Genomic DNA, 72,089 nt, shown 5'->3' on the forward strand with positions numbered 1-72,089 from the left:
GGGTCTGGTGGATAGGGCTAAGGTTCTAATTTCCCATTATTTGGTTCCCTTCTAACCAGTACGAACCAGCTTATGTGGCGGATGAGGACTAGTCGAAGGACATGGCCGCACAGTACGATCTCACACAACTCCATGTCAACCACAATGGATCTAACCCATATCTTTGTAGGAAACGAGTTGCATGAGGACATGCAAATAAGCTAGTTCGGGCGAGATGTTGGTTGATAAATTTTCCCATTTTTTCCTGCTTTTATCCATTTCACCTTACCCATTCCATAGTCTTGCGAGGTTAATTTATGTCTCAAAACAACAAAGGTATATTAATTTGGCATGTCTTTTAAAATATTGATTAATGAAACGTAGTCCCAGGGAAACAGTGGCTATGCGACTTGCTGATTAAAGTTCTTTTGCAAAATCAAGATATTGATGACCAACAGGCTACAAATCAGTGCAATGATTATTAAAGAGTTGGTAGTGTTATTCCAAGATAGGGTATGCAACAATGTTCAACCAATGAGGAGTTGGTGGATTGATACAATTTCTACCTTTTTCGTTATGTTTCTATTTTAACGATTATTTGCGAGCAGACAAAGCCATCATAATTTCTAAGTTTGTTAATACTATTTCTATAATGATACAATGTATAAGTAATGGTTATCGAGGAAGAAATGTGAACACTAGACCCGAGAAGTGTAACAACAGACTTTATTGTATTACTTCTTGATTAATGCAATTTTGATTTCCTGAACTTCATGTAATCTTCAATCTTTGCCACAACCCTGATTGCAGAGTCGAGCCCACTCTCCTGATCAGGTGTTGTTGGATTATTTGTGTGTGAAAATTTATATTGGTTGTGTTGTTATGATTTCCTTTCTATTGTTGTTAATGATATATCGATTTCATGTTCCTGTGAATTTAGATTATTGTTACTGTAATTTGTTGTTACTATCATTAGCTTGTTGTTACTCAATTATTATGCTTGTTTTAATGCTCAATTTTGGGTAGGGAACTTGTGGTCTGCATATACTTTGCACGGGAGCCTTGAAACAATTAACAAGCCCCAGGTTGACAATAAATGCGGGGAAGGGTGAAATCCATAATTCATATGTGAACACCAACAACTGCCTTCCCCACTAGTTTTCCATTTTTTAAATCCTGGATATCACAATCTTTAGATCAAAAGGTCACATCATAGTTGCTGTCACACATCTGGCAAACACTTAGCAGATTTTGTTTGAGGCCTTCCCCATACAACACATTATGTGCTTTTTTCTTCTGATCATGACTGACCACTCTATTTCCTTTGATCCTTGTTGGAGCATTGTTGCCAAAGGTGACATTACCTCCTCTATCTTTTTATTTTAGTGACAAAAGCTTTCTCTTATATCCAGTCATGTGTTCGTAACAACCACTGTCTACATACCATATGTTTTCTTTATCATATGCTAACAAGGCAAGCCCACATGGCATGCTCTTTTTGGTCTCTTATTTCAAGCTTATTTTATCCGCTTGTATGTGAGTTTGTCTGTCAGTTTCAGATTTAGCAGGTATTCAAACCTACTTCTACACTCACTAGCGTTGTGACCGAAGTTATTACATTTAAAGAATTCAACTTCACGTTGTAGGGGTGAGAAGACATTCTGATTCCTAAGAGAGGAATATTGAGACTTAGCAGTCCGGTGTGTATTAAATATGATATTTTCAACTCTTTCAACTTTAACACTTCTGCAATCAATGGCTTTGTGTCCAAAGATATGACACTTATAATAATGACCATAAAACAGGTAGGCATGCCTATTGTTAAAATAATTATATGATTTAGCAGAAAAATACCTTGGTCAACTAACTGTTTGGTTCATACTCCATTGACGATCTCCTCTTTGTCTTGCTACTCTTTATCTTCATCAATTCTTTCATGATGATTCTTCCTATGATTTTGTGGTTCTTTAACTCCCGCAGGCTTGAAGCTTATCTTCTTCTTCTTGAGAGAAGATTCTTGTCCCTTAGAGTACCCCAATCATGTTCTAATTCCTGAGGGACTTTGACAACTCAGAATCTAATTTAGTCTTCTAGTCCCTTCAATGAATTTCGTGTTTAGACCCTTCTCGGTCTTTGATTTCTCAAGGTACGTTCTTAGAGAAACAATCTCTGCTTCAAGACACTGACAATTTTCTTCCCATTCTTGAATCAAATCTTGAAGAACCTCTTGCTTTCGTTTGGCCTCCTCTAGTTCAACCTTCAAAGACAGAAAATCATCTTTGCATATTTTTGAGGTCTTTATCATTTTCAACTTGAGCAACTCCTGTTTCAATTGCTTGTTCTCCTCTTCTAGTATTTCACGGTTTCTTTGTTATCCCTTTAGCAGAAGAGCTATACTATCCTTTCTCTTGATAGATTCTCCGTCTTTTTCTTTCTAATAGGCAAAATCCTCATTACCAGAGTTATACATTCCTTCTTCTACACGCTGCAACTGTTCCTTCAGATGTTTTTTTCTTCCTTGCTTTCTTCAACTCATCAAGGGCACTAATGAGTTTTCCCTCAAGGTCTACCATTCCTTCCTCTTCTTCCTCTTAAGAATCTGTATAGACCTATTTCTTAGAGTCTGTTTCGAGGGCCATAAGAAGATACTCATTTGACTCTTTTTCCGATGAGTCTTCATAGTCTGATTCCAGGTCTGAACTATCCTCTTTGGAATAGAACCCCTTCTTCTTGTAGGGTTTATTATTTTGAAATTTCTGAGACTTATTTCTAAATTTTATACCTTATTCTCTTTTAGTGCCTTCTTTGTAAGGGAATTTGGAGAGAAATGTCCAACTCTTCCACAGTCGAAACACTTAAAGGGTAACTGCCCGTTATATTTACTAGAGACTCACTTCAGTTTTCTGGTTAGTTAAGCTAGATCCTAATTAGATTCACTGCTAGAGTAGTCTTGATGAACTTTTTGTTCCTTGCCCTTATTGGATAATCTGAATGTAGCTTCCTTTGTGTTCTTGATGGGCCCTGACCCAGGTTCAAAGTTTAAGCAGCCAAGCAAATCCCTACACTTTTGGCCCTTTCGACATCAATCCACGGAGCGTGGACTGAAGTCTCACCCAAAGTAGTATGGGGGGATGCAGGAAACAAGTTTCCACACCCTGAGATAGTCGTGATGTCGATCTTACACCATAACCCATGTCTTCGCACAGATCAATAAGCCTTTAGGGCTTATTGATGTACTTCTTCTTCCGTCTTTTAGAACCTCTGCGAAGGTATCCGACTGTCCTTCACACAACCCTAGATGATGATTCAGGCACTTACGTGCCTCTGTAACTAGGTTACTATCTTGTTCCCCAAATTATCTTAAGTATTAGCCAACTTTACCATGCAATTAAGATTATCCTTGTGTAAACATATATTATGACTTGCGTTCATGTAACAGATGGAAACATATATTTTCGCGCATCAACTTAACATTATATCTTAAACCCAACATTCAACATAGCATAATCACAACATTTATAATAGAAGTAAAATAACGCTTACACAGATGGAAAGTACACAGTAAGTTCAAAACACTTCTCTTTATTGATGATTTAGATTTTCAATATAGACTCTAACTGCCCTGCACACATAACTGTAGGGGTCTACTCACTTAGTAGCGGACTTCTACCCTAGGCCTCTGCGCACTTAGCTGCAGAGCTCTATCGCCGCTAAGACTCTCTCTCTTACCTCTCACAAACATATTACATAAATGACTCATGACTATTGAACTGCCTTAGACTCTCTAAGACTCTCCTTTTAATACAATCCCATGGTTCGCGGACCAAGGGAGGATCTCCAAAATATACACAACCTATCTAGACTAAGGGCGGAAAACCCTCTTTGACTTTAGATATATTCACACTCCGCAACCACAAAATGTGGAGACTTTACATTCTTTATACAAAATTCAAGTCTTCTGCCCCAAAACTTGGGTTTGTAACCCCAAAATTGACCCCCAGTGGACCGGTTCCCAACAGGCCCCCAACACAATCATGGTGACTCCCCCTTGAGTCACTCAACTAGTGCAGATATCTTGTCGCGAAGACCTCCCAACTCGACTTGGACAACTGCTACCTCAGTGGTGCACTGCGTTTCCGCCTGCTTCATCTCTTCGACCAACCGCTTTGTCACTGGCCCTGTGCCATACTTCCTTATCCACACCTTTTAGCCACTTCCTCGGCTCTAGTGTGGTTACTCCAGTAGTTTTGTGGAAAACGTGGTGCATGAGTTGGTCTGTTGCTAAATGAGGGAATCGCTCTATGTCTGCTAAATCCTAGTCTTCTAATTTCAAAAGGGGGACACACCCCAAGCGCGGTCCTTCGAACACAATATGGTCTGGTAAGAGGGGTATGTGCAGGGTGACCTTACTCTCATCAATGCCTTTGGGCACCTTGGTCTTGCCCCTGCGTGGAGGAACATACTGAGGCAACTTAGTGATGGGGTCAGACCCCTCAATTTCAACATCCTCTGTTTCCACCCCAAAATCCTCATCATCCATTGGGATATCCTCAATCTCTTCTTCTTCCAGCTCCAGGTTAATCATCTTACCCTTTTCCTATGTGGTGGACTTATCCTATTGTGGGTGTTTTCTAAGGTGCATACATCGGTTACAGTGTCGTGGCCTGCTTGCCCTTCTTGTTCTTGGGACCCTCCTTGGTCGGGGTAGGCCTTGGTCTAGGAAACCGTGGAGACTTCAGTACTTCAGTCGGTATCTCTGTAGGCATAACCTTGGGGCAGCTCCTTTTGCTGCCATAGTGACCTATGGAACAACTCCCTCGCCTGTCATTGCTTCAACGTGCATGGCTGCTACTCTTATAATAATTTCATGGATGATTTTGCGGATAGTTTCCAGAAATCGATCGAACACTAGGAAATCAAGTAGCTCTTCGAAAAATGTGTGGTTCATGCACAACACACATTACAACTCACAATTTCTGAATATGCAAAGTGTTTTCTGCTGGGAGGCCATATGTAATTTATAGGCCATTTTAAATTCAAATCTGACTATTCCCCCAAAAATCGGTTCATTAATTCTAGATTGGTGACATATTTTCAAAGATATTGCCCATAAATTCCGTCTTAAATGCCGCACCACCCCCCCCTCCCCCCCAACTCCATTTGGCTATTTTTTCATCGTCAAATCATGAACAGTGACTTTAATGGTCAATTTTTGGTTGCTCTGTGCAGTTTCTCCCTTTATAGCGCAACTCTCTGCACATTGTTCTGGACTATGTGACATTCCCTCTTTCTGCGCAGTTCTCTCCTCGTGTAGCTCTCCACCCCTAGTAGTGTAGTTTATATTCCCACGCCTCATTTTAGCTGCCTAGTGTGCTAAGACTATGCATCCCTCATATAGTCACCTAGTTGGATCACCATTGTATGGCTTCAATCAGCTATCATTCACCTTCCCCAGGGAGGGTTCTCCATTCAACTTAACCAGCTGAACTACTCCACCATCGGTAATCTCCTTGATGACATATGGCCCTAGCCAGTGCATCCAAAATTTCCCTAGAAATTTATCAAATTTACTGTCATATAACAAGACCAAATCATTTACCTTGAAGGTGCACAGTTTGATGTGTCGATCGTGCCATGCCTTTTTGCACTCCTTTTGAACTTGTTGATGAAATCTAGCTAGAAATCAGTCCTCCTCAAGATCTGCTAGCTACGCGAGCCTCTCTTCCAGATCTCCGTGGTCCTCCATTCCTGTGAGTGCCACTATGCGCGGACTAGGTACAATGTATTCCATTGGCATCACAACTTCTATGCCATACAAGAGGTTGAAAGGCATTTGCCCAGTTAGCTTCCTACAAGTTGTTCTGTAGGCCCGTAGCACCGCGAGTACACACACATCCCAATCATTTCTCTGAGCATTGCAGACCTTCGTCAGTGCACTCTCCAATATCTTATTGAATGCTTCCACCATCCCATTGGCCTGTGGATGATAAGGTGTACTTTTCTGATGATACACCTGAAATTCTTCTGTCAATGCACTGATTATTTCATTAAGAAAGTGCGTACCACGATTTCTCATCAAGATCTTTGGACAACCAAATCGTGTCAACACATATTCAAAAATAAACTTTGTCATTGTTGCGCCTGTACAGTCCTACTTAGGCTATGTCTCTGCCCATCTGGTTAAGTACTCAGTCATGGTGATGACGTACCATGCACCCGTCTTCTTTCCTTGAGGTTGAATTGGACCCACAAAGTCAATCGCCCATTTCTCGAATGGTTGTAACATCACCTACGGCATCAGAGGCAGTGCATCCCTCCATGATGGCTTGTTGGTCCTTTGACATGCATCACATGCCCTACAATATGCTTTTGAATCCTTATGCAAGGTTGGCCACCAAAAACCAGCACGTAGAACCTTTTGTGCTATTTCTTTCCCTACATAATGTCCTCCTGCAGCTCCTCCATGAGCCTCAACAAGGATGCTGCTTCATTCAAAGTCAGGTACATAATGTCGCAATATTTCGTCTGACCACATTTTGTACAAGTTTCCTACAATGACGAAGAAATTTGCCACGTGCACCACTAACTCCTTCTTTTGTTGGCTTGTATACCCTTCTGGAGTAGTTCCTGTCCTTAGGAAATGTATGATATCTTCAAAGTGACTGTCCGTAATGTGCACTGCAAAGAGCTGTGCATCAAGCAACTCCTCCTCCAAATTAGTAGGTTCCTCTCTCGTTCCAATGTGTGACAGATGATCAAGTCCCGTGTTCAGTCATCCTGGCTTTACAATAACTTCAAAGTCGTACTCTTGGAACAACAACAACCATCTGCAGATCTTCCCCCCAACACAGGCTTATTGACCAGGTATTTCAATGCAGAATGATCTGTATACATCTTAAAATGTCCACCCAACAAATAGTGCCTAAACTTTTGTAGCGCGTACACCATGGCTAGTCCTTCGCGCTCTGTGGTGGAATAGTTATTTTCAGCCTTGGATAACTTCCTGCTCGCAAATGCTATTGGATGGTCCAATTCTCCCTCGCCAACCTATGTTAGCACGACCCCAACGCAATACATGATACGTCCACGTGCACATGAAATTCCTTCTTCCAGTTCAGGAAGACTAGGATTGGCATGGTGACCATTTTCTCTTTTAGCATGTCCAAGCTCTTTTGGCATTCATCATTCCAACAGAACGTAGCATCCTTTCTCAACAATTCCTCCATAGGCACTGTTATTTGGGCATAGATATTGATGAATTTCCTATAGTATCCAGTATGCGCTAGAGTTGCGTGCAGTTGTTTGACATTCCTCGACGCCTCTAAGTTGATTATCACTGCGATCTTTGGAGGGTCTACAATCAATCCTTGTCTGCATACCACATGACCCAGCAGGATCCCAAAAGGCACACAAAATAGACACTTCTTTAGATTGAGTGCGATCTGGTATCTCCAACAGGTATCCAACATCAAGCATAGACTTGCGACATTGCGCTTGACCAACTCAAACACTATCCAATCATTGAAGTATACCTCTAGAAATTTATGAATGAAGTCTTTGAATGCCGCAATGACTATGCGCGAAAATATTGCTGGTGCATTCTTCAACCCAAAAGGCATTACGGTGTACTGAAAACATCCCCATTCAGTGATGAAGGCATCTTACTTCTATTCTCAGGCACGATTTTGATCTGATTGTACCCAGGGAACCCATCAGTGAAAGAGTATGCTTCCTGGCCACCTACATTATCTAGGACCTTATCGGTGAAATGGGTTAGGAAAAGATCATGCACACAAGTGTCATTAAATTTCTGGAGATCCATGCATATCCTTATTTCTTCTTTTTGTTTCTTTTCCTGAACCACTATCGGGCTTACCCAATCAGATTCTTCCACTGGTTCAATAATTCCTACTGCAAGCATCTTATCTAACTCAGCGTAGACCCTTTCCTTATACTTCGGATTAAGGTGGTAAGGTCTTTGTTTTACAAGTTTCACGTCCGGTTTCAGGGTGATATTCATGATGCCCAGGTCTCCTATTATCCCCTTCAAATCAAGAAACTTCATGGGGAACAAATCTTGATATTCACGGAGGAGCTCAATGACCTTGTCTATTGTCGCATCATCCCAATAGTCCCCAATCTTTGCAAATTTCAGTTCTGCCTCTATGCCAATGTTGACCTGCCTAGTTTTCAGTGGCGCGGTTATGTCTGGATCCTCTATCTGCAGACCTTCAACCTCGTGGTGACCCTCAGTTTCTGGAATATTAATCTTTCTGGGATCCTCGTCTTCTTCTTCAGTGGTCACGTTATAGCATTCTAGCACATGGTTCAGCTGGGTAGTCCAATAAGGTTGAATCAAGTCCAAAGAATCTTGCGGTATCCTAAAGATCACTACTTTAACCTCTTGTAGCGCCGCGTCAATACAGTCAAACCCATCCTCAAAGTTGAACGTCATTATAAACCCCTGGCACAGGATGTCCCATTATTTAGTGCCATGGCGAGGCTCTGTTTCCAAGTACCAATTCATTGGTATGACATCCAGGGTATGAAAAAATAGATGCACCCATTCAGGCTGGGGCTCTACTCCATAAGCCTTAGTCCATTTGGCAAGGTGTTCGTGTGGATCATCCCTTCCATCATACTTGTCTTCCATCTGTACTTTCAGCTGTCCAAAATGTATTCTCATCATCCTCTTATAGTCGCGCCAATCACCGAAATTATCCTTGTGCGTACCCCACCATCTTGCGGGCGTAGCGCACAGTACCCTATCTAGTGCCTGGAAGCAATGATTTTCTGGCACTTCTCTCTCAAATGCATCCAAAAAGTGATCAACATCAGTTAACCCATCATAGTGAGGCAAACTCCTTACTTCTGATGACACAGGACGCAATGACTTGGTCATCATATTACAATGTAGAGTAGATACTTCATGCAGCCAATTCTGCCAGTGCTCTAATTCTTCATCTGAATCTAATGTGGAGGAGCTCTCATGGTGCCATGCAATATGTCTTTCCACTGTCGGATTTACCCAATCCTGGTCTTGCGCCATTATCTTGTAAATCTTGTCCAAATTGTCATTACTTTCATAATCACGGTTTGGTTATGTATAGCGTGGTCCTTCTGCAGGATCTAGCGGCACCACTACGCGGAGTGAATTATTTTCAAAGATCATCTTTCTCTTCTTCAGGTTGATTACCCAATTCATGTCAGTGGCCCAATCGATTCCAGGGAGTGCAGGGTAGGGATTTCTATCATCCACAATCTCTATTACCTCAAAATCCGCCAATCCGCTCGCGCCTTCGATGTCAATTATCACCCTTTGCAACCTCCCCGTCGGGATCATCTTCTGTTGATTCACTATCCTTAACTAGAATGGAGACCACTAGAGCGCAAGTCTCCCCACTCTTTCCCATGTCTGATTTGGCAAAACATTCACATCGAACCCCAGATCCAAGATAACTTGGTCCATTTTATATTCCCCTATCTATGTGTCACGCCCAATCCTTGCCTTATGCTTGCCAAGCTTTCTAACTATGCGCGGTTCACCAGTAGTGCCATCCTTGCCAGCGCACTGATTGATCAGTTCCTGCAGGCCCTTCACAACCTTACTATTGTAGAGGAGTTTCATGCAGGTCTCCAAGAATGTGGTAATCATGGATGGGTCCATTTCTTCAGTTGGTTTCTTCTCACTTCCTGAGGTAGAGGCCTCAACAAAGCTTTTCTTTGCTTCCATAAATGTTTCTTTTGCGCACTCCAAATCAAACCCAGTCTCCTTTTCTGGTGCTTTGTGGACCCATTCACCTTCTGTAGGCTACTTGCCTTTATTCTCCCTAGTCATAGTTTCGCTTCGCAGCATAATGTTTACCTTAGGGTCTTCCTCGCGAGGCTCAACCCTCATCATCTAGAGGTTATGCGTTCGCTGTGCCCCTTTTTCACGAATCTTAGCCAACAATATTGGGAAATCCTCAGTCGCATGGTTAAACTGAGTATCGTAGTGGCTTGACAGTTGTGTCAGATTCAGACGGTCCCTCACGTAGTGTCCTGGGCCTCCACAATTGTAACAAATCAGCTGTCCTTGGCCTCCACCAGGCCCTCCTCCACCTCAGCCTCAGACGCGCCCCTGATACTCACCTTGTGTTCCCCCAACACCTTGGTCCAGAGGTTGCGTTTTGTCCTGCACCCTGTATGCTGGTGTCCTATCCATCATTAACTCATAACTACGACAATTACGCTCATCATGACCTACTAATTGACAAAAATTGGAGAAGATTTCTTATGGTGTATGTATGAATTTCTGCAACAAATGGAAATTGTTGGTCGCATGTTTCCCAGCCACCTGGCATATAGTGCACCATAGCGTGGGCCCTGCACTTGGCTCTGCTGCAACCTATGGCCATAGAGGCATTGGTCCCCCTGCTACAACATAGTTCACGAAGACTGGGTAGTGATCCTTGTCATGCCCCTGACCTTTTCATTTTAGGCACCAAACTTCTTCGCGCACCTTTGGCCGAGTTGTTCTGTTCTTCTTCAGACTTTTCATTGTGAGGCAAAGGTCTTACAACTATGCATGAATCTACTAAACCCCCATATTAGCATCTTGCATTGGCATCTCGTGTAGTCTCATCATGATTTCCAGGGCTTTTGCTTGGGTCCCAATCTTCTATTGTGATAGCACAACACTTAGGTGAGGCAAGAGCGAGGCCACAAATCATTCACAGTGCTGCCCATCAGTTAGGTTCATGTTGCCTACATCGATCTTACACTTCAATCTTTGATCCAAATTCTAGGGCATCTCCCCAGGCTTCATCATGATCTCCTTGAATCCCACAATTGATTGTGCTTGAGACTTAGGTCTAGTGAATTCTCTATTCAGCGCAGCCTGGATGTCTGCCAATGCGAACGTTGGGTTATCAGTACTATACTTAATGTACCACGTTAGTGCGTGGTCCTGCAAAGCACTAACCAGCATGGATTTCTTCATTTGGTCATCTATGATACCTTGTGCTTCCCATATAGCCTTCGAAACGAACCAAAACTGGTGCAAATCTTCATTTCCTACGTCCTTGAATATGGGTAGCTTTACAGATTCGCCATGTTGAATGGTGGTGGAGGTGGTGGTGGTGTAGGTGATGGGGTGAGTGGTGGAGGTGAGGATGGAGGTGGTGTGGACGGATGGGACGAGGATGGGGGCGATGTAGGTATTCGCAGGAACCCTTATCTTATTAGCTGAACAACGCTTAATGGAGAACGCTGCACTTCTCCTTCGTCGTCACTCAAAGGGGGCTCTATTAGTGAGCTATACTTAGGACCTTTTCTTCCTATATCCCTGAAAGAATTTTTGCTTCGCGTAGCTCCAAACATCAAGGTAACCACATGACCTGCTTTCACACAAGAGCATCTTAATCCAAGTATTTATTGACTTTAAATACTTACCTCACAGTCCTTTAAAGAAGCGGCGCTCTGCTTCGTTCTAACTGACAGAAGTATCGACCTCGAACTCTGTCACAAATCCTCCTTGATGCGGTTGAGCTAATGGTCGACAACGTGCATGATCTTATCTTCAGAGGCTTCCAGTCTCCTTACTAACTTTGGTGTCCAAACAATTGGATTGTCAAGCCTCCACCTTCTTTGGCCGTCTGCCAACTTCGTGATCCACTCGTATAACTCAACCGGGAAGGTGCACAAGAAGATTTCATGTATTTCTATGTACAAATATCTATCCAACCATTGTTCTTTCGTCAATAAAAGATTCTTGTTTTCTTGTGCCGTGAATTCGTGGATATTTCTATCCAACCAGTTTTCGATCTCTTTCTTAGTTGGATTCCAATGATACGACATCACACATCTTGTTATGTAGATCTTGGTCCCAGCAATAGAACAATTTGTTGGATTGATGGGCCCTAACCCAGGTTCAGCGTTTAAGCAGCCAAGCAAATCCCTACTCTACTGGCCCTTTCAACATCAATCTGCAGAGTGCGGACTGAAGTCTCACCTGAAGTAGTATGGGGTGATGCAGGAACCAAGTTTCCACACCCTGAGACAATTGTGATGTCAATCTTACACCCTAACCCCTGTCTTCGCGTAGATCGATAAGCCTTTAGGGGTTATCAGTGTACTCCGTCTTTCAGAACCTCCGCGAAGGTATCCGATTGTCCTTCACGCAACACTAGATGATGACTCAGGCACTTACACACCTCTGTAACTAGGTTACTATCTTGTTCCCCAAATTATCTTAAGTATTAGCCAACTTTACCATGCAATTAAGATTATCTTCGCGTAAACATATATTATGAATTACGTTCATGTAACAGATGGAAACATGTATTTTCGCGCATCAACTTAACATTATCTTAAACCCAACATTCAAAATAGCATAATCGCAACATTTATAACAAAAGAAAAATAACGCTTACACAGATGGAAATTACATAGTAAGTTTAGAATGCTTCTCTTTATTGATGATTCAGATTTCCAATACAGACTCTAACCACCCTGTGCACACAGCTGCAGGGGTCCGCACACTCAACTACGGAATTCTACCCTAGGCCTCTGTGCACTCAGTGTTATCACTCAGGTTGTCCCCAGGTTGGAGTTAGGGATACGGCCGAGGTAACCACAGAACAACTTTGGACTGCAGGTTCTAGCCCACCTGCAATCAGAGAGGGCTCTCTCTTTCTGATTTAGCTTTGTTGAAAAGGGATTTTAGGCTAGGTATTGAGTTTAGAGGGGTTTTGTTTTGTTTTTGGTGGGAAAATTGATGTTTTCAGGTAGAGAGGCAAAGCATAGTCTGAAAGTTTCAAACCATTGGGCATGGAGTCGAGGAGGAGGACTGTTGATGCGTTCCCTTGGTCACAATAGAGGAAAATGGAGCAAGATAGCTGCGCGTGAAACAATGTTTCAGATTCAAAGGATGAAGTGAATGCTAAGGAAAGAGAGGCAGTTAAGAATCTCTCAATCAACTTAAATGAGGGAAATAACAGAGCTCTACCTAGGGGCAGTAAAGAATCCCTAGATAATTGGCCAACACAGGTGAATCGGGGTAAATATGAGCCAGAAGGAATTCATATTCATAACCAATTCATTCAGAGGAAAACATAAAGAAATAGCAAAAATTGAGCATAGAGTGTATTTAAACAAATTCTAAGCTATTCTTTCTTTCTGCTATTTAGATAGTGGTAAACAATAAAATAGAGGTAAGATGCACTTATTGCTTCAGGCTGCAGCACAAGAATTCCATCTTCAGATCTTCAAAACATTTATCTACAATAGACAGTTTGCTCTCCAAGCTTTCAGCAATCTTTGATTATAGAAAAAATCAGGTATACAATGCGAGTCTCTAGTGAAAATTCTCAATTGACCAACCCTTGAAACAATGCTGAGGGCGATATATATAGGGAAAAAATCTCTACAATGGCTTTTATTACATCTTGACCTAAACAAGTCATAAAGAGTAATTAATTTGACCTAATCCTATCTGAAATAAATGCATGAAAATAACTCGGGCTGCGCTGAGGGCGGCCGTATCAAAACTGAATAAATTATGTTGTCCTCGGTGGCTTGGTGCAGTGTTTTCTGAAATAAATGTGTATGGGTTTCTGCTTCCTTGCTGTCTGGTGGCTTTGAATGCCTTAATTGTGATTTGAGGGCAAGGATGGGCTTACGCCTCCTGACTTGACTTTTCTGAGGGACTCATTAATGTTCAGGTGCTTCGAGCCCCTAAAAAATCTTGGCTGATACTCTTTGGCTCTTCTTCTTCCTCTGATACTCTTTGACAATAAACTGGGCTGCTGCTCTGATGTGTTGTGCGTTAAATCAACATTTAATGGCCGCTGTTCGGCTCTCTATCTTCCTCAAAACTGTCTTTGGCTCCTTTCTGAATGCTTCGCAAAGAAAAACGGGTCATTCTGCACCTTTCGGGCTTGCTGGGGGCTGCGCGATTTGAGGCTTTCCATTTTGGCCTATTTTACCCAGCGATGCGCGATTTTCACTAGGCGCAAATCGCGCATCAAAAACTGCTTCAAAAACTGATTCCGGGGCTCTAGAGTGCAATTTTTGCCCTTCGCGCCAAAATTGCTGATGATGTCAGCATGACGGGACTTTGTACGACAGATGACGTGGCAGTACGACAGGGGACATGGTGGAAGGACACGTGGCAGGGTGACTCGGCGGTACAGTGGCAGGAGGCCGCACAGGCAAATGACGTGTCATGGTGACTGGGCAGGGGGGTGATGCAAGTGGGTGACGTCATTGGGCAGGAGGCGGTTTCCGGTTTTGGGGTGCACCGCCTTTGGACAGAGGTGGTTTCGGGGAGGGGGCTCCGCCACGCCCGGGAAGGTGACGTGTGGCAGGAGTACGGTGGCAATTCCGCCCATCTCCCGGACGCTAACCTTCGGGCGGCTTGGAGATGGGAAGACCCGCCCACCGTAGATCTGTGGGGCGGGCGATCTAACGGTTGGCGGCAAGGAAAATACGGCGGAGGGATAGGGGGCGAGAATATACATGGAATATTCCAATTTTAATACGGTGCGGCGGGGGTAAAACTATCGTTTACGTGGGTTATGGGGGTTATAAACGGGAGGGTTAATGTATTTACGCTCGGGACTTTAGCATAAGGGGAAAAACATGGGTTTTTTGAGGGTTTATGAGTGGGGGTTTAACGATTTATGCACAAAAACTTAGGATAAGGGCAGAAATGTGGGTTTTTGAGGGTTTTAGGGCTAGGGAAGAGGTTGTTAGCATGACCAGGTGTCATCTAACTCCTACTATGACACGGATGGGCTAAAAACAACCCCAGATAGACTGCTTTTTCCCTGACTTAGAAGAAATATGGCTATATTGCCAGGGAGGGGATATTTACATAGGGTAGTTTTGTATACATAGTTTTAGTAGGGGAAGGGGAAAACTGATAGGGAGTTATATACTAGAGTTAGTAGTTGATATGGAGATGATAAGCAAGCGCTAAGGTAAGGGACCTTAGGCTATTTTTTGGGGGAACAGTGACTCACAGATGAGGAATAAAGGATGCTTGAGTGAAGCAGATCTTCACCAAGACAAATGACATGGAAAATGATGAAACTAAGAGGAATCAAGCAGATCTTGACCTCTTTGGGGAAATTAGTAAGTGACTTGGGGAATAAGAGGAAAGGGGAGTTAGTGATGTCCAGCTTGAGCTCCTCCAGATGAAAACTGCCTGATAACTGTGATCTGAAAAGATATAACACTTTGGAACACAAAATTGATCATCAATTATCATTCTGCAACCACACAGCTACCTACCCAGCCTACTCACCTAACATTTTTTCTTCTTTTGATTTGGGTGCACTTAGACTTGCAGACCCACCTTTACAATTTTTCTTTTGAATGTTTCCTATCTAAATCTACACTTATTTCTGCCAGGGCCCAGATTAAGCAGTTGGGTCCCTTTGATTCTCTACCTATCTACAAATCTGCGAAGATTAAACTATTTGGACAGATACATTCTCTATATTCTAAAGCAGGAAATTGAAACCTAGGGAGACTAAGATTAGACTATTTGGACCTCCCTTAAGTGAAAACTCTTCAAAACTAGAACAACTCATCAAAATTGGAATCAGCAGTGGCATTTGGGCTAGCACACTTCATGGCTTTCTTCTTTGGTCTCTTCTAGAAATATGGAACACTGTAGCTTGCAAAGTATGACATATTTGGCATGTAAAAATGTCAATCATGAAAAATGAAACCCTGTTGCAATAGGAGGCTAACAGTGGCTCCACTTGGGGATGGCTTTTCCTTGTGAAAAGCAAAGAACAACAGGTCAGACTGCCTTGATCTTCTATGGTTGCTGTAGACTGAAAAAACTTCTTTGTTCTGGATGTTAAAAATATGAAACTTTGAAATCTGAACAACTCTCTCCTCAACTGGGTTATTGTGAACTGTGCAGCATCGCCTGCTTTCTTCTGCGTGCTTGATAATTATGTACAATGCTGCTGGAGCATGCCCTTTAAAACAGTCTCAGAACATGGATCAAAACTGACGAGTTTGCCTTAATCTTTGCTTTGGGCAAGTATGCTGATATGAACTGAAATACTGCTCTGTGTTGATATCTTTTGACTGTAGAGAGCTCTTTCTACCATGAATTGCTTGTAATGTGACATTTCTCTTCTTGATGTTTTGCTGTAAATACTGCAGAGATCGAGCTTTTGAAACTGGACTACTTGTATTGGCTGTGTCTTCACAAAATTTACTGCTGCTCCTTAAACAATCGGCCTGTTTATACAAAAATAAAAACTGAGTGCTGATATATACAAATAATACTGTACAAGGATATATACAAGGCTGTATCATTTCTTTTAAGAGGGATCGAGGTAATGTTTCAGCATACGACCATTCACAGGGCCTTCTTCAGCAGTGCTGTCTTCTATAGATCTGAGAAAATAAGTGTTGTTTCCCTGAACAGCGGATACGACAAATGGACCTCTCCATAAAAAATCAAACTTTGCATGTTTTCCCTTGTCGTCTCTTCGTGAATCCCACCTTAAAACTTTGTCACCAATACTGAAATCCTCAGCCTTAGCTCTCTTATCAAACATCTTTTTGAGCTTTTCTTGCAAAATTTGAGCTCTGTCATAAACTTGTTCTCTGGTTTGCTGAAGGTGAATTGTCTGATTGATTCTTCTTTGAATGTCACTTGGTTCAGCCTAAATCTCATGTAACAGTTTGATAGTGGGAAGGCCCAGGGATGAAGGAAATCTAGCCTCCATGCCATATACCAGCTCATAAGGGCTCATTCCAATGGATCTTTTGCTTGAAAGTCTGTCTGCCCATAGGGCATTTACTAGATTTTTGTGCCAGTTCTTCTTATTTTCTTCTAGCACTTTCTTTATGATGTTTATGAGGCTCTTGTTAGATGATTCAGCCAAGCCATTACCTTGAGGGTAACAAGCTGTAGAGTGGCCCAGGGTGATATGGAACTTATGGCAGAAACTGATCATCTTTTTGGACATAAAGGCAGCGGCATTGTTAGTGATGATTTTTTCGGGGCAGCCAAATCTAGAAAGGATATTGCACTCAAGGAATTGGATAATGATGGTGTCATTGGCCTGCCTACAGGGAATGCTTCAACCCACTTAGTGAAATAATCGGTGGCTGTTAGGATCCATTTCTGTTGGCCTGAAGAAGAGGGATGGATTTCCCCAATGAAGTCAAGACCCCATTGTTCAAAAGGTTTTTCTGTTGAGATAGGTTTAAGGGGCAGGGGTAACAACTTTCTCTTGCCCTCAAAGATTTGGCATTTGTGACATGATATGGAAAACTTTTTTACATCTGCAAAAAGAGTGGGCCAGTAGAAACCAGCCCTTAAAATTTTGTCAGCCGTGGACTTCCAGTAGAGATGTCCTCCACAATCACCTGCATGGAATTCTTTCATGACATTGTTAGTTTCATTCATGGTTAAACAATTCAGCAAAATACCTTCATGATTTCTCCAAAATAATGCACCTTCTATAACACAAAACTTTAAAGCCTTCATTTTTAAAAATCTTTTCTTTGTCCTGGACAATCCTGGTGGAGCACACAAGTTTAACAATACAAAGCAAATATCAGTGTACCAGGGGCATTGTAGAAATATTTCACTGATCCATGGAGTCGCCAACTCCGATTCATTGTCCAGCTGGTTAATGTCTAATGCTTGAAAGTTTGTTTCGAACATCAGTTTAGCTAAACCTTGTCCCTTTATCAGCTTGGTTGGTTTTATTTCTATGTCATACTCAAGGATGCTTGCGATCCACTTACCTCTTTTTCCTTCTAATCCTTCTTGAGTCAGTATATCTTTTACAGCAGCGTGTGGGACGTAGGCAATCACGTGTGAATATAGTATGTACACTCTAAAATCCTTGATGGCCTTGACAAGTGCGTAGGCCTGTTTTTTCATTATTGGGTACTTCAGAGGGGCATCTCTTAAGGCTTGGCTGAAAAAAGCAATTGTCTTTTCAGCTCCCTATTCATCCTTTTGCAATAGGACAACAACTATTGTGTGATCAAATGCAAACGAGAAAATGATAAAATCTTTGTCAAACTGTGGGCTTGTGAGGACAGGGGTTTGGGTTAAGGCCATTTTGATACTTTCAAATGCTTGCTTGGTTTCAAGGGACCATCTTACCTTGGAATCCTTCTCTAGCATGTTGCTTAATAGTCTTATTAATTCAGCCAGATTTGGAATAAATCTTCTCAAGAAGTTGATTTTCCCAAGGAATGCTTGTAGTTCTTTTATGTTTCTGGGGTATGGAATTTGGAGGACGGCTTGTATTCTTTCAGGATCAATTCTGATCCCATCTTTTGATATGATGTGGCCAAGTAATTTTCCTTCTTCAAGGCCAAATAGGGACTTCTTGGGATTCAAGGAAATACCATATTTCCTGCATGTCATGAAAATTTGCCTAAGATGCTTGAGGTGTTCTTCATCAGATTTTGAGAATGGGGTTAAGTCATTGAGGTAATCAACTAGGAAGTCATGTATTTCTTTAGCAAATGCAATATCCATTACTCGTTGAAAGGTAGCACCAGCGTTTTTAAGTCCAAATGGCATCTTGACATACTTAAATGTTCCCCACGGTGTGGTAAAAGCAGTTTTGTCTTGGTCGTCTGGGTGAACAAGTATTTGGTTGAAACCTGAAAAACCATCTAGCAAAGAGATTCTAGATGACCCCACTACTCTCTGCAGGATGTGGTCCATTTTGGGCAAAGGATAGTGGTCTTTTAAGGAGACTTGATTTAAATTTCTGAGATCTACACAAAGTCTGATTTCACCTGTCTTTTTCCTTATAGGAACGAGATTGGACACCCACTTAGAAAATCTGATGGGTGCTATTATACCTGCATCAAACATCCTCTTTACTTCTTTTTCAATCCGGGGAAGAAGCATAGGGTTGATTCTTCTAAGTTTCTTCTTGAAGGGTTTCTGATTTGTTTTTAAGGGAATTGTGTGTTGTATCACTAAGGTGTCATAGGATTTCAAGTCCTCATAACTCCAAGCAAATACATCTTGGAATTCTTTGAATAAGTCAATGTACTTGGGCTTTTGATCAGGTGGCAAATTTTTGGACAGTTTGATCATTTTTGGATTCTCTGTTGTCCCAATGTTGTGCTCTTCTATGTCAGCGTTCAGTGGTTGTAATTTTGGTTTTCTGGGGACATCATTAGCGTCAAACATGTCTTCTAGTGGGGTTAGGCCGGCAGGCAGAAAGTTATCTTTCAGCTCAATGATTTCTGCCTCTGTTTTGTCTACTTCTTCCAAGTGCATTTGTTTCAGCTGTTCTATGTTTTCTTTGTCAAAAATAGTTGGTTTCAGGATTTGCTTTGCTGTTGCAGCGGTTACAGTTTGCTGATTTTCATTTATTTGCTGTTCTGGATCTGTCATAGCATCCATGTCAATGTTGATACTTGAAAATTCATGCTCAAGGGTGAGAAAATTGTTGATTTGGGCGTCATTTTCGAACACTTGCCAATCTCTAATGTTATTTGGGACAGTGGGCCTATGTTTTATTTCAGCTGTGAAGTGATGATTTGGGTCAAAAGGAAGCTTGCATGTACTTGCAAAAGTGGCTAGGCTGTGTGCATGAATGTTGTGATTTCTTGAAATCTTGTCAAGCTTGAATTCAGTGAATGCCTGGAGTATATTAGTAGCAGCAGTCCTATAGGCTCTCATTCTGTTGTCATTGGTAACAAAATTACCTTTCATCTGTTGTATAATTAAATCAGAGTCACCTAAGATAGATACTTTCGCAGCTCCTAGAGTTTTGAGCAGTTTAAGGCCTAAAAGCAGAGCCTCATACTTTGCCATGTTGTTTGTGCATTTAAAGTTCAGTCTATAGGCATGGCCTTCTTCATGGTTGTTATGTGTATTTTGAATCCAGATACCTGCCCCTGCTCCTAACTTGTTAACCGAGCCATCAAACTATAAATACCATGTGATTTCTTGCTTGTGGTCAGCATCAAGAGATTGAGCTGTTTTAGGATTGGGCAGATTTGAAATTTCTGTTTGGGGATGTTCTTCTAACATGCTGGTTGCATCTACTGTTTTGACAGTTCCTTCAATGTGGGCAACCGATTCTTCATTGATATGTGTGTCCGTTTCTAAAGCCAGCGGTTTATCATTAGTGGGCAGATTTGTTTCGTCATTAAATAAAATAAAAGAATCCATGTCAGAATAGATTGAGTAAATGGGAAAATTTTCAGGCTTACTTTCACTACTTACCATGTACTTCATCAGCGTTTCTCTGTAGAGTCTCTTTGGTTGCCCAAATACTGAAATAGTAGCGTAGGAAAGGTCTAATTGAAGGGATCCTTGAAGCTTTGCTCCCCATGATCTTGATAGGAGCATACCATACTTTGGTGGGATGTCAGCCACCACTACATCCATGAGGATGGTCTTGTTGGGATATTGGACTAAGGAGACACACAAGTCTTTGATGAGGCCTAAACATTTCACTTGACTTGAGTCAAATGAGTACAGATCTTTGTAAGGTCTTGTGATATCAAGGTTCAGTTTTTCCATAACTGCTTTGGGCATCAGATTGTGTGAGGCCCCTGAGTCAAACATAGCGTTGTGCAAAACTTTGTCATGTATATGCAAACTGATATAAAAGGGTGGGACAGGTCCATGTGTTGATTTTCCATTAACTTCTGGACCAAACAGCAGTTCAGGGGAATCATCCAAAACATTTACATCATCTTTGTTTTCTGGAATTTGAAGTGATCTTTGAATTTGTTGCCTATATACATCATGTTTGGCGAGTTCTGAGAGGGGAACAGATATCTTGAGTTTTCCAATCTCTGCCTCTAAGTTAAATGGCTTTTCCAGTGGAGTCTTGGTGTTGATGATGGCAGTTTTTTCTTTTTCATTTGAATTATCAGCGATTTGCTCTTGTTTTTCAGCGTTATGGGAAGTTTTTGCTTGCGGTTTTACAGTTTCCGGAGGGCTTTTTGGGACGCTGTTTGAATTTTCTTTTGAGGAAGAAGGTGGCAGAGGCTGCTTAACAGAAGGCTGCGTGTCTGTTATGTCTTCTACAGTCACTTGTTGCGGGTTTGGGACAGTTGTATCAGCTGGTTCTGTTACAACAGCTTTGTTTTTAATCTTGTTGGGCTGTTTGCCTTCCTTTGTTTTGCTAGGTTCAGAAATGTCAATGGTCCTAGTTCTTAGCTTATATTGTTTGTGTACCTCATACACAGCAGTATCATAACCCTGTTTATAATCAAAAGATTCACCAGTCTTAGTGTGAAATTGACTGCAATCATGTTCATTTTGGTCTTCTTGTGTCAGGAAAGTTTGATGCTCGCCCTTTAGATCCATTATATTCATGTGAGTGTCGTCTTTGGGTTGACTAGAAGTAGATCCTTCAACATAATTATCTTGAAAAGGGGGTCTTATGTCATGGTCTTGTGTGGATCTACCAGCATTTGTGTTCTGTGCTTTCCTGAAATTTGGGTTTCTTATGGTGTTGGACTGCTGTCCTTCCCATGATGCTTTTCTCTCCACATTTTCTCCTCTTTCTCCCAGCCTTTGTAGGCCATTGATAATAACATCAAGCTTCTGGTCAAAGGCTAAAGGTTCTTCCTTAAAGGTGGTTCTTCTTTCCATTCTAGCTTTGTTTCTCTTGGCGATTAAGTTGGCTTCGACGGTCACGACAACATTTTGTGCGTCTGCAAGGGTTTGAGGAGCTCTTTCTTTTAACTGGTATGCCATATCAAGGTCGAAACCATCAGGGAACTTGTACAAGGCAAGGTCAGGTGGAGGCCTTAAGTTCTATGGTATTGCATTGTAAACATTATTGAATCTTGCACAGTACGCCAAAACAGTCTCTTGAGGACCTCGTTTAATTGTATCATATTCAGCTAGTATGTGCAAGGGGTCTTTCTTTTTCTCCCATCTGTTTGTAAAGGATTTGTAAAGCTCATCAGGAGTGGTTATGGAATTTGCAGCAAGTGATCTGAACCAAGTTCTTACATCACCTGTTAGACTCTGAACAAAAATTCTCATTCTCACGCTATCATCATCTATTTCGTAGTTTTCAAAATAATCCTGCATCTTTTTAGTATGCTGAATGGCTGTGAAAGGACCAGTGGAATCAAAATATGTAATTTTGGATTGGTAATCTTGGGGTAGAGCCCCAGCATTAGCAGGTAATTGCAGGGGTGCATATCTATTAGCCATATTGGCAGGAATAACAGGGACAACGGGGATAAATGGAACAACTGGGGTAATAGGGATAACAGGAATAACAGGGACGGTGGAAACAACAGTAGTGGTAATGGGAATATGTGCAGTGGACGGAGGTGTGGAAGGAGTACTATGAGATGTGGATGATGAACAAGGGGAAGCAGGGGTAGACCGGAATAATACCTTGATAGGAGTTGGAACAGAGCTAGGGTAAGCTGTTTCAGGACTCAAATCAGCAAAATTTTCCTGTCTTTCTTGCTTCCTAAGGATTTTTGGGATTATGTTAGGTTTTTCAAAAACAGCTGGAGGGTCTGGATCTGGGTTTGATCTTGTATATCGTGGATTCTTCTTGGGAGCCAGCTTCCAAATTCGTTCTTTTTTGGTATTTTTCTGGGAATATTTTTGTAAGTAACAAGGGACAGATCAGATTTTGGAATGGCTGTGTATAGCTTAAAACTAGCATGAAGATTGACTGAAGCAGCTTTTATTTACTCCTGTTAATGTAAAACAAAAACAGTTTCAAAGGCTTCCTGGCTGACATTTAGGCTTCATCTGTAGTTTTAAGAAATATACAACAATTAGAAAATCGATTTTTTACAGGGGAGTTTTCCAACCTTCTTTGTGAAATTAACTGAGGATACTCCCCAGTGGAGTTGCCATTATGTTATCACTCAGGTTGTCCCCAGGTTGGAGTAAGGGATACGGCCGAGGTAACCACAGACTAACTTTGGACTGCAGGTTCTACCCCACCTGCAATCAGAGAGGGCTCTCTCTTTCTGATTTAGCTTTGTTGAAAAGGGATTTTAGGCTAGGTATTGAGTTCAGAGGTTTTTTGTTTTGTTTTTGGTGGGAAAATTGATGTTTACAGGTAGAGAGGCAAAGCATAGTCTGAAAGTTTCAAATCATTGGGCGTGGAGTCGAGGAGGAGGACTGTTGATGCGTTCCCTTGGTCACAATAGAGGAAAATTGAGCAAGATAGCTGCGCGTGAAACAATGTTTCAGATTCAAAGGATGAAGTGAATGCTAAGGAAAGAGAGGTAGTTAAGAATCTCTCAATCAACTTAAACGAGGGAAATAATAGAGCTCTACCTAGGGGCAGTAAAGAATCCCTAGATAATTGGCCAACACAGGTGAACCGGGGTAAATATGAGCCAGAAGGAATTCATATTCATAACCAATTCATTCAGAGGAAAACATAAATAAATAGCATAAATTGAGCATAGAGTGTATTTAAACAAATTCTAAGCTATTCTTTCTTTCTGCTATTTAGATAGCGGTAAACAATAAAACAGAGGTAAGATGCACTTATTGCTTCAGGCTACAGCACAAGAATTCCATCTTCAGATCTTCAAAACATTCATTTACAATAGACAGATTTCTCTCCAAGCTTTCAGCAATCTTTGATTATAGAAAAACTCAGGTATACAATGCGAGTCTCTAGTGAAAATTCTCAATTGACCAACCCTTGAAACAATGCTGAGGGCGGTATATATAGGGAAAAACTCTCTACAATGGCTTTTATTACATCTTGAACTAAAAAGGTCATAAAGAATAATTAATTTGATCTAATCCTATATGAAATAAATGCATGAAAATATCTCGGGCTGCGCTGAGGGCGGCCGTATCAAAACTAAATAAATTATGTTGTCCTCGGTGGCTTGGTGCAGTGTTTTCTGAAATAAATGTGTATGGGTTTCTGGTTCCTTGCTGTCTGGTGGCTTTGAATGTCTTAATTATGATTTGAGGGCAGGGATGGGCTTACGCCTCCTGAATTGACTTTTCTGAGGGACTCATTAATGTTCAGGTGCTTCGAGCCCCTAAAAAATCTTGGCTGATACTCTTTGGCTCTTCTTCTTCCTCTGATACTCTTTGACAATAAACTGGGTTGCTGCTCTGATGTGCTGTGCGTTAAATCAACATTTAATGGCCGCTGCTCAGCTCTCTGTCTTCCTCAAAACTGTCTTCGGCTCCTTTCCGAATGCTTCGCGAAGAAAAACTGGTCATTCTGCGCCTTTCGGGCTTGCTGGGGGCTGCGCGATTTGAGGCTTTCCATTTTGGCCTATTTTACCCAGCGATGGCGCAAATCGCGCATCAAAAACTGCTTCAGACACTGATTCCGGGGCTCCAGAGTGCGATTTTCGCCCTTCGCGCCAAAATTGCTGATGACGTTAGCATGACGGGACTTTGTACGGCGGATGACGTGGCAGTACGGCAGGGGACACGGTGGCAGGACATGTGGGAGGGTGACTCGGCGGTACAGTGGCAGGAGGCCGCACAGGCGGATGACGTGTCATGGTGACTGGGCAGGGGGGTGACGCAAGAGGGTGACGTCACTGGGCAGGAGGCGGTTTCTCGTTTTGGGGCGCACCGCCTTTGGACAGAGGTGGTTTCGGGGGAGGGGGCTCCGCCACGCCCGGGAAGGTGACGCGTGGCGGGAGTATGGCAGCAATATCACCCATCTCTCGGACGCTAACCTTCGGGCGGCTTGGAGATGGGAAGGCCCGCCCACCCTAGATCTGTGGGGCGGGCGATCTAACGGTTGGCGGCAAGGACAATACGGCGGAGGGATAAGGGGCGGGAATATACATGGAATATTCCAATTTTAATACGGCGCAGCGGGGGTAAAACTATGGTTTACATGGGTTATGGGGGTTATAAACGGGCAGGTTAATGTATCTACGCTCGGGACTTTAGCATAAGGGGCAAAACATGGGTTTTTTGAGGGTTTATGAGCGGGGGTTTAACGATTTATGCACAAAAACTTAGGATAAGGGCGGAAATGTGGGTTTTTGAGGGTTTTAGGGCTAGGGAAGAGGTTGTTAGCATGACCAGGTGTCATCTAACTCCTACTATGACATGGATGGGCTAAAAACAGCCCCAGATAGACTGCTTTTTCCCTGACTTAGAAGAAATATGGCTATATTGCTAGGGAGGGGATATTTACATAGGGGAGTTTTGTATACATAATTTTAGTAGGGGAAGGGGAAAACTGATAGGGAGTTATATACTAGAGTTAGTAGTTGATATGGAGATGATAAGCAGGCGCTAAGGTAAGGGACCTTAGGCTATTTTTTGGGGGAACAGTGACTCACAGATGAGGAATAAAGGATGCTTGAGTGAAGCAGATCTTCACCAAGACAAATGACATGGAAAATGATGAAACTAAGAGGAATCAAGCAGATCTTGACCTCTTTGGGGAAATTAGTAAGTGACTTGGGGAATAAGAGGAAAGGGGAGTTAGTGATGTCCAGCTTGAGCTCCTCCAGATGAAAACTGCCTGATAACTGTGATTTGAAAAGATATAACACTTTGGAACACAAAATTGATCATCAATTATCATTCTGCAACCACACAGCTACCTACCCAGCCTACTCACCTAACATTTTTTCTTCTTTTGATTTGGGTGCACTTAGACTTGCAGACCCACCTTTACAATTTTTCTTTTGAATGTTTCCTATCTAAATCTACACTTATTTCTGCCAGGGCCCAGATTAAGAAGTTGGGTCCCTTTGATTCTCTACCTATCTACAAATCTGCCAAGATTAAACTGTTTGGACAGATACATTCTCTATATTCTAAAGCAGGAAATTGAAACCTAGGGAGACGAAGATTAGACTGTTTGGACCTCCCTTAAGTGAAAAATCTTCAAAACTGGAACAACTCATCAAAATTGGAATCAGCAGTGGCATTTGGGCTAGCACACTTCATGGCTTTCTTCTTTGGTCTCTTCTGGAAATATGGAACACTGCAGCATGGAAAGTATGCCATATTTGGCATGTAAAAATGTCAATCATGAAAAATGAAACCCTGTTGCAACAGGACGCTAACACTCAGCTGCAGAGCCTCTTTCCCCACTAAGACTCTCTCTCTTAGCTCTCACAAACTTATTACGTCAATGACTCATGACTATTGAACTAACTTAGACTCTTTAAGATTCTTCTTTTTATACAATCCCATGGTCTGCAGACCAAGGGCGGATCTCCAAAACCGACACAACCTATCTAGACTAAGGGCGGAAAACCCTCTTTGAATTTAGATACCTTCGTGCTCTGCTACCACAAAATGTGGAGACTTTACATTCTTTATACAAAATTCGTGCCTTCTGCCCCAAAACTTGGGTTTGTAACCCCAAAATTGACCCCCAAGGGACTTGTTCCCAACACTTTGGTTCAGATTTATCCATTCCTACTCTCATCTCATAGGTTGTGAGAGTACCATGTATCTGATCCATCTTGAGATCCTTTAGGTTGACCATTTGCTCTATTGCTAAGATTTTGGCATTAAACCTCATGGGTATAGATCTTAATACTTTTTTAATGATCAACTCTTACTTGACTTCCTCACCAAGTCCTCTAATCATATTAAATACTTCATCAACTCTAAGGAAGTACTCAACTATGCTTTCATTCTTAGTCATCTTCAAGCTTTCAAACCTCATTTTGAAATACAGAAGTTTTTCTTTCTTCACTTTGTCATCTCCTTCATGAAACTGGTTAAGCTTCTGCCATATCTAATAAGCAGACTTACAGTTCATAACCTTCACAAGTTCTCACTGGCTGAGACCAGCAAGAATGGCATGCTTGTCTTTGCCATTACTTAGACACGGTTTCTTTCCATCTACATCTATGGGGGGAGTATCGGGCACCTTGTAATTTACTAGTACTGAGATCCAAACATCTACCCCCAGGGACATAAGATATGCCTCCATTCTTACTTTCCAAAAGTCATAATTGGCTCCATCAAAGACTGATACCCTACTCGAGTAAACTTCTTGACTCTCTTGCCTATTCATAATTCCTTAACAATATACCATTTAATAGTTAAACTGTTACTGAAGGAACTTGGCTTTAATACCAATTGTTGGAATTAAGGAATTGCTGAGGGGTGGGGGGGGGGGGGGGGTGTGAATCAATAATTTAAGAAACTCCTTCTTTTCTTTTCTTAATGTGCTTATAGTTCCTTCTTTTGTTCTTTCATATGTGAAATCATTCATTCATAAAGCAATAAATCTTATAAAATTTTAGAACGCATACTCAGACAATAATCTAATGACCAGCATACATTTGACACGGTGTTTTCATGTGGAAACCCAGAGGGCAAAAACCACCAATTTGTTGTTTGTTTTATGATATAATTTAAGCACCAACTTAATTACATCTATTTGTTTGTGAGCACCCACTCACTCGAGGCACCAACCCCCTTTTTTTTAACAAGCACCAACTTGCTTAGAGGCACCAACCTCTTTTGTTTAGCAAGCAACTTGCCTTGAGGAACCAACCTCTTTTATTTAGCAAGAACCAACTTTCCACTACCAATGTTTTACTATTTCATACAATTTTCATACTGAAAACAGAGGGATACAAATTACAAGTAAAATACCAACTTAATGGTTGTATGCATATTCAACTTCTGCACTCTGCTTTTTGAACACTTGTGGCAGTATTTCTCTTGCTACCCACTACAACACTTTCTCTGTGATCTTCTTTCTCTACTCAGGGCTCTTCACTGTTTCACCACTGCAATACCCGTTGCAACACTCTTCGCCAATACACAACTGGCTGCTATGCACTCTTGCAAGTATGCTCAAACTTGCAATTGGCTCAATGGAGGTTCACTGTTTTGTTCCTGTGATTCTCTTGGCTCAATGTAGTCGCTGTCATCATTAATTTTGCCCACGCCTGTACCCATGGCATGGAACCCCATTATTCTATTGATTTACACAAAATCCTGTTCAGTCATTGCATTAAACTCATAAGGATGGGTGACGATAACTTTTATGTTATACATTTGGCTCTCCATGTTGTGTATTAACTCTCATTCCTCCTTAAATTTTTCACAGAGACTCCCCATTCATATTTATGGCTTGCAGAGATTTAGTTGTACATCCTCATGTAGTATTTGTTCTTCATTTATATTTATAATGTGTTCATAGGAAGTATTCGGCCATCAACCTTAATTTTCTATATTCAAGATCACAACTGTTGATTCATACATCTTTAATAGCTCCATGTACCATCATATCAGAGATTTTCATCATGGTACTGTGTAGTGGTGTAACACTGAAATAACTAATTGTTTACCTTTGATCAAGTCTAGCCCCTTTTGCATTAGACCCCTACTATATCTCCACCATAGGACTTGGTTCGGTGACTGAGCGCCAACCATATCGGAGCCCCCTATATCGGTGTTTTTCATTTATGGCCAATGTGCCAACAACCAAAAACCTGCGATTGTTGATCTCCGATTTTCAAGCTCCTTCCGTTCAGCCCTTACCGCAAACTTCTCACCAAAGGACCAAGGGCGTTGACTGGGGGCTTGGCCTTAAGGCACTAAGTCTTTCAAAACTTTGTTGGGTGATGGAGGAGCATCAAGCTCAGAAATTTCATTGTATTTTAGTAGACATGGGGGTCTTGTGTTTTCAAGGAATTTGGTTTCCTGAGTATTACATTGATGTAAATATTAAGGTTTTAAGTAAGTTTATGAGAGATATTAAGAATAGGAATTAATTAGATATTGTGAGGAATATTGTAAATGTTCTCGAATGTTGGAGAACATGAGAGATTTAGGCTAGTTAAGATTACATAGGGATTGAGAGATTTGGAAATCAAATGTAAATCTTAGATTAGGAATTGGTTTCATGGTTTGTGGAACTAGAGAGGATCCTTAGGGGTTAGTTGAGTCAAAAGTGGGCTTAGAGGATATGCAGGATTTAGTTCAAAAGATTAAGGATCTGAACCGAAATGGGTTACATAACCTTTTGTAAAAATGTATGCCTAGAAGGCATAGAGAGAGTTAGTGAGTGAGAGAATCAGAATCAAAGTTCAGAGATTAGATAGGGTTTGATTGTAAGCCTACAGGTATGAAAGGAAAAAGGCCACTGATTAGAAAATCAGGCCAGAGAGAGAGATTCATTATGTAATTAATTGTTTATAAAGACAAAGAATTCAATTTCTGAGTTGTGTGGTGTGTATTGATTAATGCAATTATAGATTGTGTGTGAATTGGAGTAATTCTGCATAGTATATGCATGCAGGTGGAATTAAAGCAGAACGCATAGGTGGAGTATGAAGGGGTCTGATTGTATCAATCCAATTGAAGAACCAAAGTTGAAGCTCGGGAGTGAGAGCATTTAAGAGTACGTAGAGGTAAGCTCAAGAGGGAGTTATGCTGAAGGAAACCTAATACACAAAAGAACAGAGAGAGTACAGTGCACAGAGAAGGAGTGTAGCGGTCGGAAGTGATTGAATAAGTTCATAAGGGATAAACACACAAAGGATAGTATATGCAAGTCAGGTGAATAGACCATAACACTGAGAAATCACATAAAGACGAAGTAAAGGGAGGAAGAAGTACTGAAGTAACAGTGCACAGGAACTGTTGGATCATCCAAATCAACGAAGAGGGTTAATGGAAGATGAACGACGGAGATCTTATCACAGGATATTAACTTAAGAAATGGACGGATCACATCAAGCCACAGGTCGACAGAAGGGTGAAAAACGTCCAGAATAGTAGAGCGGTCTTCGAAAGCGGTAAGTGGTACATCGAATGGAAATAAAATGGTAAGCAAAAATTCTTGAGAGCACGCGATAAAACCTGGAGGCGCCACGTAGCTCACCCAAAAAAAATTTCTCGTGTGCTCTCAGAGTATTATGTATCATGCTAGTAATCATGCGAGATTACACGATCATCATTGGATTGCGACAAATGAAATATACAGTGGAGATCAACTGGGCTAGTTGGCACATGATACATCACGATAACCATTGGATTAGACGGGACAAATTGACGATGGTAATTTGGAGTGCCCAAAAGTCATGTGTTGAAATACGTCAGTTGTGTGACACACGGTTGATGATGATTAGTCAGGTTTTTTGTGGGTCGAATGGTAAGAAAATCCACGGGTATAATCTGATTAACATGTGATTAAGTAGCTTCCGCTAAAACATTTAATTAAGGGCTTTAAACCTTGGTTTAAGAAGGTTTTACTAAGCAGGAATATTAAAATTCCTAGGACAAAGTGTGACATGCAATTTTATTTGCATAATGTGGGTATGCTACGGCTTTTGCTATGTCATCGAGGGCCTTTGGTTTCACGTTTGTTTCAAGCAAAGGCGTTTAATACCAACAAAGCCCTTTTATCAGGTATTTCTACCTGATGCTCCTTATGCTAGCAATTATAAAGCGTCGATTGCCGATGTCCTGTAGGCTCCTCTGCTAAGCCCTAGCCTTCGATTCCTTAATACTTCACGACCACCTACTAGCCTTCAAATAAATAATTCCCCATTGTAGCAAATGTGCCAACCATGGAAAACCTCCAATCGTCGATCGCTGATGTGACGTTATCGCCTCCACATGGTGTCTTCTATGTGGTGACATGTGTCATCTGAATATGGCCCATTAGGCCGCCTCAAAACACTAAAACTGGCTGCCACAGGTCCCTGAACACCGCCACTTCATGTTAACGTTAGCAATCACTTGACATTATCAGAACCAATCGAATCCTGCCATGTGTCCACATCGGAACCAACCAGATGCCTCCATGAGTCCTTACTGGAAGAGAGAGAAAGGGGCCTCGCCTACCCTTGTTTTACATCAAATTCCTTTGTAAATTTATCTTTGCCTCCCTCGGCGATTTAACAAAGCATGCATAGATTTAACTTATTTAACTCAATCAACATTCGCTGATCCACGAATTGCCTTAGTTGTTGCGTCGTACCCTGGAGTCTTCCGATTACCGATATGTCGGGACCTCCAACATGCGATATCACTAATAACTAATTAGAAATTCATAATCATTATGCGCTTCTCCTTATATCCTCTGAACGTTGATGTACGATATGTCGGGACCTCTGGTTGGACACGTGCTAGAAGAAAACCAAACCATTTTCCTTTGTCTTCTGGTTTGGAGAGACAAAACTTCAACTGTCTCTAACTTTTGATCCAGAAATCCATTTTGGGACTTCCACATACTGTTGGAAACCTTATTTTGAGAACTATCCAATGGAGGGAGTCTGATTGATCTTTGAGCCCATATTCTACCTCAAAGAGGGCTCCAAATTCTAGGCACAACTAGGATCACAACCACCAAGGCATGAAGCCCAATCATCAGGCTGAGCCTTGTTTGACATCAATGTCAACACTTACACAATCAGCCACCTACATACCATCAAATTGACAACATCCTTCACTAATTGTATAACTCCTTTGTTTTTAAAGGAAAACATTATATATCTCTTCTATGTAGTTTTGATATTCACTAGTGTTCTTCTTAATTGCATTCATAGTAACTTTATTCTTCACTTAGGTTTAAAAATAGAATATTAAATATTACATTTGTTTCTTCTTTATCTTTAAAACAAACACTAAGAACTATCATCACATCGACTCTCACCAACACTACATTCAAAACATTGGGGTATTTAGTACCTTAAATATAAGGGAAGTTATAATCTCATATAAGGAGAACCTTAAGCAATAAAATTACCCCACACAAAACTTAATTAGGATTTGTAAACCAACAATGTGATTATCATAGTTTTCATTATATCTTGAATGGTTAAGCTAATTAAATATAATCTTAGTGAAATCAAGTAATGAGATTTTTATGTGCTTCACAAATAATGTCTTGAAACATCCTTGCACGAGTGTTATAAACTCACAGATTCACGTTTCATGAAAGCCTTAGTATGAGCTTTTATGTGCTTGACAAAAAATGTATTGAACTATGACTGGAATGGGTATTTAGTTAAAGACAAATATAATTAGTATACCATTATTTGAATACCAGAGGGAGAAGGGTATTTAGTTAAAGACAAATATAATTAGTATGATATTAATTTTAAAGATATATTAAAGTTTGTTACTTAAGTGAAAAGAATTGAACGAGAGTAAAAAGATTTATATTTATTCTTCCCAATACGTCATCTTAATTCATTATATTAATTTAATTTAAAGAGAGTAAAAAGAGTTATATTTATTCCTCCCAACTACTTAAAATACTTCATCATTTATTTAATTATATTACTTTAATTTACCATTTAAATATCAAAGTATTACGTAAATGATTTAATTGTTATTTTATGCACAGTTATTATTTAATAATTAGTTTATCAATAATTATTATATATTGGTTAATATATTAATACAAAATTATGAAAATAATATTTTTAATAATATTGATTTTTCTTTGAAAAATTGAATTGTTATTTTCTTCATTATGATTAAATGATATTTTTATTTATTATAATATATTTTCTAACCTTATATATATAAATAAATAATATTACTTAACTTATAATTAAAAACATAACAAAACAAAATAATTTAATTTATTAAATTTAAATGTTGGTGTGATTTTGAACTAAAGAAAACTTTAAATCATTAATTCACATGTACGGAATCGATATTATCAATATATTTATTTCATACCAAGATTTACACTCATGACTTGGATAGTACAAATTCACATATGCCTATCACTCTAGCTAATTCAACATTAAGTCATAAGGTAGTAGGGTACACCATAACCTCGTGGCCAAACACAAGATTTAAAGTTGTGCTTTCCATAATGATTTTAATTTTCTCATCAAATGTTTTAATCGATCAAAGTCCATTCTATCATCGCGGTCACCCAGAAGATAACTATCAATTCCCCACTTAAACCAAATTAGATTTTGGAGAGCACTATATACCCATCTCCTTCTCTTGAAGCTCTTTTTCATGCTTATACCTTTTACTACTAATATGAAACCTGCTGCAACGTATATGATCTCCAAAACTATCATTCCAAAAACCATACAAATCTTTTTCTTAATTTGATTTTCGTCTACTTCTCTTATTTATGATCCTACTAGGTTTAGTAAGTACAAAAATAGCAAAACTAAGGAGATCATGAGCAAAGCAATCCCAATGCTTACTAAACTTATAACCACTATATCTTTAGAGGGTGGCATGGAGTGTATCACATACCCTTTGGAGGCGCTTCCTTCACTTATAATAAGTAAAGCCTAACCGATGGAGGAAAACACGTTAACACAACCTACTACATATGTTAATGTTCTAACACCTAGAATATCACCTCTAAACCTCAAAATTTGACAAACAATGCTCTGATTGCACTTGATGCCAACCTCAATTAGAAATGCATTAGAAGCAAACCTAGTTCCTTTACTATCAACGATATAATCTCTGACGACCCGTCTAGCGATGAGAGAGCTAGATTAACCATCGAATATTAACCACCCAATTAGTAAAACATTCACTAATATTTCTATAAGCCTTTGCAATAATAACGAGAAATCGGTGTACATTTTTTCTATTACATATTTTATTACCCACGCTGATTCTCTTCTCGGATTGACGTATTTCTCAATGGTATCCAAAGAAAAATGTTGATGCCTCTAACCCCTTTACTTTGGACCTCATAAATATGATCAACAACTTTATCCACTCAGCCTCCTCGGCTTCACACAGTGGAATACAGACAAAAACATTCTCTTCCTCCCCAAATCCTTCTATTTGAAATGAAAAAGTATATGAAAGACGATATTAAAGGATTTCACCTTGGATACCTAGTTTGTATACATATGTTGCTCGGTACTTCCATATTCATTTAGTATCTTAAAATAACCTAGATACTATTATTATGTCACTTCACACTTAAAGTCTCAAATATGTTTCTCACTTCACTATTCTGAGATTAATCTCCTTTCCATCCCAAGTTATTATGATAGTTCATCACATATTACCTCCATTTTGTTCGTTTTTAAACAAGAAACAATTCTCAATTACTTTACTTTTGCAAACCTCCATGTTGATGATTTGTGCCATTTATTCCACTATTGTAACCAATAATTATGTGACTCCCTTCATGAAGAAGTTTTTCATTTACTTTTGCAAACCTCCATGTTGATGATTGTGCCATTTATTCCACTATTGTAACCAATAATTATGTGACTCCCTTCATGAAGAAGTTTTTCATTGAGAATTTTTAGTAATTCCCTTACTAGTTTGTTTCCATTAATCATGAAATCTGAACTTACTTGTACCAACTAGTTATTGATGTATTGGACTTATTTATACTTGAGTTATACTATTGGCATATAGGTTTTTATATTTATTTTCATCATTGTTGATGTTTGCCATATCATTTTCTAATGCTTAATTTGGTGCAAAGGATTTAGACCATTCCCACCATTCACCAAGGTAGCCCAATTGACTCATATTTATACATATATTTTGTAATCATAACTGTTCTATATTCCCATTCAAATTTGATAAAAGTTATCATTAAGTACGTGCAAACGACTTCTCGGGTATACCAATACACCATATATTTTTCCTTATGCATTACAAGATTATCGATCCTCTTTATTGCCCATTTTGTATTATGTTACATTGGGTTTCCACTATATATATATATATATATATATATATATATATATATATATATATTAAAGCATATAACTCATTATTGTGAGTGTTTAACCATTTCATTTGTTTTAAAGAAGAAACAATTCTTAATTAATTGACTTTTGCAAACCTCTATGCTGATGGTTGTGCCATTTATTCCACTATTGTAACCAATAATTCTGTCACTCCATGAAGAAGCTTTTCATTGAGTATGTTTAGTAATTCCATTACCAGTTTGTTTCCATTAATCATGAAATTTGAACTTACCTGTACCAACCATTTATTGATGTATTGGACATATTTATACTTGAGTTATACTATTGGCATATAGGTTTTTATATTTATTTTCATCATTGTCGATGCTTGCCATATCATTTTCTAATGCTTAATTTGGTGCAAAGGATTTTGACCATTCCCACCAATCACCAAGATAACTCCAATTGACTCATATTTATACATATATTTTGTAATCATAAGCGTTCTATATTCCCATTCAAATTTGATAAAAGTTATCATTAAGTACGTGCAAACGACTTCTCGGGTATACCAATACACCATATATTTTTCCTTATGCATTACAAGATTATCGATCCTCTTTATTGCCCCTTTTGTATTATGTTACGTTGGGTTTCCACTATATATATATATATATTAAAGCATATAATTCACTTATTATTGTGAGTGTTTAACCATTTCATTCATTTTTAAACAAGAAACAATTCTCAATTACTTGACTTTTGCAAACCTCCATGCTGATGGTTGTGCCATTTATTCCACTATTGTAACCAATAATTCTATTACTCCCTTCAGGAAGAAGTTTTTCATTGAGAATGTTCAGTAATTCCCTTACCAGTTTGTTTCCATTAATCATGAAATTTGAACTTACTTGTACCAACCAGTTATTGATGTATTGGACTTATTTATACTTCAGTTATACTATTGGCATATAGGTTTTTACATTTATTTTCATCATTGTCGATGCTTGCCATATCATTTTCTAATGCTTAATTTGATGCAAAGTATTTCGACCATTCCCACCATTCACCAAGATAGCTCCAATTCACTCATATTTATACATATATTTTGTAATCATAAGTGTTCTATATTCACATTCAAATATGATAAAAGTTATCATTAAGTATGTGAAAATGACTTCTCAGGTATACCAATACACCATATATTTTTCTTTATGCATTACAGGATTATCGATCCTCTTTATTGCCCCTTTTGTATTGTGTTACGTTGGGTTTCCAATATATATATATATATATATATATATATATATAATTCACTTATTATTGTGAGTGTTTAACCATGTTGTTATAGTCTCTTTCCTTTTTGACTTGCTTTATGTACACAGGTAAGATTATTCTTCTGTTAAAACATTTTTTTCCATCACGTATTTCCTTTATTTATTCTATTAATAAGATTCTTGGTCAAGATCCAATATATGTGTGAGGAGGCAATCAAGTGATTACTTTCCAACTGTACCTAGTGTAACAATTAAGTATTACTTACTTTGGCACCAATAGTATCTTTAACGCTTTTATACCTACCTCCGTCTTGAACAATCTGTACTAGAGGTTTAATTTAAGGCATTTTTATGATTAATGATCTTATAAATTATGTATCGAAATATAATTTTGGTTTTTTGGAAATTGACAAAAGGGACTTACAACAAAAAAAGCTAATCATCAAGCAAATAACCCTAAACGTTTCAGGGTGATTTCATGTGCAACACCCCAACTTCTCTCTTATCTAATATTTTATAATTGTCTAACATTATAGGAATTGTTACATTACTCCATTTACACATGTATATGTCTCCTAAGTTATCACCACATATACTTCCCAATCATTACAAATAATAAACTTCTCTCTATAACATGTGTTAATACATAATTCATCCAAACAATTTTTTTCTCTCCTAGGTGCATAACATATCAGTTCTTATAGGTAAGGGTTCTCCAACAATATTTCGATTCGGATTTTGATAATTTCACTTACATAATGGAATTTATTTCAATGTGCTCATGAATTTCCAATTCTTCTTTTTTGTGAAACACAACATAATTTGTTATTATTTTCCCTTAAATAGGCCAGAGTGCTGAACCCTTAATCTTTGATACCACTTGTAACATCTCCTCTAAAAAAATTGGTTTTGCCATTATTAACTCATAAGCATGGCATTTGGATCGTCCATAATTGAAGGAAAATAAAATAATGTTTTCTTCTATTTCACTTCATCCTAATAATCAAAAGGCTAATTATTGATGTAACCTAGAGCCATGATGGTTTTATGGTGGTCTGTTTATTTTTTATTATGTTGAGGTTTAGTTCCCAAGACATTTTTTTAAAACTTTAACAAAATAAGTTTGTTGTCCCATTGTTTCAAACCCAAGAAATTATAATTATAAAGATAGTGCCTCTTAATCTTCTATGCAAAAGAAAAACCTTTCAAAGTGGCCTTCTGATGCTGGATACAATTTTAATGGAAGTGTAGTGAGAAACGATAGTGGAAAGTTTGCAACAACAACCTACTAAATGTAAAATCATTTGTCTTGAACTTTAGAGGAAATATGTAATTAACGTGGAATGATATATAGAAAATAGGATTGCATAATTGAGGTACTTTTAACTTCAACTCACAAGAATTTGATTTTTGCAAAACTGTAAAATTAAAGGCCAGCAACTTCATTACTTTTTTCTATGAAAGAAAAACATAAAATGAAAGATAACGCGAAACACATTTTTTACTCAACAGGTGTCTGGAATCACTTGAAATATTTATTCAAATCCACATGAAGATTGAGAATAAAAGTAACTTATGCTTCTGAGGTTCAAAAACTCGGAACCCTCACTTTTCTTTCGGAATTAGTTTTATACAAAATTTCAAAAAGGACAATTATGAAACTTACATCTTCCAAAACTACTAACTTCCTAAACTACTTTGGAATTAATTTTTCTTTTGAACTTTACATTATTTTAAAGAGAAAAGAAAACATAAATACATTATTTAAGAAATATTTGAAAAATAAACTGCTTCATGATAAGTGGCATCGCTTCACTTAGTAATTTGGGACTCTGGTGCAGATGAAGGTCCAACTTTTGCACTTGCTACTATTGGCGAAATCTATTCCCTACATTTTTTCCAAATGGTTGTATCTGCACTAGGACTCTTGACAAACTGAGTGTGTTCCATTTTGAAGTTGGTGATTATGTTGTATGTTGATTTGTCAACAAAAAGAGTTCTTATTAACCATAAGAGTTGGAAATCCCGGTGAAAATAATTCACAATTATTGCTCCCTTCAACACTCTTGCTCTTTCATGAGTTGAACCGATTTTTCTCTTAGACTCCACCAACAAATTTTTATAAGTCTCCGAGGGTAATAGATATCCCTTGTTGGTCCCAAAATAAAGGAAAACCTGCTCTTAAAGTTTTATCAAAATCAGTGTTGAATTTCATTACAACTTGTTTTACCTCTTTTAATTTTCCCTTTGCTATCTTCCTATATAGGTTCTTCAAAATCATTTTATTAATCTCTAAAACATACTCAGTTCTGTCTTCAATTCCTAATTCCCTTAACTGTTGTGAACATCTTGAGTTAAGGAAATTAATCATTTTCTTTGTAAAGTGAGCTCACTGCTGTAATTTTTTCTTATTAGCAATAATTACGTTTTCTAGATCTCTGATGATAATTTTCTCCTCTTCAATAATAGACAATCATTCCCAAATATTCCTTACAGTATGGATGATATCATTCAATAGAATTTTTTTGGCTTGAATAAGGGACATATTTCCATTCACCGTCTCCTTTAGCTCTTTAATTTCTTGAGAAGCAACCTAAAAATCAATTATGTACTTTTCAACATTCTCCTTGGACATTTCCAAGTCTCTTTCAGTGGATTTTATAATATTCAAGGCACTCTCATAATCTCTTTGAATTTTCTTCATCTCATTCTCAGAAATTTGCAACTCAGTCATGACTCTAGTTAACTTATTGGTTGGGTCTTTGGAATCTTCTTGTATTATGATAATACAAACACGAGAACCAATCTTCTGTTTCAAAACATAACTCATTTTCTCCAGCTTGGTGATTTCATCATTCCTCTGTATAAGTTCATCAGTCAATACTTCTTTTCATTTTTCCACTATGCTACTTCTTAAGCCATTGGAAGTCCTATGGAGGGCATCTACAGTTTCTTCCTCAACACTTGGATTTCTGTTTCATCTCCCTGCAACAACTTTTGAACAACACTTCTATCCTCTAGATTGACCCCAATTATAAAAATGATTTTTTTTAACTCTTCATTTTGAGTGGTTAAAGCTCTATAATTTTCTTTCTCTAATTTCAATTGGTTAACCACTTTTTCTAACAAAGCTTAAGCTTTGCTAGTTGTTATCACTTGGAACTAAAATTGATATATGTAACTTTTCATCCTAGCCCGATGACAAAGGTCAATGCTAGTTTATTTTTGTTTTAATTTTCTTCCCTTAGAATCTGAAGTTTTGAAGAGTTTTTGAGTCAATTTGTTCTCAGCTCCCATTGGTTCCCCTCCATCTACCATTGTTTTATAACCACCTGTTATCTTATGTCAGCCATCGTGTCTTTTTGTAATTTCGCAGCGCAATCATGATTAGGCAGTTTTGCAGTGCAATCCTGATTAGGCCGTTTCGCAGCGCATCATTCAAATTTAAAACTGACAGCGCTGCGAAATCATGGATTCGTACATTTCGCAGCGAATCTTTCCCGAAATGTCAAATCCGTTAGATGAGTCATAGGCCGTGTCTTCTCATGTCAGCTCATGTACCCCTCTTATCACATTTCACCACTCATTGCCACTATCACCACCACTAGATCTGTTGATACACATGAATCATCATTTCCAAGAAAGACCACCGTGCATAAAACTTAATGATGGTCGTAAGTCTTGCATGAAATGACAAATCTGCAAGATTACAACTTGAAATATTTTAAACGGCAAAATTTAAAATTCAACTGCAAAGATAATCAAGCGAGGTTGATAATCAAGCGAGGCTGATAATCAAGCGAGGTTGATAATCAAGCAAGGCTGAATTCAAATAGAAGCTGAATCACAATTCCAACCGAAGCTGGTAGTTATTGTTTGCGAAGATTTGGAAGAATCAATGGAGAAAAAGGAGCACAGATCCGGCAAATGTCTAAGGAATGAGCCTGAAGGCTTAGATATAACGTTGAGAAATAAAGAGGTGGAGAAAGCATTTAAAAAGGCCGGGTGCTGGAATTTTTGCAAAAAGTTACAAGGAGGGCATGCATAGGTAACTAAAGAATTTGCACTTAACTTCACAGGTTTGAATTCAAAATTAGCCATGATAGAATTGCAAGTTTCGCCAGAGGTGATATCTACTGTGACAGAGATACCACGAGGACAAGAGCAATGGTTTAAAAATTTCAAGTTTGACATGAATCCTTGCAAGGAGTTTTTGAAGGATGAATTTGTAAATGAAGATTTAAGTAAGGCAGTGCCCAGGAGTTATGTCAAAGAATATTATGCTCATTTACTCACCTGCATACAGAAATATCTGACTTTTGAAGGAAGGTATAACAAGGTTTACTCTTACCATTTTAAACTCCTTTTGCATTTCACCGGGAAGGTCTCCATAGACTTACCTTTTTATCTTTTCCTTAGTTTGAGTAATATGTGTGATAAGGTACAGCTGAGGAAAGAGGATTGTGAAACCTCTTAGTTTCATCATGGTTTGATCAAACTACTGGTTTTAGATGGGCTCCAAAAGGTAGACAGAGATTGGAATTCATTCATTTTTATGGCTGGCTTCAAAAGCCAGACTGGCCTCACTCCTCTACCTGTTAGAGATTCTACAATAGCTGAGCTCCAAACAGAAGCAAGAGCTAAAAGGGTTCCAAATTCACAAGTAAGAAAACAAGTGAAGCCACTTATCATCCAAGATCAACCTCAGCAATCAACTAAGGAAAAAGCTCATGGTAAAAAGATTGTACCTGAAACAAGCACATCTGAAGTAGCCTCAAGGATAAGAACAAGAAGCCAGATGAATAAGGAAAAAGGTAAAGCTGTAGCAGTCGAAGAAAGTCCAGTGTCCAAGGGAAGTTTAAATACCCTATTACAGGCTATTGACTTTGAGCAGTCTCTACCAGTTCAAATTGAGTTGATACAATCAGAACAAGAAAGCACCAAGAAAGACAAGGCCTCAAAAAGGCTTAAATTTGATGAGCCAGATGAAGAGTTTGTTTTTAAACCTAGAAGACCTATGACAAGGAGATTCCAGCAAGTACAGGAAGCACTGTCAAGAACAGAGGAAACAGGGGAAGGGACACAACGTTGGCAAAAGAAAAACACAGGCAAAACAGTCATCACATCTAAAGAAGATAATATAGCAGCCATGAAGAGCCAATTAGAATCAGCTAAGCATGAGATCGCCAAATTGAAGAAAGCTGTTAGAAGACATGCAGTCATACACGCAAACTATTATAAAACTCTATGGAAAGGGAATGAAACTGTAGAAGCCCAGTTGAATTCAGTGGTTGATGGCCATTCACAATTTCACACCTGGACAGTACCAGCAATCAAAGAAGCCAAGTACATCAGAAGGATCAATATGCAACTGAGAGCTAGGAATAAGGTTATGAAGAAACAAATTGAAGATCTGAAGGCACAGCTAAGCCAGCTTAAAGGACCTGCTAAATGAGTTTTCATTTCAAGTAAGATGCTGTTTCAAGAATTTTGATAAGTTTGCTTGATCTTATCTTTCTGAAGAAATCTAAATCCTTATTCAGCCTTTGGAAAGTCTAAAGAAGTTTTTGGCAATCAAGCACTCGGTTAATAAAGGTCTCAGGTTAAAAACAAGCTGTTTTAAATAACTCAGCAGTTTCGTAGCACGCTACGAAACTGCTGAAAGTGATGATTTCAACATAAATCAAGCAGTTTTGAAGTTGAAGCGGGAATTTTGAAAAGGAAATATATATAAGGCATATAAGGCATCATTTGAAACTATTAACATTGAACCAGGACAAGACAGGTGGAGAAGATATGTATTCGAATCCAATTTTAAACTTTTTGTCATAAAGTGAACATATTTACCACAGTTCAAGATATTTCATAACAGCTTGGTGCCTTCACACATGAAAAAGGTGGCCAGCACATCATGGACGTGGCAATCTGTTCTATTTGGATAATCAAAGATAAAAGGCATGTTTTTTTTTGGATTCGAACATTTTGAGGCAAACCAAGGACCGACAAACAGGGGTAGTTTCCTACGTTTCAGGGCAATGGAAAAGATGTGTCATTGAAGATCAAACATGGAGCATTGAACATCCATTATAGCCAAAAATAAAGGGGAGCAGATGTCAAAGAACGAGAACCATTGTAATCAAGGCTATTATTAGCATAACATGGTGTTAGAATCCTACTTGATTTAGATCTCTAAAAACTCCAGTCAACACTTTGTTGTATTTATTAAGTAGTTAGAGTTTAAGAGTTGTTAGTAATAGAAGTAGTTTTTGAATTCCCCTCATGCTGGAGGAGGAATCTCGATCAGTTAGAATAAGAGCTCTATATATAGCTGAAACAGCAATGTAATCAGGGTTGGAAATTTTATGAAAAGCTTGTATTTGGCCTATGTAAAGACTCATTTTCAGTAATACATGCTTGACTTTACTTCTCAGGATTCATGAAGGATTTGTTATGTTCAGAATATGTGATGTTGTCCTTTTCTTAATTCTTACAGTGGTATGGATGTATAATCACTCAAAATTCACTGAATGTGCTCTGACTTCCTGTATACATTTATAAACTGTGTGGTCCCATATGAGTTTATGTTCTGAATGTTTAAATGCTGAATGCCCTGACTTCCATGTAAGGTTGAGTTCATTGTTATTTTGAGGTGTTGTTGACTCCATAAGCCCAATGGATAGTTTTGTTTAATGTGTTTCCACCATTCATATTTTTCATAGTTGTTCTACAAGAGTTAGCCATCTTATCTTTAATCAAAATCATTAACCCATCAAGAGAGAGCCCTCTCAGGTTGAGGAGGCTAAGCCTCAGCCTAAAGTCAGTTTGAAATAGTTACTTGAAGTCTTCCTGGTCTGCAGCCTTCCAGGGCCTGATTTTGAGATAACACTAGTAGCCAAGGAAGTCTTTTTTAAATCACTGTAAATTAGTTAACCATTATGCCTATGTAAGTTGATTTTATCAGGTAGTGGGATCTCTCTAGCATCTATTGTCAAGTTGACAGTCTTGAAACCTGATGAAGCAGACACAGTCAAAGTAGAAGGGTGAGAGAAAGCTAGTTTGAGCTGATTTCTCTCCAAATCCGTGGAAGAAAGCAGTCTAGTCTGGTAATCTGAGATAAAATGGGCCCCCAATTAGGACTCCATGGTTTCTTTAACCTTCATGTTCTTTTCTTCAATTTGTGAATACAATTGTTTTATCATTGAAACAGAGCTCTAACCAGTCTCTTATGGAACAGGAGAAGATGATGTACCAATAACTTCTCCTAAATGTAATTGAAAACCTGATGCAGATGATGAACTTCCCCCCTTAGATAGTTTAACTCTTTTATTACTTCTGTTTGTTTCCTCCTCCAAATCAAAGACATCTTCACTGCCTCTCTTTAAATTCTTTTCACTTTGATGAGGAGTTTCAATCTCCACCCCTCCTAACAAACTAGTTTGTCCTCCATTTGCTAATTTCTCTACATCTGATCGAGCTTCATGTACATAGGGAGCATAAGAATTTTCCACTCTCCTATTTGAAATAATATGATAAGCGTCATATGCCCATTTCTCACCCAACTGCAAATTCATACTTTCAAGAATTTTTTGCACTTCTCCTATAAATTTCTTGTTATTAACAACAAAAGGTCCTACTATCCTTAGCAATTTAAATAGATGCCCCTTTTTTGCTGGAACAAAATGTACTTGATCAAAATTCAAACTATGCCTAGTAAATTCTAATGAAAACAATATCATAGGCACAAATGTAGGCTACCTGTAGGGGGAAACGTCTACTCCATATAATCTAATTTCTGCTTAATCTTGAAATAAAAACCAATCAACTACTTTAACATCTTTACTAAGCTAGAGAAAATATTGGGACTTTGGTAACATGCAAGGTGAAGGAAAGCTATTTATAACTAAGTAGGAAACTGATAAAAATGGAGAGGCGAAGAACATCATGCCCTCATTATTTGCATCACTTCTTACCACATTAGTCCAAAACACAACTGATTGTTTGTTCTTGTGAGGGTCCATGATATTCAATCCCAAGTGCATAAGTCTTTCAACATGAGTATATAGGAAGAGATGAGTAATTAGAGAAGGAAATCTAAAACATCCAGTGAGAGAAATATCTATTAATTGAGAATTAACCATCTTTTCCCAGAAAGCAGGTATGTGAAAAACTGTTTCAGGGTTCATCATTAGACTAAAAATTCCAAGGATAACTTTGTCAATAATATTTTTATCTTCCCTTCCTAATATCTTGGCCAGAATTTGAAGAATAGGTCTAACCTCCTAGAAAAAAGTATCCAAAGGAAAATGCGTAGGCTTCAAAGGAAAATGCTTCCCAACAAGCATTAAAAAGAAAGTCAATTGAGCATAATTAAACCTAGATAAGTCTTGAAATGTAGAAAACAATGTTTCTTCTGAGAAAGGAGTATAAAAACTTGAGGAAGGAAAACATAATGTTTGCTAAATCAAAAGGGAATACACCTGAAAAATATTTTCACCTAATTTGTTCATGACAAAACATTTTTGAGGATAGAGGTTAGAGACCAGCAAATATATGAGTTCTAGGAACACATGAGTTTGAGGAATCATGGCAGCTAAAACACCTCACCTAACAATAGCATCAATATAGGAGACTCAATTTGGTTGGGAAGAACATGCTGGTAAATTTCTATTTAATTAATGGAGAAAATTGGATCAAATATATCACTTTTGGTGTCCATCAATGGAATATGAGGAGGAGAACCTGCTAAAATGGCTTTCTTCAACATTTTGATAATTTGGGATGTTCAAAAATTTCGCATAAATACCTGAGTAGTGGTGGGTGATGCTGACTGGAGCTGCAATTTGTATAATTGGATCCACGGAAGTAGGAGCAAGGGACAACGATAAATGAAATAAGTAGAAGAAACGAGATTTTATACAGAAAACAAAATAATGGGTGGGAAAAACATAATTAAATGTGAACGTGGGAAATTTGAATGATGACATGGTGACAAGATGGTTGATGAGTTGGCAGATGACATGGAAAATGTGGTGGCGAAGGGGTATGATGATAGGTGATTATAGAGCAGTGGCAAAAAACATACATGGTACCAACGCTTGCTTGCAACGTAATACGGGGCAGACTCTTGTATAGAGGAATTCCTATGGACCCCCTATAACCATTACAGGCCATTGATTTTTGGTTAACCAAGATCAAAAAATTCTTTACAGAGACACTCAGAGCTAATCGTGGGGCATGTAGTGCCACCAGGTTTGATCCATCTGATGGGCCCCGCTTGTATCCTCCATCACACCCGAAATTGTAAATGACATTTAACATTTGTCAACTTTGGTGTATGAGGACCCACCTGGCTTTAATATTAAGTCTACATTAAGATTTAATTAGTGGAGCTTAATCCACCTTTATTAATAAATCAAAATTCAAAATCAAACTTTTCCCTTTTGATTTTTTTTTTTGTAGATATACATACCTTTTCTTTTGAACATAGAGAAAATTAAAATGAGCTACAACATCTAGCTCCACCTGGGGATAGTGTTTTAGAACAAAACAATGAGAACTGAAGATTAGTTCCTTCACCTCGAGCATGGAGTCAAAATGATAGCTTGAAACATTACAATGAAGAGATCACAAAATATTCACAATGATAAAACTAGTATATACAATGAAGAGATAAAATGAATTCAGTGTCGAAAGTAGTGTTTCAAATGCTACCCATTGATTGGAAGTTGTAATAGTTCGCCATCCAAAGTTTCCAGAATGAAAGTGTTATTGGCTCTGACTTCTGCTATTTTAAAAGGACCAAACCATAGAGGACAAAATTTTCCATGTTCGCCTTTATCTTCTCTCCTCACATCCCATCAAAGAACCAAATATCTAGGTTGAAAAAGAATATCTCTAGCATTTCTATCAAATATTAACATCATATTTTCTTGGTAATTGATGAAATTATCCATTAATTTCTCCTTGTTTTCATTTAATTCCATCGAATGATTCATCCTCCTTGTGAGTGCATTTGGTTCTTTCTTTGCTTCTTGGTGGGAATCTTAGATAAGTGCTACAACAGGTTTTGATAACTGAGTGGGAAATAAAGCAGTTGCTCCATATACTAACTCAAAAGGTGATTTTCTAGTCGACCTCCTAGTAGTATCCCTGTTTTCCCATAAAGAAAGATTCAACTTTGAATCCTATTTTTTCTAATTCTCTGCAATAGTTTTCTTAAGTATCTTCACTAGGGCTTTATTTGGAGATTCAGCCAGCCCATTCCCCTAGGTGTGATAGGTGGTAGAAAGAGAGAGTATCACATTATATTTATGGTAGAAGTCAACCAACTTTGCAGATTGGAAAACTTGAGCATTACCTACTACTAACTTTTTGGGACAACCAAACCTGCTGAAAATATTTTCTTCCAAAAATTTAACTACCACTAAATCATTAGCCCTTCTCATTGGAACAACTTCTACCCATTTAGTAAAATAAAATGTACCTATGAAAATCCATCTATGTTGTCCACTAAAATTTGGATTTATCTCTCCTATAAAATCCGGACCCCATTGTCTAAAGGGTTGCCCCAGAAATATAGGGATCAATGGTGATGGTGCTAATTTCTTCTTTTCAGCAAACATTTGGCACTTTTCAAAACTTCTCACAAGTCTATAAACATCAGAAAATAGAGAGGGCCAAAAGAAATCAACCTTCAAAATATTATATGTTGTGACCTTCCAACTATAATGACCACCACAGAGGCATCCATGATATTCATTTAAAACTTCTACAATTTCTCCTTCTGTTAAACAGAGCAGTAAAATACCAGCTGAATCTCTCCAATACAACTTTCCATATCCTATTACATACTTTTGAGCTTTGACTCTGAGAGCTTTATATTTTTTTCTATTTAAAGAAGAAGGACAACTAAGGAAACATAGATAATGGACAATATCTTTATACCACTGAGAAAAAATATACTTATATTGAATTTTTGTATTAGGATCTTTATTCTTACCTTGTTCTTCTTTAGTTTTGGATTTAGCCTCTTTAGCGAGTAAATTGATTCCCATAGCTTGATGATTAGCTCATGTTAAGATTTTTTCTAATCCTTGCCCTTCACTAGCTTAGTTGGTTTGATATCCATATCATATTCTTGGATCGTTGCAATCTACTTTCCTCTTTTTTCATTACTGTCACTCCGAGTCAACACATATTTGACATCAGCATTAGGAACATAAGTAGTAATATGAGATTGAAGAATATAAACTTTAAAAGACTTTAGTGCTTTTACTAAAGCATAGGTTTGTTTCCCCAGAGTATTATATTTCAGCTCTGCATCCCTTAACACCCTACTAAATAATGCTACAGGTTGCTACCTATTTCCTTGATTTCTCTGTAAAATTACTGCTACAAGAGTAAAAGGAGAGGCAAATGAAAATATCTAAAAAGGATTTTGATAAACAGGACTCACCAACACAGGGCGATTTCTTGAAAAACTTCCTTGATCATGGTAAAATATTCCCTGGCAACTTTGGTCCACTTGATTTCTGCATCCTTTTTCATCATGTCAGTGATTTCCTTAACAATTTCTATGTAATTTGGGACAAACCTTCTTTAAAAAATGATCTTTCCCAAAAAACTCTGAATCTCCTTCTTTCTCCTTGGCAGAGGTATACTTTTAATTACTTCTACTCTTTTTGGATCTATCCTAGTCCCTTCCTTAGATACAATATGGGCAAGTAATTTTCCTTCTTTCAAAGCAAAATGAGATTTCTTGGGGTTTAAGGATAAGCCATGCCTTCTGCATTTTTCAAAATTCTGTTGCAAATGCTTCAAATGTTCTTCATCGTATATGGAGAAAATGTAATGTCATCCAAATAAATTACCCCAAATTTCTCTTTTTCACATACAAATGTTACATCCATAGCCCTCTAGAAAGTAACACCAACGTTCATTAACCCAAAAGGCATATCAACATACATGAAAGTGCCCCATGGAGTGGTAAAATATGTATTTTTCTGATCTTATGGCTGCACTAAGATTTGATTGTAATCTAAAAAGACATCAATCATTGATAATCTAGAAGATCATGTTACTTTTTGCAAGATGCGATCCATTTTAGGGAGAGGATAGTTATCCTTAAATGATGCCCTGTCTAAATTCTAGAAGTCAATACATAATCGAATCTCCCCATTCTTCTTCCTCATAGGTACTAAATTAGCCACCCACTCAGAATATCTTAAAGGAACAATTATTTTAGCTTGTAACAATTTCTTGACTTCCTTCTCAATTGATGGCAACAATAAAGGATTAATCTATCTCAATTTTTGTTTATATGCCTTAATCCCTAGTTTCAAAGGAATTTTATGTTGAATGATGCTAGTATCACAAGCCTTTAGATATTTGTAATACCCTGCAAATATATCAACATATCTATCAAAAATATCTACATACCTATGTTTAAATTATTTTGGAACATCCTTTTCCAATCTCACAACCTTTGGTTGTTGTTCTGTTCCACGATTGCAGTCTTCAAGATAATCTTCTAAATCTATTTTCTTTGTATTAACAACAACATCATTAGCATTAAAAAATCTCTCTAAGGATACCAAACCTTTAGGTATCACATTATGATTCAGCTGAATTATCTTTTGATCTCCTATAGAATCTTTTAAAGGCATTTTATATTTGATGCATCTTCTTAAACTTCTTCAGTATCATCCTCTTGGTTGATCTCCAAGTTCGAAAATTCACCTAACATTTCCAGAAATATTTTAATTTTTTATTCATCTTCGAACACCTGCTAATATTTTACATTGTCTAGAATATAAGTTTTGTTTCTAATTTCCACTTCATACTTGAGCCTGGGATTCAATGCCTGGGATTCAATGGAGGCTTAAAATTACTAGCTGCAACTGCTAATTAATCAACTAGTCTATTGCCTTCCCTAGGTATAAAATTTATATTGAAAGAAGAAAAGAAGTTATCCACCAAATCCCACACTTCATCCCTATATGTCTTAAGCCTTGGATGTTTAGATTGACATTGATTCTTGATTTGTTTAATTAAAAATTCTAAATCTCCAAAAATAGAAATACATTGTATTCTATATTCTTTGCAGCTTGTAAACGAAGAATCAAAGCTTCATATTTAGTAATGTTATTTGTAGAATAAAATTCTAATTTATAATAGAAAGGAATAATATGACCTTTTGGAGAAAGCAGAAGAACTCCAGTCCCATTCCCTTCTTTTGAATAGGCACCATCGAAATACAACTTCCAAACTCCACTGATTACTAGCTCCTTTCTTTTGATTGTTGAAGGTATCTATACTTCTGTATCTTCAACAATTTCTTGTGATTCTTGTAACATAAAACAAGAAAAGTGATCCTTTTCTTGACTATAAACAAGAGAATTACTTGAACCCTCCTTTGTGATAGTATTTCCAAACCTAGTCTCTCGATACAACTTCCTTTCTTCTCCACCAAAAACTATAATAATATGATAAGTAAAATCCAGTTTAAGCACTCCTCCCAGTTTGGCTCCCTAGGATCTAGAAAGCAAAATTCCAGAACAGGTTGGAATATATGCAACAAACACATCCATTACAATGCTCCTAGATGGAATTTTAGCCAATGACACCACCAAATCGTTAATCAATCCCACAGATTTGAAATTTTTTGAACCAAAATAATACATGTCTTTATAAGGCTTTGTAATTTGTAAATTTAGTTGCTTCATAACTGAAACTGGCATTAGATTATGAGATGCTCTTGAATCTAACATACAATTATGAATTATGAAAGTATGCATGAGCATAGAAATATAAAAAGGAGGTGCAGAAGTATTTTGTTCCTCCACATGAGGACCAAACATCACCACTAGCCTTTCCTCCTGCAAATTAACAACATCTATGAATGATTATCTTGTGAAAGATTTATAAAGTCAGAGACTTCATTTTTATAAGTAGGATTATTCATTAGCTTAATTAAAGGAATTGGAACTTTAAGTTTTTCTAATTCTTTTAATAAATTAAAAGAATGACTCTCTTTCATTGTTTTCAAATGTTCCTCTTCATTTAAGTTCTGACTTAGGGTCTTATGAGAACTAACAACAGGTTGTCGAACAGATTTGTGCAACAACCTTGAATCCTGCTTGTTATTAGAGCTTTCCCCTTGCTGAGTTGTAACTCTTGGGACTGTGTTAATCTATTGCTTTCCTTTGTTAGCTTGTCTTGGAGATTTTTGTTGCACTGTTTGATCTGTTTCCTCCTCTGCACTGTCTTAGAGTCTTGATCTCTTGCTAGACCTAAGATCATATTTTTTATGCAACTCTACTTGAATAAAATCTATAAACTTCTTACAATATTCTTCGATTTCTTCATCATCGAGAGAGACCTAAAAACCAAAATTTCAATCTTCACTTATGACTCCTTCTCCCTCCTCATCATACAAGGTAGAAATCTGATTATCTTATTCTTTAAGAGTTTCTTCCATAACTTCCTCTGGTTTATCTTTGATGTATAGAGGTGGTTGTATTTGACCTTGGTCCTTTTTATCCCTTTTCATAATTTGCAGTGGCTTCCTCCTAAATTAAGGATTAAAATTTCAATTTTGGCCCTGTTGAATCTGTGTTGGAGGATTTTTTCTTTCTAATTCCATCTTCACCAATTTATTGGACAGTTTCCTAATGACTTTAGTCATTTCATTAATATTTTGTTCATGAGAATCTTTAGGCTGACTAACAGCCTTCACTTCTTCTTTTCCTTTGCTCTTATCTTCAACTTGTTCCTTTGGTTTGATTTTCCCTGCAACAGATAGATTTGCTTCAATTTCCAGTGCATCAGTCTAGATTTGGTCTAAAGTAGGAGATCTCCTCTCTCTCAAGGTAAAACCAAAGTCAGATTCAAATGCCCCTGCAAACACCACTTTTTCTCCTGCAGGTGGTGGCTTTATTTCTACTGGAAAAGTATTATACAACTTATTAAATCTTTTAATGAATTCATTTACATCCTCTTCTGGTTTTCTTTTAATTGCATTGAATTTTGTTAGAAAATAACCATGATATTTATTTTCACCCCATCTCTGTGAAAACCATTCTTTAATTTCTCCCAAGTATTTATTGAATTAATAGGAATTGTTTTGAACCACTTCCTTGCTTCTCCATCCAATGACTGGACAAATAATCTCATCAGTACATCCAAATATTCAACATTTAAATTTTCAGTAAATGCACAAAAAGAAGCAATATGTTTATCTGTTGTTACTTCACCTTCCCCTGTAAACCTGGGTAACAATTTAAGATAGTATTGAGGCATAGAATTCATTGGGTGAGGAAGATTTAAAGGTGCATATCTATTCAAAAGAAAAGCTCGGATATCCATATTTGAATTTGAGAGGGGAACATAAGAACTTCCTGCCTGAAATATGAATGATTGAGGTGGGATAAAAGAAATAGGAATTGGCTAACTGACAGTAGAAACAGTTTGGCGTGAAACTGAAAAAATCAACTGTTTTAATCTCTTTGATTTCTAGAAAAGAAAAGTACACTTACTCAAACAATTCTCCTTCCAATGTGGGTTCTGGAAAAATATTTTGAGGGGAAGATAAACTTTCTTGAGAAGAGTCAAGATTTTTCAGAACTTCTTCTAAATGAAAAGTCCTAAGAAATTGTCAAACATAACTGGTACGAGGAGCAGACAAGGTAGGGTTTGGAGTTACTGGGGACTTTTATTTCCAAACCCTTTGAGAAATTAATTTATCTGGATCAGAAAGGATAGGAGATTTATGACGTGAGGTATCAGACCTCTTGTGGTGCTTTCTCAGAGCCAGGAATGTTTTTCTGGTGAGAGAATCATCCTAAGCACTTTCTTTTCTCACTAGACAAAGAAATGACTGCAAATAAAAACCTAGGGAAAAACAACTTCGTATCTTCGTTCCCCAACAACGATGCCAAAAAATGTTGTACCTTAGAAGACAACCTCTAGTTGAGGAGAGGTTAGTGCCCAAGAAATTTGCTTAAAACTATAATGAAGTAAGTTTTCTATCCCATTATTTCAAACCCTAGAATTATAATTATAAAGACAGTGCCTCTTAATCTTCTATGGGAAAAAACAACCTTTTGAAGTGGCCTTCTAATGTTGAATACAATTTTAATGGAAATGTAGTGAGAAAATATAGTGGACATTATGCAACAATAGGCTGCTAAATGCATAATATTTTGTCTTCAACTTTAGAGGAAATATGTAATTAACATGGAATGAAAGATAGAAAAGAGGAGTGCATAATTAAGGTACTTTTAACTTCAACTCACAAAAATATGATTTTTTTAGAATTGTAAAATTAAAGGCCAGCAACTTCATTACTCTTTTCTGTGAAAGAAAAACATAAAATGAAAGATAACAGGAAACACATTTTGTACTCAATAGGTGTTTGGAATAACTTGAAATATTTATTCAAATCCACATGAATATTGAGAATACAAGTAATTTATGCTTCTAAGGTTCAAAAAATTGGAACCCTCACTTCTCTTTCTAAATTAGTTTTATACAAAAGTTAAAAAAGGACAATTATGAAACTGTCATCTTCCAAAATTGCTAACTCCCTAAACTACTTTGGAATTAATTGTTCTTTCGAACATTACATTCTTTTAAAGAGAAAATAAAACATGAATACATTATTTCAGAAATATTTGAAAATGAAACTGCTTCATGACAGGTGGCATTGCTTCAATTAGTAATCTGGGACTCTGGTGCAAATGAAGGTCCATCTTCTGCACTTGCTGTTGTTGGTGACATCAATTCCATCCATTTTTCCCAAATAGTTGTATCTACACTAGGACTCTTGAAAAACCTAATGTGTCCCATTCTGAATTTGGTGATTCTATTGTATGTTGGTTTGTCAACAAAAAGAGTTCTCATTAAACATAAAAATTGGAAATCCTTGTGCAAATAATTCACAATTGTTGCTCCCTTCAACTCTGTTGTTCTTTCATGAGTTGAACTGACTTTCTCTTAGCCTTGACCAACAAAGTTTCATAAGTCTCCCAGGGTAATTTATTTCCCTGTTGGTCCCAACATGAAGGCAAACTTTCTCTTATTCTTTTATCAAAATCAGTATTGAATTTCATTACAACTTGTTTTGCCTCTGTTAATTTTTCCTTTGTTGTCTTCCTATACAAGTTCTTCACAATCATTTTATTAATCTCTTAAACATACTCAATTCTATCTTGAACTCCCAATTCCTTTAACTGTTGTGAATATCTTGAGTTAAGGAAATCAATCATTTTCTTTGCAAACTAATCTCACTACTGTAATTTTTTATTATTAGAAATAATTAGATTTTCCAGATCTTTGATGATAATTTTATCCTATTCAACAATAGACAATTATTCCCAAAGATACCTTACAGTATGGATGATATCGTTTCGTAGAATTTCTCTGGCTTGAATAAGGGACATATTTCCCTTCACCTTCTCCTTTAGCTCTTTAATTTCTTGAGAAGCAACTTGAAAATCATTTCTATACTTTTCAGCCTTCTCCTTGGACATTTCCAAGTCTCTTTCAGTGGCTTTTATAATATTCAAGGCACTCTCATAATATCTTTGAATTTTCTTCATCCCATTATTAGACATTTATAGCTCAGTCATGACTCTAGTTAACTTATCATTTAGGTCCTCAAAATATGCTTGTACTATGATAGTAAAAACATGAGAATCAATCTTTTGTTGCAAAATATAATTCATTTCCTTCATCATGGTGATTTCATCATTGATCTATATAATTTCATCAGTAAATGCTTCTTTTTCTTTTTACACCTGTGTTACTTCTAAAGCCATTAGATGTTCTATGGAGGGCATCTTCAATTTCTTCCTCAGCACCTGGATTTTTGTTTTATCTCCTTACAACAACTTTTGAACAACACTTATATCCTCTAGATTGACCCCAATTTTAACAATCAATTTATTTTACTCTTCATTTTGAGTGGTTAAAGCTCTAGAATTTTCTTTTTCTAATTTCAATTGGTTAACCACTTTTCTAACAAAGCTTAAACTTTGCTAGTAGCCAAGGAAGTATTTTTCAAATCACTATAAATTAGTTCACCGTTCTGCTTATGTAAGTTAATTTTATCAAGCTGTGGGATGTCTCTAGTATCTACTGTCAAGTTGACAATCTTGAAACCTGATGAAGAAGACACAGTAAAAGTAGAAGGGTGAGAGAAAGCTAGTTTGTGTTGATTTCTCTCCAAATGCATAACAGAAAGTAGTATAGTCTAGTAATATGAGATAAACTGAGCCTCCAATTGGGATTCCATGCTTTATTTAACCTTCCTGTTCTTTTCTTCAATCTGAGAATAGAATTGTTTTATCATTGAAATAGATCTCTCGCCAGTCTCTTTGGGAATAGGAGAAGATGGTGTACAAATAACTTCTCCTAACTGTAATTGAAAACCGAATGTAGATGATGAACTTCCCCCCTTAGATATTTTTACTCTTTTAGTACTTCTTTCTATTTCCTCCTCCAAATAAATGACATATTTACTACCTCTATTTAAATTCTTTTCACTTTGATGATGAGTTTCAATATCCACCCCTCCTAACAAACTCGTTTGTCCTCCATTTTCTAATTTGTCTACATCTGGTCGAGCTTCATGTACATAGGGAGCATAATAATTTTCCACTCTTCTATTTGAAATAATATGATAAGAGTCATATGCCCATTTCTCACTTAGTTTCAAATTCATACTTTCAAGAACTTTTTACACTTCTCATATAGCTTGTCTGTTATTAATAACAAAAGGTCCCACAATCCTTGGAAATTTAAATAGATGCCCCTTTTTTGCTGGAACAAAATGTCCTTGATCAACATTCAAACTTTGCCTAATAAATTCTAATGAAAAAAATCTCATAGGCACAAATGTAGGTAGCCTGTACGGGGAAAATTATTCTCCATATAATCTAATTTCTGCATAATATTGAAATAAAAACCAATTGCTGACTTTAACATATTTACTGAGATGGATAAAATACTGGGCCTTTGGTAAAATGCAAGCTGAAGAAAATCTATCTATAATTGAGTAGGCAACTGATAAAAGGGAAGAGGTAAAGAACATCAAGCACTCATTATTTGCATCACTTCTTACCACATTAGTCCAAAACACCATTCATTGTTTTTTCTTGTGAGGATCCATGATTTCAACCCCATGTGCATAAATCTTTCAACATGAGTATACAAGAAGAGATAAGTAATTAGAGAAGTAAATCTGAAACATCTAGTTAGGGAAGAATCTATCAATTGAGAATTAATGTTAGGCCCCTATAATACTAGTGACTCCCCCATTATTATTGTCATTGTATCCCTTATTGTTATTATTGTGCCCCTATTGTCCCCATATTGTTATTAGTATGCCCCATAGAAACCCACTATTATTATTTTTGTGCCCTTATGTTATTACTGTTATGTCAAGTTGATTATATTGTGACCCCTTAGACTCCTATATATAGAAGGGAGGTTTACTCATTAGTATCATCGAAGAATTGTTCATTTGTGTAATGTAAAGGAGGTTAGCCCCTCGAAGAGGCTGAATTCTAAGGCATTGATCTATATTTTCTATCTTTTTGTGAGTTGGTTTCCTAACATTTGGTATCAGAGCTTTGGATTCTAGGGTTTTTCTTTTTCAACAGATAATTCCTTGAACGAATTCATGAAGTGTGTGGCAAGGGCAAGCCGGATAATACTTGATGGAGTTCAAGACCACATTGTCTCGAGTCTCCATGGGAAGGAAACTCCACATGCTATGTGGAAAGCAATGAAGGACCTTTTCCAGAACAAGAGTGACCAAAGGAAGTTGGCACTGAAAGGTAAAATTTGAAAAATTGAGATGGAGATGGGCAACTCGATTCCAAATTACTTGACTAAGTTCACTCAATGTCGTGATGAATTTTAAAATTGTTTGAATCACAGTTTCCGAGGATGATATGGTAATTCTTGCTCTTCTAGGACTCCCAAAGAGTTGACATAGTTATCAAGACTCTATCAATGATCAGGAGAAGCTGCCATATTCGGAATGACTATGGTCAGATTTGATGAAGGAGGAGATCAAGAGGAACACCAGAGATGGGAACTCTTCCAAGGAAGTGGAAGAGGATTTTTCCTTAGCGAGTAAGCCAAAGAAGGCCAAGGGAAAGAATTCCCAAGGCGAGGAGGGCAGAAAGAAGATGGACTCGACGAAAGTCAAGTGTTTTCACTGTCATGAGCATGGGCACTATGCCAAGAACTACCCACAGAAGAAAGAAAGTAAGAAGGAGCCAACAGTAGCAACAACAGGTGAAGCTCTAACTTCACAATTCGAACTTGATTTCACTCTCATTTCATGCATGGCTAACACTGCTATGGAAGGTGTGTGGTATCTTGACAGGGGTGCCTCATTTAATACGATGAGGAATAGAGATCTCTTTAGTGATTTTGAGGAGAAATACCTCAAGAAGAGCATAGAGTTTGGAGATGACGAGAGGTATAGAGCTACCAGGATTGGTACGGTTACCTTTCAAAGGGAGTCTGGCTCCCCTCTTAGGATCACAGATGTGATGTATGTTCCAGGACTAAAGAAGAATCTTGTTTCAGTCGTGGTATTGGAAGACCATGGCTATGATGTGGTTTTTAGTAAGGGAAAGGTTTTCCTTAGACACATCACCACGAGACAGGTGAAATTGACCGGTACATGGGTCAAGAACCACTATGCTCTTGAGGTTCAAGATGCAAGGAAAGCCTTGAGGAGAAAGGCAAAGATTAGAGACTTGGTGGTTAAGAGGGAGAGTAAATTACCTCTTAACATGCAGCCCAAGAAGAAGCCTCTAAAGTAGCCTGAGGAAGTTGTGGAGCAGCCACAACTAGAGAAGCTGAGAAGAGACTGAGTGGCGAGATCCACTCAAGTAGAGAAGAAGTAGTCTCAAAAGCAGTCTTAGACAATTGTGTAGCAACCACAATTGGATAAGTCGAGAGGAGACTGAGTGGAGGCATCTACTCATGTAGAGACCTCTAGTAGGGGGGAATTTGGATCCAAGTGGGTAGAGGGATGACGTGCAGCCATACCTCCAGGTGTGAGGTGGGGCGATGTGAAGTGATAGTCCCAAGAGGGCTGCAATTTGGCAGGTTCCATTGAGAGGTTTTATCTCATGGATCATACCTTGCTACGGGAGCCCAAAGTACATAGTAGCAGGAGGAATCAATGGGATTGATGCAGTTAGAGATCAAAGTGACAAAGGCTAGAGAAGTTAGATACTGAAGAGCGTAGAGAAGGGTTGACAATAGTGTAGAAAGGAAAAGTCAACATAAGTGCAGAGTTTTTAGTCGACAGAGGCAATAACAATAAGAGACTTTGATGACAGAGGCATCATTCTGATTCAGGTTGGATGTTTTTTTCTAGAGTTGTTGGAGCAACAACAATAGAGAGAAGTGTTACATGCAGAACATTCCAAAGGTCCAGGATCATGATCGAGTTGAATTCCTTTCTTGTTGAGAGGGAGTGTTGAAAATAACAACAAGAAATGATAAAATAGAATCCAGAAATTCTAGTTTAATTTGTCCTTGAATTAAACAGAGAATTAAAATCGAATTTTATTCTCATAACAACTTTTAATAGTTAACTAGAGTGAGTTGACTTAGTTAACTTAGGAATTTCAAGTTGGAAGTCTTTCTGAAGTCATGTATATGTTCTCCCTATATTATAGGGGTCGAGGATGAGTTAATTGTGAGTTGTAATTAGATAACTCAGTTTACTGAGTTAAGTTTAGTTAAATTAGTTCCAAACTATTTGAGGAACTAATAGTGAATTAATAGTCAGTTGGTGCACTAATGCATTAACTAGTGCTACTCTAGTTAACTAAAGATTCCCTCATCAGAAACTCATGCATGTCGATTCTTAGAAAGACCCAATTGAGATTAGAGTGTAGGGACAATGTACTACCAGTTGTATATTTTTCTGAGTTGTATAGATGGTGCATGCAATCAGGAACTGAACCTTGAAGGGATTGCACGGTTTTAAATGCACTAGTTTCCCTTTAAGATGGGGTAATCTGCCATATAAATTGCATAAGGAAATAGGGGCTTGGAGAGCTGGAGGTTAAGTGTTGGCCAAGAGTTTGCTTGTGAGTTGGAGATTGATTTTACTGAGTGCTAGGATTGTTCTTATGAGAACAAGCATTGTATTATCATCTTGGATTTCTGATTTAATGTAATACATATAGTGGGATTTTGAGTTGTGGCTTTCCCCAAAAACTTATTGTGTTATGTGCCACTTATTTGTCTTCCTCTTGCTATCATTATTTTCATCAATCTATTGGCTTCCACTGGTTGAAAGTAGAAGTAGATTCTTATCATTTGCTTTAGTACATTGTATGAGCTTGTGAATCTATAGGAAAATCTAAAAATTTGGCATGTCTTTATGAAATATTTATTAATGAAACTTAGTACTAGGGAAACACTGCCTATGTGACTTGCTAATTAAAGTTCTTTTGCAGAATCGAGATACTGATGACCAACAGGCTACAAATCAGTGCAATGGTTGTTAATGAGCTGGTAATGCTATTCCAAGACAAGGGCTGCAATGATGTCCAACCAACGAGCAGTTGATGGATTGGTACAATTTCTATTTTTTCATTATGTTTCTGTTTTAATAATTACTGTATATTTGCGAGCAGACAAAGCTGTCATAATTTGTGAGTTTTTTAATACTATTTATGTAATGATACAATGTATAAGTAATGGTTATTATGGCAGAAATGCGAACAATGGATACAAGAAGTGTAACAATAGACTTTGTTTTATTAGGAGAGTCGGGCCCACTCTCTTGATCAGGTGTTGTTATATCATTTGTGTGTGTAGATTTATATTGGTTGTGTTGTTATGATTTCCTTTCTATTTTTGTTGATTTATCGATTTCGTGTTGCTGTGAATTCAGATTGCTATTACTCTAATTTGTTGTTACTGTCATCAGTTTTATGTTACTCAATTATTATGCTTGTTTGAATGCTCAATGCTACGTAGGTAACTTGTGGCCTAGATAGACTTTGTATGGTAACCTTGAAACAATTAACGCGCCCCGGGTTGGCAATAAATGTGGGGAAGGGTGAAATCCATAATTCATATATGAACACCAACATTTTGGCATCGTTACCAGGGAGGCTATCTAAGGTGCAAAATTACAAACAATATTGACCATAGTAACACTCAGTCGTCCTGATTAGGTAGTTCTTACCTCTTTCAGGACCCGAACTTTAGATTTTTTGATTGGTTTTTCTTTTTCTTTTGTTTTCCCTTAGGAACACTCTCTCGTGTTGATTAGATAATTCTTACCTCTTTTGAGACCCAAGATTTAAATTTTGTGATTGGTTTTTTTTTTTTTTTTTCCATTAGGAACACTCTCTCATCCTGATTAGGTAGTTTTGAACTCTTTCAGGACACGAGCTTTAGATTTTATGACTGGTTTATTTCTCTTTTGTTTTATTGATTCTAGGAAAACTCTCTCACCTTGGTTAGGCGAACTCTGTACTAAACCTCTTCCAGGGTCCAAGCTTAAACTATTGGATTTCTTATTTTTTCTGTCAACTATATGGGCCATCCTGTTGTCCTAGTCAAACAAGTTTTTCCTTACCTTGTTCCAAGACCTGAGCCTTAGATTTGTTTGGATGTTTTTCCTTCGCTTTCAGATTGTATGAATAGAGAAACGAACAAAAGGGGCAGAGGAAGACCCCCAAAAAGAGGGAGGAAAGATCTAGGTAGATTTACCTATATCCAAGAGATCGTTTCAAGACCTGAGTCAGGAGCACCATCAGGAGCTGCTATTAGGGTTAGATATCATACGAGAACTGGAGGACAGTCAGTTTCACAACCAGAGCCTCCCCCAATAACTAAAGCATAACTCAGGAAAGAAGAAATGGGAAGCAAAGTATCTGAGGAATTGAGCATTGCAAGTTCAGAAGAAGAGGAAGGAGACTCAAGGGAATTAACTCCATCATTCGATTGAGGAAGTGTCGTCAAACAAAATCAACCATGCATTATATAACAACAAGAACCTGTTGAGATACCAAGTGAATATTGGAAGATATTCATGGCCCATACAACTTCTACGATCGAGTTTCCAATTGGAGATATTAGAGGTGATGCACCTATGAAGCCTATTCCTTTAACAACATTACCTAATTTCCATGGTCTCTCTTCCGAAGATCCAGACACATTCCTCTTCGAATTCGATGTTGTCTATCAAGGATATGATTATATTTTTGATGCTCAAAAATTGAAGATATTCCCTGCTACTCTAAAAGGAACAACTCTGAGATGGTTTATGGGTTTAGGGGGGAAATATATTACAACATGGGATGACATGAAGAAAATTTTCCTTGAAAAATATCAGGACTACTGAAAGTCTCGAGACATTAATGAGGAAATCTTTAAGATTATGCAGAAAGAGGATGAGAACATGGAGGACTTTGTGGAATGCTTTAAATACAACCTACAATGATCAGGCCATAGTGACTTGGATAAGGATATTTTAAAGATAATCTTTCTTTGACCACTAAGGGAAGAATATCTGGAACTCCTGAATGTGGTAGGAAAAGGAGATATCTCAAAGGAAGAGTTTGACACCATCTGTGAGTTGTCTGTGAGTTGTGTATCAAATTTTCACATGGAGCTACTATTGGCTGTGTGGGGCCTAACCCAAGTTCAGCGTTAGTTATCCAGACAAATCCCTACACTACCGGCCCTTTCGGCATCAACCCACGGAGCGTGGACCAAAGTCTCACCCGAAGCAGTATGGGGGGATGCTGGAACCAAGTTTCCGCACCCTGAGATGGTCATGAAGTTGGTTTATTCCTTCTATTCCTGCTTTCGCGCAGGTCGTTAAGTCTAGGGCTCTGCCAGTTCTTCCCTTTACTCTGCCCTTCGGTACCTCTGTGAAGGGGTATGATTGGCCTTCGTGCAGCCCTAACCTGCAGTTCAGGTACTTTTGCACTGCTAGGGCAGTGTATCGTGCAGATTCCCAAACTAGCTTAAGTGACTTACTTATCTTATTAAACAATCATAGTTAGCACCGCGTAAATAGATATCCTTATTTGCGTTCAATCATCCATGCAATTACATACATTTGCGCATCACATAAGCATTATAAATGAAATTCATACACAATATGACAAGATGCATTAATAGGAAACAAAGACACAAAATTTGGAAAATGATTCTCTTTATTGATATCTTCAGATGATTACAGACTCTATCCACCCTGCGCACATAGCTGCAGTGGTCTATGCACTCAGCTGCAAACTTCTACCCTAGGCCTCTGCGCACTCAGCTGCAGAGCCTCTGCCTACACTAAGACCCAAAACTTAGACTTCTCTTCTTATCGCTCAAGACTTATTCTACCACTTATTACTTATGACTACTTAGAGCTTACTTACTTAACTCTTTTTATACAATCCCATGGTTCATGGACGATGGGTAGATATTTATAGCCAACTTTACACTTTACAAAAATAAGGGCAGACAACCCTTTATGACTCATGACACCTTCGTGCTATGTGACCACAAAATGCAGAGACTTTACACTTTATAGTAAAATTTGACCCCAAACGTGGGCTTTTAGCCTCAAAACTGTCCTTAGGGGATCCCGTTCCCAACAGGCCCCCAACACAAACATCGTGACTCACCCTTGAGTCACTTAGTAGGCACAGAGATCTTAGCGCGAAGACCTCCCAGCTCGACTTGTATGACCGCAACCTCGACAGTGCATTGTGTGGTCGCCTGCTTCGCGTCTTCAACCATCTACTCGGTCACTGCTCCTGAACTGTCGGCCTGAAGCTTTTGCTAAGTTTCTTGCAGAGTCGCAAGCTTTCCTTTAATAGAGGCTGTGACCATGTAAGCCTCATCCAGCTAGGGCTTCAGTCGCCCCTTCAGTATTGCTTCCCTTTTCTGTGCTGCATCCACCTGTTCTTTCACTTGCTTGGCCTCCTGCAACTTTGTCAATCTATGTGTGAGAACGACAATTTGCGCTATGCCTTTAACCTCATCATAGCACTGTTGCAATTCTCACACTTCTATCTCTAGACGCTATACATTAGGGTCCTCCTGCAAGCTCGTCAGGACCTCGAACGACTGTTCAAAGAGTTGTGTGCAGTCTGCTACTGCACTATCAAGTGTCATTATTGCCTCTATGACAGCAGTCACACGTTGCTCATTTACTTCTAGCGGAGTTGAAGGTTGGGCCTTCAACTGTAACTCATTGATCTGCAGGTTCAAATCCAACTAAACCCTCGCCATTTTTGTACGAGCGTCGCGCACCCCTGTAGCTAGCTTGCGAACGTGCACCTCGACTAGTTCTTCCTCAAGAATGGCCAACTCTGCGACCATTCGGCATGCCTCCTCGATGACCTGCATTATATGCTTTTTTTTATTGGTCGCCTTGGTCATGGCGGCAATGGAAGAGTCTCACTGTAGTGCCATCTACTCATTGTTAATCTGCTACTCACTGATCACCTGTAGAGCATGGTGCTCACGGGCCCTCAACTATGCAATCACTCCATCTTGCAATAGGTGGAGCGCTTCACTAGGGAGTACTGCCAGATTCAACTCTACTCCCTTGGGGGTGCTGACAATGGGCTTGTCAACTTCATTCTCTGTGGTCAGTGCTCCATCGGGCAGCACTATCACACTGGAGGCCTTCGCGCGCAACATCTCGACAGCTTCTGAAGTGCCGATAGCAAGGTTGGTGGACACCGTGCCAGCCTGTGACACGCGGGTCTGCAACTCCTACAGACCTATCTGGATAGCCCCCAATATTAGTTGCTACTGCTGCTCAAACTGTTGTAGGGCCTCCGCGGTGACAAGTCACACCGTGTCATGCAAATTTCCCTTTGTGAGGGTGATTGGGTCCAGCAATGTCTTAGTAGCCTTGGATTTCTTCCTGGACCCTCCTTTCTCTTGCTCCCTTGGACGTTTGATGTAGGCAGACATTGCATGTGGGTCCACATCGTGCTGCTCTGTCTGCTCGTCCGTTTCTTCCTCTATCTTGGGTGAAGGCGACCTCGCACCTTTGTCAGAGCCCCGCTCTGTTCCACCTATTTTCTTCTCCGTCTATTGAGCAGCATCGTGCTCTACCTAGGCCTTGTCAGCAACCTCCTTCTTTCTCTTCTCGACTAGCTGTGTCATCTTGAGCTTAGCCTCCTCCTTCTTGGGATGCGCAGCAGACTTGCTCCCTCCCACTATCAAGTCTACTGTAGTGTGCCATTCTTCTGGCCAACAATCAAGTACTGCATCAATGGCATCATCCGTTGCCAGGTAAGGCAAGTCATACCATGTCGGCACAGTGTCCTTCCACGCCATGATGAACACATGGTGAAAATTTGCTTTAAACTCTACGTAGCCCTGCAAGTTGGCGAACACCGTAGGCGACTGTTATCGGGAAAACTAGTGTCCATTCAGAGCTGCTAGTCCCACTAAGATGGGTAGCTATCTTAGAAACAAACAAACTAAAGTTACTTGTGTTTTCCTTTATGAGAGATAGATGGGAAAGAAGCAGAGAGTACCAACCTCGGTCTTTCGCTTGGCTCCTTGCTTGTTTCATTTCCCCTTTGACAGAACTTTGCCACTCCTTCCTCACTTGTCCTGCTTCAAAGAACACCTGTAGAGTCAAAGTAGCATGATACCATCAAAGCATAGAGATCTATAACCATAAAAAATATAGGATCAGATGTATATTAACCATACAAATGCATATATCCATACAAGATTTAGAGATACACAAGAATATGGATGAAAACTCAAATAACTTTATTGATAGAAGTAGTAGAAGAGAGGATTACAACCCATTGGTTTGACCCAGCGCCATCCTCCCAGCATGAAAGCCCTCTTCACCTCATGAATATCTTAGATCACCCAACAATACAATATTGCGTAGAGAAACCAACAACACTTCCTTACAAAATACAAAATTCCAGCCTTTGGATCTCTAGAATGAGGGATCCATATATAGATGTTTGTAGGTGGGTGAGTCAGCTTCTAGGATTTTGATTAGTGTCCTCTCTTTGATACTTCTTGGTTCCACTTGGAGATTTCATGATCTCTTACTCATCCCTGGGCGAATTTAGAGAGGAAAGTGTCAAATGGGAAGTTTCTAGAAGATTCTCTGGGTTTCCACCTAGCCAACTGCCTTTGCCATTTGTCTGCTCTCGCTCATTGCACCCTACAGAAGGTCTTTCTAGTATGCATCGCACTTTCTGCATGTACTAGGTGAGATGCATTGCACCCTTAGCACTGAGCAGTCTGTAGGGTCCTGTTTTGGCCAGTTCTGAGTAGCTTTTCATGGAGAACTTTTGGGAGATGATGTAATCAGCTGACCTTGTTCCTTTAGGGCATGAAATAACACTTTTAGGGGCTTAGAAGCCCTTGGTTTATGGACATATGTGATTGGGGTTACAGTGCCCAAATATGTCTATAACATTTGCCCCCTAAAGCATGAGGTCGTAAATATTTTTGATATCGGGTGAAATGCTTTATCATGAGGATCTGAGGTTTTTCAAACTGGAAGGTGACGTGTAATAAGATACAATACAATACATTATCTTCATAATATTTTCATGATCTAGCTAAGGTAGGCATTCCCATGCTTAGCTTTATAAATCCATTTTCATGTACATAGGACAGACAACCGTCTGTGTGGCAGACTGATGATTCTGGTAGAGCCATCATCCCTTGGCTTGGATGATTATCTGTGCAGCAATGATGTGCATTTGATGTCTTTATTTTCCTGAATATATCACAGACCGGATGGATGAAACTAGATCTGGTGTCTTCAAAACTCGTTCAATCTTCACCCGAAGTACAAGTCGATCCATGTGAAAAGATGTTCTAACGTCGAACATGGAAAGACATCGCCTAATTACTAGCCAATGATGTAAGTTGTTAACAGGTGCGAGAGGAATCATCGATAATGATAATGACCCTCAAGGAACTGCAGTACAATTCACGTGGTGTGAATACATGAGTCGATGTCGAACACCATGCAAAATCTTTCGGTCGAAGGCCACTAATGTAAACCTGTCGCTGGAAGTGAGAAAATTTCCATTGAGGCATGCAAGCTTCAAAGTAATGAAAGGGTTGTTCCTAGGTCAACTTCCTGGATAATGAGCTGATGTCGACAAGAAGTGACCCGTCGTAGGAGGGCCTTAATGAATCCCACATCTACGACACGAAACGGAGCAAATGATTTTGTGGAGGTGAAAACGATCTGATGATACAAGGTTCAGGGTGGCGGTCATGAAAGAATGAAGCGTGAAGGTATTGTAGCGGATGAGACATAAGCTGGGTTGGTGAATTCTCTGAGTGACTTCTCTTGAACATATCAGCGACACTGAAATGGATTGGTAGCATTAACCCCAAAAATGGATGGTACAGAGGACCAATGGTGATATGACCGGTGAACAGAATAACCCAACCCGACTCAATCATGGTGATGGAGTGAAAGTGTCATGTTCAAGAGCGACCTGCTACTAATAAAGTTTCTTCAAGTTTTCTTCCCAATTTTTCCCCAGTCATTTCTGACCATTACCTCTTTATTTTTGTTAAGCTTGAGGAGGATAACATATGCTTGTTCTATAATTTTCCCTTCGGGCAAACCCATCGCTATGTTTTAACGAGCCTAGTGACAGTGAAACTCACTCTTGTCTGCATGGACAAGTTTGTCGCTATTGTTTTAACGAGTTTAACGACAAAGATAACCTGGTCCTTTTTTAATTTTAGAGAGTCTGAAAAGAGATGGAAAGGAAACTCCAGTATTCCTTTTTCGTAATATAATCCCTTAATTCTGAAAAAGTATAAAACAATGCGAAAGGGATGACTTTTCGATAGTTTTAACGAGCCGAACAAGACAAATGCTTGATCTTTTTGTGTAATAATCCCTCAGGTCCAAAAAGATTAAAATCTAGAGGAGGGATGGCACTTCCAATCACTTTAACGAGCTGGAGAGGCCAATTGCTCGACAATCTTTTCATATTTTATGAGTCAGATGAAAAGAGCTTAAAGGAGACTCGTTTTCTGAGGAACGAGTGATGTTTTCGGATAGTAGCTGGTTCCAGGTAAGGTTTGGAACTTTTCAATCATGGTAATGTAAAGAAGGTGGCTAATAGGATCACTCGTCGCAACTGTTCCTCAAAAGGGGTAAACAATTGTCATGCGGAAAGAGTCAATTTTGCGGACAAAACCGACCTCCCTAGAAGCTAAGGCTTTCTAGTGACAAACAAGACAAGTAAACACTACCTTTCTCTAAATATGCATTTAGAATACAAGTAATCAGGTGTTTATAACATACCTTTAGTCCAACGCTTTGTAGTAGTCCAGCCTCGCCGATCCAGATGAGCTCCTCCTTCTCTTCGAAACCTGCATTCACTAACAAGCCAAAAGATTACATAGCACCTGAATAACTTATAAAACAACACATATTCATCATACAGACCAAGGATTATATGAAACAAATCATGTATAACAACTTGTTGAGAAAAATGAGTTTATTTGCATTAAGTGGAAACAAAAGAAACCATTACAACCTGAGCCTTGGTGTTGTGCAGGTCCCTCCCAGGGTCCAGCAAGAGTTTTCCTTTACTTTGATCAGCTCACCCACTTCCAAATGAAGCTAATAAAGGATGGGAATCTCTCCTCTCAAGCTCTATAAGGGAGTCCTAATCTCAGCAGCATCTACCCTTAGGAATGTTCAGCTTTCAACCTCCCCTCCCTCTGGCCCAATGCATGTATTTATAGTGCTTTGGAGGAAGTTAATCAGGTCCACCATGAATGGGATAAGCCCCTCTTTCAATGGGATAGCTCCCCTCTTCATGGGATAAGTTCCTCTTACATAGGGATGCATGAACCATCTGGAGGCACCCAATCCACGTCAAACCATCTTCTAGAATGCTCTATAAATGACCACAAGTAACTTTTTTGAAGTGAAACTTGCGCCTTTTGGCCTTTACAGGAGTACGCACCCAGACCTTTACATACAAAGCATACAAGTACGCAGGTTTTATGAACTGGAGGTGCGTACACGCAGGTAAGGCTAAGAGAAACTGCGTAACCAGAGTTAATTGACTTTTAAAGGACTTTCTCTCTTTCTTGGAGTTTGACATGAGGAGCAGAGGTATGAGACTTGCCAAGGAGGATAGTATGGCAGTTGATAGAGCCATACTAACTGCAAATAGTCATGGTGACAAATTTTAGTGTAACAGATTGCCCCCTAAAGTGCGAAGCCTGTAGTAGATTTAGGGTTTCATATCATCTGGGAAGAGTGAAGTACTTTATCATTTCAAGGATTATCTTGTGGAGAGCCTGGTTGGAACCTGCAAGTATTCAACACAAAATACATGTATGAGATCATATCATCGCTGAGGTAGGCATTCCCATACTCAGATCAAAAACTTTAACTAGAAAACTAACTACTGCTCTAATACAAGAATGATTTCGCAGTACATCATAATCATAGACTCATGTAGACATAGTATGGACGTAGCCATCTGTTTATAGTTAGTCTACTATACAATGAATACAAAACTCCTCGCAGCCTGGATGGTGGAAACTAGATCCAGGGTCTTCATTCCTACTTCCCGAAATAGTACGATTCTATCCATGCGAATAAATGAGTTGATGTCAAGCATGGTAGAAACCACTTGATTACCAGTCAATGATGTAAACTGTTAACAAGCATGAGAGAAGCCACCAGTGATGTCAATGGTTCTCAAAGTACCCAGTACAATCCATGAGATGTGAATGAATGTGTTGATGTCGAACATGTCACGGAATCCTTCGATCGAAAGTCAATCATGTAAACTGTCGTCGAAGGCGAGAAATCTTCCATTGATGCATGCGGATCTCAAGGTACTGACGATTCCTAGATCATCTTTCTAGATAATGTGCTGATGTCGATAGAAAGCGATCCGTCGCAGGCAAGCCCATAACACGAAATCATAGATCAAGTTGAAGAAATGTAGCTGTAAGGACTAACTCACGGATGCTCAAGATGGATGACAAGTATTTTGCAGATGAATGATTTATTTGCAGAGACCTCTTGAACACATAACGACACAACAGATGGCTTGGTGACATTTGACCCAAAGTTAATACCCGGCTGAAGACTTTCAATGTGGTTCAATCAACTGTGAGGCAAAGGATTTCCCAACCCAGGTGAATGAAAAGTGTCGTGTTCAAGAGTGGTGATAAGGTTTCTTCTGAGACAAAGGATAACAAATAGGCTCATTTTTCTCTCTTTTCCCCCACCATTTCTGGCAAGTACCTCTTTATTTTTTACAAGCTTGAGGAGGATAACATATGCTTGATTATAAGCTCATCCCTCGGATGAGTCCAACTTAGTTTAGATTCGAACCCTAAGAAGGAGTGGTCCGTTCCTGTTTGTAATCGAACAGGTCCTTTTACTGTGAAATTTTAACGAGTCTAGAATAGGAGAAACTCGGCGTTTTTCATTTTTAGAGAGTCTAAAAAACTTAAGAAGACTCCAAGGTTGAACTTTTTCGTAAATTTGTGTCTCCCAAGCCCGAAAAAGTATAAAATAATACTTGAGAGAACTGCTTGGTTTTTTATGACCAAGGAGTACTTTCATAGTTAGTGTCTTTGACCTGAAAAGTAAAAAGTGATCAAGGACACGTCATTTTATTTCCAGTATCGAGTTTGAAACGACAAAAACCCGGCAATCTTTTCCTGTTTTTACGGTCAGAAAAGGGCTATAAGGGGACTGTCTTTTAATTTCGTTTTAACGAGTGTAAAAGAAACGCTCGGCAATCTTTTCATGTTTTAGGAGTCAGAAAAGGGCTTAAAAGATGACTCTGATGTTTTTGTTTGTGAAAAATGACAATTTTCCCTGAAAATCCTTTTATCCTGCACAAAAACCAACACATTACTCATACCTGTTTAATATAGATAAAAATACTTTGAAAAATACATTTTCATGGTGGAAAATAAACAAATTTAACATTCATTTACTCAAAAAACCTATAAAAAGGGGTTTTACCATTTCATTGTTGAGGAGAGAAAAAGGGCTTTTGGCAAGAAACTTCCTGTGGTCGTTGCGGAGAATCCGACCGTCGAAACCGAACGCCGTCTCATCAGGTATTCTACAACATCCTCCCTTGCATTTCCATCCGTTTAGAATTTGTTTTTAAGCTTTAGATTTATTTTTTGGAGGCCTTGGGGTTTCAAAGGCCACTTTTCGGGGTACGCAGGTGCCCCAAAGGTGACCTGTGTACCCCAACATTTTCTCAGTTGGGAAAATTTCGGGTGTACGCAGCTTGCCTTAAGATAGCCTGCGTACACATGCTCTGTCTCTAAAGGCGGGCTGCATACACCGCGGAGTGGGTTTTTAAACTCCAATTTCTCCAAAATGAACCAAAATCTTTCAATTTTATTGACTCTAACAGATGTTTTATGGTGTGTAGATTTCCCACCATGCTTGATTGGCGCGAAAGAGAGCACGAAGATGTCGATTTGGCCGCGATTAATCATCAACCTTCCATTGATGCTTTAAAGGCATGTGGTCTTTACAAATACTGGGCCATACCTGGCATGAGGGCCCAGGTAAGATTTCTAGAGTGGCTGGTCGAAAGGTGGAACGTCCAGGATCAGTGCTTTTACATTGGAGGGCATCAGCTCGAAATAGAGCCCTCAGACATTTACTTTCTCACTGGTTTGCCCAAGAGGGGCGAACAATTGACTCTGTCTGGGACTAGGCCGGGTGGCCAGTCCATCGCTAGTCTCCGTCTAGAGTGGTGCAATAATCAGAACCAGGAGAGAGGGATAGAAATCAAAAAGATATCCCGACCTGAACTTATGGTAATTGCCTTTACAGTTACCAGACTCTGCGGCGCAGCCGCTTTGCACATTGCCACCGGGTCCCAAATGCAGATGGCGATTGACTGCTATCAGGGCACCATTTTCAACTGGTGCAATGCTGTGTTTGCCAATTTAAAGGGCCAACTGACTAGGGCAAAAAATGGGCAACTGAAGACTTTTGGTTATGGGCCTTTAGTTGTGAGTTTTGCTCTAGAGAGGGTTCTGATGTTGATCCTGTAGCAGCTCACTGTTGAGGCTGGGCTTCCCCGAGAGCCTAAGTTGATGCGATGGGTTGCGGTGATGGCCCATCATCCTGACGAGGGCACGGAAGTTGTCCGATTTAGACCGGAGTACTTTCACTGGTTAGAGGACCAGGTCTTCTCGATTCAGGATTTTCCTTATGCCGGAGTCGATTTTCATGGCGATCTGGACATGATTCTTCCACCGGGAGAACAGTGGGATGACACAGGTACTTTATTTTCACAAGTTTTTAAATTATCTACTTTTTTTGTTTTTATATCGTCTCAAAACTGATAGTGACAATTTTCAAAATGCAGATGCAGGCCCACGGCGTCCAGCCAATCTCCGGCCTTTTGAGAGGAGACAACCAGTTGCACCGGCACCGGTCCCACAGAACGAGGCTACAGAGACCTTAGCTGAGTTGGAGCAAGACCTAGAGCGTCTGACGGCAGATATACCAGAGACTACTATAGATGATATCAGGCTTCAGCGCTATGTAGTCGGAGTTCCAGGACCTTTTAGGAGGTTCTTGTGCAGGGTAGTCCGTGCAGTGGTGTCGTATAGAGATTATCACTAGTGATTGGATGATCATTTTTGTAGACACATGTGACATTTTGGTTTTTTGTACTTATCATTTTTGCCGATCATAAGGTGTTTTGCAACCTATGATTGAAGACGATGTATTTTTGACACACTCCTATTTATATATATCATTATTACCGGCTTATCTTGTTAAACATGTGTGATCAAATGTTTTTAAATTTACATGTATGATTATTGCAAATGTCTTTCTAACATTCGAGAAGCAATTGCATCTGCTAATGTATTAAAAGACCTTGGAATATGTTGATATTCAATGTAATCAAACTCACGTTCCAAGAGACGCACTCTCAAAAATAACCTTAATAACACTGGATTTCTAATGGCATAAACTCTATTAAGCTGTAATACAACGAGTTCAGAATCTAACCTCACTATCAAACTCCGAATCCCAAATGAAATAGATTCAGACAATAATTCAATCACTGCACTGTATTCTGCAATGTTGTTTGTTGTTTGACCGAGGCTCACCCCATGCATAGAAACTAACTCGTCAGAGGGCGAATAAATAACCCAAGCTGTGGAAGAGATATTCCATGTATTACGACAAGCACCATCAGCGAATCCAATGTACGTTTGGAGAGGCATCGACATCTGCAAACATCAAGGGTAAAACCAAGATAAGCAGAATAACGACGAAAACACACTTTCTAAGCTAAGCACACTGTCTAAACTAATAAACACACTAGCTAGAAAGAAAAATTAACCTAACTTAACTAAAATCTCCACACCCATCATTTAAGCATAATACCTCTTTAGGTAAAGTCCATTTCTGGGTTTACCCAAAGAGTCCCCGTCAAAGTCAACCAGCTCATAGGCCCCTTTTGCCAGCTTTCGCTTAACAATGTAGGGTCCATGCCACATAGGAATGAATTTTCCAGCACCTAATTTATCGTTAGCTTGATCATACAATAGCACTAGGTCTCCTTCCGAAAAATTTCGAGGGGTCACATTTCGATCATACTGAGCTTTCATTCGTTTTGCATGAGTCTCGATTGCTAGTGCAGCATCGCGTCGAGTCTCATCTAATTGAGCTAAGTATAATAAACGCTTCTCCTCTTCGGAAGTAGCTGGAAGTAATTCAACAGCCATTTGAAGTGATGGGATTTTGCATTCAATGGGCAACATAGCTTCCAAACCATAAACTAGTTGGAAAGGAGTGAACCCTGTTGATGTTTTTACTGAGGTTCGGTATGCCCAAAGTGCGGAAAATAACATGTTGTGCCAATTCGACCGATGAATGCCAATGATTCGTTGGATCATGATAACTAAAACTTTGTTGATGGACTCAACCAGACCGTTGGCTTGTGGATAATAAGGAGTTGAGCTATCGTGACGCAAACCAAGCTGGCCTGTAAGTTCTGTCATCATAATGTTTCGAAAATGGTGCCCATTGTCAGTGATTATCGCTTGTGGGACACCAAACCTAGCAATAATGTGATTGAATACGAAAATTGCAGCTGTCTTGCCGTCTGCCTCGAATGTAGGCATCGCCTCGGCCCACTTAGTAAAATAATCAACCGCAAGGATGATATACGCATGCCCCCCGGCCGA

The sequence above is a fragment of the Pinus tabuliformis genome, chromosome 7, assembly GCF_031772625.1.
Source record: "Pinus tabuliformis cultivar Carrire ecotype Pingquan chromosome 7, CPIR1, whole genome shotgun sequence".
Classification (NCBI taxonomy): Eukaryota; Viridiplantae; Streptophyta; class Pinopsida; order Pinales; family Pinaceae; genus Pinus; species Pinus tabuliformis.